Source organism: Spinacia oleracea, chromosome 4, assembly GCF_020520425.1.
Source record: "Spinacia oleracea cultivar Varoflay chromosome 4, BTI_SOV_V1, whole genome shotgun sequence".
NCBI classification, from domain to species: domain Eukaryota; kingdom Viridiplantae; phylum Streptophyta; class Magnoliopsida; order Caryophyllales; family Amaranthaceae; genus Spinacia; species Spinacia oleracea.
In genome coordinates, this window is record NC_079490.1 from 103,033,715 (window position 1) to 103,105,803 (window position 72,089).

At 39.2% G+C, this 72,089-nt stretch overlaps 2 protein-coding genes and 2 long non-coding RNA genes across 4 annotated transcripts in view; 2 read left to right on the plus strand and 2 right to left on the minus strand.

Moving 5' to 3' along the window:
* Positions 1-10,727: 10,727 nt before the first annotated feature.
* LOC110797125 (cytochrome c oxidase copper chaperone 1) lies at positions 10,728-13,094 on the plus strand. Its single transcript, XM_022002219.2, has 2 exons — positions 10,728-11,077; positions 12,535-13,094. The coding sequence occupies exon 2, from the start codon at positions 12,545-12,547 to the stop codon at positions 12,800-12,802; it is 258 nt and encodes an 85-aa protein (XP_021857911.1). The 5' UTR covers positions 10,728-11,077; positions 12,535-12,544; the 3' UTR covers positions 12,803-13,094.
* A 99-nt stretch (positions 13,095-13,193) lies between these two features.
* On the minus strand, positions 13,194-16,667 carry LOC110797117 (uncharacterized). The gene is made up of 4 exons (XR_008919080.1): positions 16,516-16,667; positions 13,788-13,850; positions 13,567-13,608; positions 13,194-13,470 (listed from the first exon to the last, which is right to left on the minus strand). It is a non-coding gene; the product is annotated as an uncharacterized lncRNA (long non-coding RNA).
* A 2,884-nt stretch (positions 16,668-19,551) lies between these two features.
* LOC110797124 (peroxisomal and mitochondrial division factor 2) lies at positions 19,552-20,316 on the minus strand. Its single transcript, XM_022002218.2, has one exon. The coding sequence runs from the start codon at positions 20,314-20,316 to the stop codon at positions 19,552-19,554; it is 765 nt and encodes a 254-aa protein (XP_021857910.1).
* Positions 20,317-71,659: 51,343 nt separating this feature from the next.
* Positions 71,660-72,089, plus strand: part of LOC110797120 (uncharacterized) — a 911-nt gene continuing 481 nt past the window's right edge. The window contains exon 1 of the long non-coding RNA XR_002535763.2: positions 71,660-71,994. This is a non-coding gene — a long non-coding RNA (uncharacterized lncRNA). The remainder of the gene's footprint in view (positions 71,995-72,089) is intronic.

Below are 72,089 nucleotides of genomic sequence, written 5' to 3' on the forward strand. Positions count from 1 at the left end.
TCGTTGTTAGGCCTCCTACGACGACAATGCTCGGCATCAATACCGAACATGCTAATAACTATGAATGTCACATGGGTAAAGTATTCAAAAAATAATGTTCAAATAGAGTCTTCAAGGAAAAATAATGTTCGAATAAAAAAATAAACCCGAGTCTAGACTAGGCTATGCCAAAGTACAATCTAAATCCTAAGTCTTAGTTGTCTTATCCATAGAATCGGTCCTAGTGCTTGGTGTCGTTCTGCAAGTTAAAAGGTTAGACCATATTGAGTCTCCCTTCCTAACATTTAAATCAATAAGCACCCATATGTAATTGTCATCCCTTGCTAAGAATCTACGGCCTCAATACTCTCTCTCACCAATAAAAAGAATATATTATATGCAAAATGGAAACAGTCACATTCTGAAAATCATCCCCCCATAGTCGCACAACCCCCAAAGTGAGCCTAAGGTGTCAATACCATTAGCAAAAATTAATGGCCTCAAGGCTTATGATCACATTGGGTCACGACTATCATAGTCCTCTCGAGCCACTCGCTCCTTTAAATACTCCTAAGTACGGACTAAAAGATTTTCCATGAATGCAACATGACCAACCATGAAAATACCCAAATCGGCATACCATAAGGCTACCATTGGGGTAAAGCAATACACGCTAAGAGGGAAGCCGCACTAATGATTCTAGTCTCGCAAAAATAAAAATTCGATCTCCCCAACTAACTACCTTGCCAACATTAAGCAAAATGGCGCATGACAAATGAACACCCAAGGGTTAAAATCTAAAGTGTCAACCAACGAAAGGTATGGTCCAATTAGTCTAAGTCTGAGAGTCGCTTGGTCAAGTGTTATAGGCTTTGCCACGTCATTATTTTGAGTCTAGGCCACCTCCTTGTATTCATACACGGGTTATAATCAGAAAGATTAATGAAAGTTCGAGTCTAAATCACAACTTCCAATTAAATCCCAGAAACTGGAGTCTGAAAAGAAACAAAAAAAATTATTATTTTCGATGTAATTCTTTCGTTAAATTTCAATAAGGTAAAAATAACATTTTGAATCTAAGCTATTTGCACATTTTAAGAAACGACTAAATACGCTTGCAAAGTAAGACAATTAAAAGGTCCACCCTAGGCCTATTAAAGCTAAAGGTCCACCCTAGGCCTACTAAAATTAAAGGTCCACTATAGGCCTACCAAACGAGGCTCACTCAGTCTCGCCTCGTGACTCAAAGACCACAACCATCTACCTTTTAGCCCAAATAAAAAAATTTAAGGATTTACCTTGGGGAGAAATCCCAAGCAAAAAGAAAAAATAGGAAGAGAAAAGGGAGAGCGAAAAGAGCAAGCCATGAAATACTTAAAGAGAAAGAGAAAAGGGAGAGCGAAAAGAGCGAGCCATGAAATACTTAGCCCGTATCTCCCAAAGTACGAAATTTACCCAAGTAAAAGAAGGAAAAGAATTGAGTCAACCAATCCAAATCATGCCACAAAAATTACATAAAGTTCTGCGATGTCTACCCTTTCCAATCCTTATGTTCTTAGACGCCTTCGCTCTGGGGCCCCTGTTCAGCTCATTTAACCCATCCATGTTATCATTGCCATAACCCAAGAAACCATTACCTCGACTCTTGTTCTTGAACTTGTTATCAACTGCAAACCGTGTACGGCCATTGACACGTGCGTAATACCCATTATTACACCACCATTAGCATAATGACCATATAACTTGTTTGAATACCTCCTGTTGATATACCCTTGAGCCGTCCCTATGCTACTCATTAGCCTTGGTTGATGTAAACTCATGACACTAGCTCGAGGCTGCAAATTATGAATCCTAGCAGATGTAATCCTCATGCTTGACCAATACCTATACAAATTATCCTATCAAACCGTCTTGAGTCACGAATAAAAAAGAAGACAAATGAAAAGTACAAAAAAAAAAAATAATAATAAAAAAGCAAACTTTGCAAAGCGCCTTTAAAAGTTCGTCTAAAAAGAAAAAGAAGCATTTAGCGCACCAAAAAAGATCCGCCCATAAGTCATTTTCAGCGCCCAGAGCTGGGCGCCGAAATCTTTAGCGCCCCAGCCTGGGCGCTGAATCTCTCTGCTTGCTAAAATTTGTCCAGAAATGCTCGTCATTTTATCCGCACATGCACGGAAAAATAACGAACACTTGGAGGGGTACAGCACGTATTCAGATATACGTACCACCAAAAAATACATGTACTTAAAAAAAATATAAAACAAATTTTTGGCTTACGGCAAGGCAGCAGATTAAAATAATAATAAACTTCACTTATTCCACTGTTTCAAATAATATGTTTCCACCTCAGAACGTACTTGTTTAAAATCGGCATTCTAAGAAACCATTTTCTAGGCTAAGAACTACGCAAGACCTGATTCCAAATTAAATTTATTTAAGGCGGATACGTAGGCAATCCATGATTCGGTCCAACCAATTTGCAAAAATGTTAGAGCCTATAGAATAACAAGAATAAGAAATAGAGTCCCTTATTGAAATTTAATTACTTGCAATCCAAGTCGAAAGAAAAATTTAAGTCAAAGAATCCAAGTCATCAAGATGCCAAAACGAGCACACATCGAAAAATAATAAGGGCACGTACCCTTGCCAGAAGGAGCACTCACACTCCTAGGCACTTAGCCAAGACTCAAAAGATCGCTTTGCCTCAATTGAATGGGGGCTAGCGCAAGCGTCCATGACCTCTAAAGTACTCGACTTGACCCTCCCTAAAGCGAACTAACTCACTTAAAGACCTTCTTTCACCACTGGACATAGTCGTTCGCTTAAAGACCTTCTTTCACCACTAGAAACAGTCATAATCGCCAACAAGTAGTAAAGGCAGTAAGCTTGCAAAAAAGAGGATCGTTCTACGGCATCGCCCCATCGTTCCTTCGAAATCAGGGCACCCGTTCATGGTAATTCAAATGCTTGCTAATCCCCTTTGAAAAAGAAAAAAAAAAAAAAATCAGACATTGTCAATAGGACTTGGCACTTAACCAAGGCTCACCCTACTCAGACATATGACATGGGCATCTAAAATCGAAATCTAAAAGCATCATTAATGGGAAGACATAATAGCAACTGGGGGCTAAAAAAAATTGAAATGAAAAGGTAGGGAAAGAACTAAGTATACCTTGACCTTTTTGTGCAGACATACACCAAGTAAATCTAAGTCGATTTGAAAACGGTTTATATTCCCGCAATTCTGGAAAATATGGCCCTAAAAGCCTAAAGCATGTGCCGCACGGGCACAAGTAAAATCTTGGCCCCTGCACCCTGGCTTCCAGCAAATCCTTAGACAGCATTCCAAAAAACATAACAGTATTTTGATTCACTCATGTAATCCTGTACGAACCCTTCTATAAGTCAACTTACTTAGGACACCTCGGATTGTACACAGTAGGACTCGGATTTCAAATGATTTTCAAAGACTTCTTCATAACAAAGTGTCGTTGGTTTAAGCTAAGTATGCGTTTATCTCGATGTTGCAAGTAAGTCAAAGATATTTCTAAATATGATTATGGGTAAAGAAAGGCACCTAGCTTTTGGTCAAGGCACACTTCAACATGTGACTACCTTGATCATGGCAATGTCGCACAATACGACATTTACAAGAGAAGTAGCAAATCACTACTCGAACATACCTCGCACTAAACGAGTCTGGTTCAAACTATTCATGATTTGTGTCACCATGAATGCATGAAAACGTATGCCAAGCATTATAGCACCAAGCCAATCCCGTAGCTACAATTGGGGGCTTGAGAAAAAACACTCTAAAAATGCTCGAAATGACAATTTTATCGCAAATTCTCGATGCTAATGCTATACACACGTAATAGGGGCACAATCCTAAGCTTTAATCGTGTAAAACGAACCTTAGAATGGCTACAATCCCTCCCAAATTCTAAGCACTACTTAGAATATATAAAGTCACCCCACTATCAAGGGTAACTGAAAATCGCGAGTCACCAAAACTCCGGTCAAACTACTGCACATAACGCTCGCCCTATAAGCGCCCGTTACACAGTCTACGTCGTTCCAAAGCAAAAACGAAAGTCCTGCCTGGGGCGCACTTTCGACGCCCAGTACCAGGCGCTAGAGATTCCGACGCCCAGCTCTGGGCGCTGAAAATCAGCTTCAGGCAAAGGCTGTCGGGGATAAACAAAAAAGGAACATCTATTAATCCTCGCATCGAACGAAGTAATAAGCCGTGCACACCCACGCAGAAGGTGCTACACTTGTTCGAGGACCTGAACGAGGCGTGAGGGAATACTCCAATGCAAAAAAAAAAAGAGAAAAAAAATATATATATAATAATGATATCCCAACACCTGGAGGAATGTTCTAAGACACGCTGTTAGGCCACACAAGCCTACGTCGCACCATAAGTTCAACCATCCCACGGTACAAGTCTAAAAAAAAGAGTAAGGCATATTGCACTAATGTAGGCACGACCAAGAGCACGTGTAAAAGAGGCAAAGACTACTTATCGCCCAAATTCAAAATGCAAGCCACACGACTTCTACATTAAGAATTAAAGGTAGCAAAATATTACCTACCACAGAAGGGATAGCTCGCACCTACACGAGCGGAACCCCAAGGCATCTTTCTCGAAAGAACCTACAAAATCGTACGCCAAAAGGAAGCATCCCAACATGCATACTTGGGGGCTCCAAGCTACGAAACAACCATAGCAAAACAAAAAAAAATCTCGAGGCAAATGTTTGAACAATCGAAAGGGTACGATGTTTGAGCCCACTTCATGAATGGGCCTGAACCCTATCAAGATTCTAAGCAAACTATTCAAAATCAGTCATTGCTCAAAAAAAAAAATGATTCAAGCGAACTGATTAATGGACCGCACACAACGGCCATTCTATGAACGCTCGTTCGCACATACATATCATCTTTTCTAAGTATCGAACATTTACGAACCCATTCAAAAAAAGAAAACGAACGAACAAGAGGCCAACTGTGTCATCAAGAAACCACACCAGAAATCATTTTCAGCGCCTAGAGCTGGGCGCCGAAATCTTTAACGCCCAGGCATGGGCGCCGAAAATGATCCCAGACCCAAAAACGCGCCTAACTTCTATAGGGCCCTGCCGTATCCGTTCGACTCGAAAATTGCCGATTTCTGAAAGTCGCACTCCACGACTTCGTCAAAATAGCATACCACTATAAAGGTCACTCGCACATACAAGCATGACCCCAGACATGATTAAAAGACGTTATAAGCTACGTACTTCTCTTGGCAAAAAATGACCGACGAGCCCAATCGCTTGGGGGCTCGCGAAAAAAATATGTACTCCAACAAAGTGTGTGCAAGGTTAAAATCATGTTCCCGGACTACGCTATACACAGTCCCGTGTTTGGATAATCTCAAAGAAAAAAAACGGTATTTTAAAAAAAAAATATATCGTTAACAGAAATATACACAAGTGTGGGCCCACTTATAGGACACACTTAAGCAGGAAATATTGCGACCCACCAACAGGTTGTAAACACAAAAGCCCTTCTACATAGGCAAAATGAAAAGAAAGTAAGAAATTCAAAATGGGCTCGCCCACCTTCAACGGGCGGGGTCTGCCTCACTAGCCGCGCAGGTCCTCAATTTTCGAAAAATAAAGTCTTCAAATTTAAAATAGGTTCGCCATCTTCAGCCGGCGTGGTCTGCGTCACTAGCCGCGCAGGTCCTCAGTTTTCGAAAAATAGAATCTTCAAAAACAAAATGAAACAGGCTCGCCATCTTCAGCCGGCGGGGTCTACGTCACAAACCACGTAGGTCCTTATTTTCAAAAAGCACAAACAAATTTCAAAACAGATTCGTCCACTTCTATCGGACGGGGTGTCCACCCTTAGCGGACAGGTTCCCCATCTTCAGCCGGCGGGGTCTACGTCACAAACCGCGTAGGTCCTTATTTTCAAAAACATCAAAACAGATTCTTCCACTTCTATCGGACGGGGCGTCCACCCTCAGCGGACAGGCTCGCCATCTTCAGCTGGCGGGGTCTGCGTCACTAACCGCGCAGGTCCTTAGTCGATGCAGCGATAACTTTTTCTGGTTTTCCCTTTTTCCAAAAATTAAAGGATTGGTTTTCCGTTTTTCCAAAAAAGAACGATGTGTTGGATTTTCCTTCGTTTTACGTCCCATAAAAACAAGGGGGTTTTCTCGTTTAGCTAACCCTAAAAATGAGAATCTTTAAAAACATTTTTACCTCGTGATTGGGCTTGGCCAGGCCCAATTACACTTTATAGCTTTGATTTCGAAAACATCTGTAGCTACTCCCAATGACAAAGTGAGGGAGTTTCTACGTCTCTTTAGATACTTCCAATGACAAAGTGAGGGAGTTTCTATACTATCCGTTGACAAATCCCAATGACACGTAAGGGATATGTCGACACTTCAAGTGATGACCCTTAAGTCAAATGTTATCACTCGGGGGCTCGTGAGACCCTCGCAAAAGCAGGTCACCATGACTTGTGTGGCGCACTCCGTCTAATACTTTGACCATCGTCTTACTCCAAGACTCAGTCAAAGTGGGGGCTAACTGTAGACACCTACTTTTGTCCCCATTCCCGAAAGGGAAGGTTCGATGATGAGAACACAAATCTCCACTTGACAACACATCTCCTATAAAATAACGAATCTCAATTCCCCTTTTCATTTCACCCGAAACCTGCTATTTATAGAAACCTGCTATTTATGGAAACCTGCTAAAAATAGTAACTGCCGTGATGGGTAGTTGTTAAAAGTGGCAAGTCATTAAAGATAGAAACCTGTCAGAATTAGGTGTTGCACTCCAACATAAATCCTAAATGAGATAGAAATTGCGAGAGAATCCTATTCCTAATACGATTCGAAAATAAGAGTTATGTATTAATTAAAATCCTAACGAGCCTAGAGTTCGTAACGGGCCCATATGCATTCCATCAAAAAATTAATACACACTAAAAGACTCGATTAAAGTCTCATACACTCCGGATTCTAAGAATCCTAATCTGACAAAGAAACAGCCCAGATCCTATTTTCGACGCCTGGCTCTGGGCGCCGAAATCTTCGGCGCCCAGCCCTGGGCGCTGAAAATACCTGGGACGTGTTCTTTCCTAATTCCTCGTGGATTAGAGTTCTACAATTCTATCTTTCCACGAACTCTTTTCTATAAATAGGGCCCTAAGTTCGACGTGAAAAGGGACAACAACACACAATTATTATTCTGAGTATTGACTCTAAACCCCTAAGCCTAAGCCTCACGCTGCAAAACTGACCACGCGTTCTGTCGCAATCGATCCAAAAATCGAACAGAACGTATCCTGTCCCGTAACTTGAGATTCGTTAAATAAAAGGAGAAATAGCAAAGTCAAAGTGGTTAGTTTTCTGAGAACCGTGACGCACTTCTCAAGGGTGCGTCGTAATGTGCCCCTTCGCATGATTTAATTGCTTTCCTCGCCCTTTTATAAACTGTTAAACTAATTAAATCTGATTGTTCTATCACGCCTAATAAAGATAATATGTTGGGAAATTGGATTATCATGCTAGATCCCTTAAAACAATCTAAACCAGATAATCGCGATCGATCTAGTATTGTATGTTGCATATTGTTAAAATCAACTCAGATTAGTTTAATAGTTAACGCATGTCCCTTCAATTATTTATGCTGAGCTAGTAAGGATATCCTGCCTCTGGAGTTATCGAAGAGCGAGTACTCCTCTCGGTAGTTACAGTCCCCCGAACCCTCAATCTCTACCTTGCGGGTGTATGTTGAGAGATCCCCACACCAAGGATCACAAGGGAACCTACGGCCGTCGTGGTCAAACATAATTTCACTCCCTTTATGTCACGATAACCGGGTTTTGTCAGTTTTTCTCATTGTCGTTAAAAACTGAATGGCGACTCCTATATTACTAGTCAATTGGGTGTAAACTCACGGGAAATCCAATTACACTTGATTTGTCAAAAAGAAACGTCACACCCACGAGGGACAAGGTTACGCATTAGCCTCGTGCTTTTTCGACCCCCTCACACTCCCTGCTGCGATTTCCACAACGCCGACTGCCGAGACAATAAAGAGAAGGTGGATTCTGCAGATGCAGTAACCTTTGTGAAATATATATCTGCCAATTTCTTCATAAGTTTAGGGGCAGCGACCTCACTAGGGTTACTCAGAATTTCATACTCCACCGTTCCACTAAATAGACTCAATGCATCTTCAAATGCTCGACCAGGACCAACAATATCAGCATGTTGTAGAAGTTGTGTCTTCAAACCAGAAGACTGCAACCGAGAAGCAAGAAAAGCATAATGCCGAACATCACCCGCAGAATAAACACCAAGTCCTCCAAACGAAAAAGGTAAGGTGGCAAGTCGCCATTGCCAATCGCCAAAGCCAGGCCCCGAAGCAGTAACAATACGCTCCAAAGAAGATCGAAGAGCCTCATCAAAAGTGCGCTGAGCAGCCTCAAAAATACCAGGAGGACAAGTACGCAAAGCAAAGTAGAGTTTAGAAACTCCGGTACATGTCTTAAGTAACAACAACTCACACTGAGGATCATCAAGCTGAGCAACCTTATCCATAAGCCCAATGGTCTCGATTACCCTCTGCATCACAAGCTCACCACTAAAAACTGGATCGGAACTAGCGGGACCACCAAGAAACTTAACACCATGCAAAGGACGAGCAATATCAGGGGGAAAGACTCCCACAAGCCTGCTATGAGGGTCCTCTATAGGCCATAAAACCTCGGTCTTCTCCACATTAAGATGTAAGGCCCGTCCTCCATAATCAACTGCAGAACCTTCCCCACAATAATAATAACTAATAATTAATAATTAACAATTAAGAATTAATAATTAGTAATGAGAAATTAATAAATAATAAATAATTATTAGTTAATAATTAATAATATAAATAATAATTTTTAATATTTATTTTTAATTAATAAAAAATAACTACTAATTACTAATTGTTAATTACTCCCTCCGTTCCAGATTAGTTGTTACACTTTCCTTTTTCGTCCGTCCCAAATTAGTTGTTACACTTCTAAATTAGGAATGACTCCACAATTATAATATTATTTCTCTTTTTCCACTAAATTTTTTTTGTCCCCACACCCTTTCTCATTCAATTAAAAAAATACCCCACTAACTCCTATCACATCTACTTTTTCAATAAAATAACAATTGATAACCACACTACTACTTATCGCATTAAACTGTGTGCCCAGGAGAGTGTAACAACTATTCTGGGACGGAGGGAGTATTAATTATTAATTGCTAATAATTATTAATATTAATTATAAATTATAAATTATAAATTTCTAATTACTAATTACTAATTGTTGATTGTTATTTATTATTTATTATTTAATATTTATTATAATAAGAAAAGTCCAGTCCAGACCAGATCAAACCAGACTAGATCAGATCAGACCAGACCAGACCAAACCAGACGAAGAGAACAAAGCCTTAAGCTTCCCACCGAACTCTTCAACCTCATCCTTTTGCCCTCTCAGATCACCGGTATCTATGTCTTTCTCATCGTTCTCTCGCCTAAGTGGCGCAATTATAGAGGTCGCTGTAGATCACGTGACCTAACGAACTTTGATAAAAAAAATAGAAATTTTTTCCAACTACAACCCATAAAACTTTGCACTTTACGGGTTACAACCTCAAACTTTGATTTTTACGTATTACAACCTCAAATTTAATCACGTACTTTAAATTACAACCCGATGTCATATTCCAGTGAAAACGATCAGATTGTGATGTCATAAATATATTTTAAAGCTAATTTTAATTAATTTCCTAAAAAATAAAACAGACTTTATTTCCCATCCTAATGCCAACAATTAAGCCCTAAACGACTTATGCCTCTTCCCAGACTTTATAAGTTTATTTCATTATCTATTCTTCAACTTCATGTTCTTCATTAACGCACCAATGGTGGTTCTCTCCTCTATGTGATTAGTTTGTGAAAATTTGTTGTGTTGTCTCTCCTATACTTAATTCCTCTCATTTATAATCTTTGTGCAATTTTCAATCCACCATGAATGGAGCTTCAACAAATGAAGCTACAACAAAGGATAGGAAACTTAAAGCTAAAAGTTACGAATTTAATTATTTGTATGTAATTTTGGTGTAGTTAAGTATTCTGAATTGATTGAATAGAATAATTTAAGTGTTTTTTTCTTTAAAAAAAACTCCCAATTTCAGTGTCAATGTTTTTTTTTATAAAACTCTCAATTCAACGGTAGGATGAGTTAAGGACAACTCTGTTGTCATGTTGAAGCTTCTAACCTTCAACCTTTAATGGCGCCTGATGTTCACATAATATAGAGAGAGCGCACAATGAATAGATGACTTATTGAGGAGGGAGGGCCGGAGGGGAATTGAGCAGAGATAAAGGGGGAGGAGGCTGTAAACTTGTAATTGAGGGTGAATGGAAAATCACCTATTTGGAGATTTTTTTTTTTTTTTTTTCACGCATAAACTTTATTGTATTTCTTTTCTAATTTTATGATTATGTTTTTTTTAATTATAAATTAGCTTTAATATGACATCATAATCCGAACATTTTCACCGAAATAAAATATTGGGTTATATTTTAAAGTACGAGATTTGTTATAATTCGTAAAAATGAAAGTTTGAGATTGTAACCATAAGTGCAAAGTTTTATGAGTTATATTTGGCGAATTTTCCAAAAAATTATAAAAAATCGCCCAAAATATACAGAGCACAGACGCGAAAGAGGGAAAGGTCATTCAGACCTATTTCGCGTGACACCTACTTCTCTCCTCCTCTGCTCCCCACAGCGCCGCCCAGGCCGCCCACTTGCCCAGCTTCTGCCCTCACCGAGTCACCGTCAACGGCTCTTAGGTCCACCACCGTCACCGGCTCTTAGGTCCACCACCTTCACCGGCTCTGCGGCTCACGTCACCGGGCGCCCACTACGGCGTAGTCTACGAGAAGCTGAACTGCTGAAGCTCCGCCGGACCGCCACTCACCAACTCCGTCGCCATCTTACTCAGTTACTCTCCAAGGAGACGTTCAGCGGTTCAGGTACGTTTTCATTGGTTTTAAAATTGAATTTTAATTTCTTATTCATGATTAATTGTGTGCTTAGACTAGTTTACCTGTTTTAATTTTGTGGGACTAGTATTATTGATTCTCTGCAATTTTCAAGGTCTGTTTGATCTCTGTGTTAGTACGCTATTTGTGCTAAGCTGCTAACACATTAATGAATGATGACGGGTGTGTTAGAGTTCTCTGTTATGTTTTGAGTAGAGGTCCAAGCAAAGTAAAAGTATCAGACTCAAAAGTTTTGCAATCACTGAAGCATAGATTCTATACAGGATCATGTTTTGGTCTTTCCACCTTGGTTTGTGGATGCATTGCTGTAGGGACTGTTTGTTTGAGATCAATTCTGTAGTTAAATGGGTGAAGTGCTGCTTAGTGGAAACCTGGAGAGAGCGTGTGTTCCATTGTGAGATTTTCCCAATAACATCTCAAAGACTGAAACTATTTGGTTTATCAAAGCTAAAGGGTTTTTGTTTCATTAATTCGGTGATAAAAAATGTCTGGTGTACTTTAGATAATAAAATAAGCTTAACTGATTTTAAATTTGTTTTTGTGAACAAGGATTGTGTGTGATTGCTGCTGAATTTTCTCTTGCTCTATAGAATACCAGTTTTCGTTAATTTTCATGGAATGTAATTGAAATTTGGTATTTTCAGACTTACGTTTTATTGAGAATTTAGACGAGGTAGTAAACAAATTATCTGTATGATTTTTATGAAGCCTGTAGTTGATGGATAACAAGTATAGAACCTTAAACCAGCAACAATTGAGTATTCTTTAAACTTTTAATAATTCAATTTCTTCTTGTTGTTATTTGTTAACAATGGATTATTAATTCACGAGTGCTTAATTTAAATCTTTAATTAATATTTAATTCACGAGTTTTTTGATTTTTCAATTTCTTGTTGTTGTTATTTTGGAATTTGAAGAGTCTTAATGAACTTTCTATCAAACTTGTGAAGACGGGGAAAGTTGAAACTCATGAATGGATCTTCTTGCTTTTGAAGTTGGTGTTGACTCTCCCCGTTCCAACGACAAATGTAGAAAGTGTACTTTCCGGAATGACACAAGTGAAAGATAAATTGCGTCATAGCATGGTAGATCAATTGTTGAATGATTGTTTGGTTACTTAATTAGAGAGAGATTGTTTATAGATGTTCCCATGGATGATGCATGTTATAGATCGATATCAAAACATGAAAACTCGTAGAGAGCAATTGTAATAAATTTGTAGGTATTTGATTATAGTTGTACCTTTGGGACGAATTTTATTTTTGCGTACTCTATACATATTTATATATTGTGTGTTTTTTATATTGATTATTGTGGTGCGTTATCGAGGGTGACCCATCACCCTAATTCCTGCATAAGCCACATTATGTGGATGGTTAGTTAGTTTAGCTTCAATTCACCAATTGAATGTTTTATCCTTTTCACAGGGCTGTAATCATGAGAGGAGTTACATCTGCAAGTGTAGGTGTACCAGCAGAGCAAAAGAACCCTGAAACGGTCACGAAAGCTACTGATCAGGAAATGGTCACGAAAGCTTCCGAGCAGGATCAAAAGCCGAAAAAGAAGATTTGTTGTGCGTGCCCTGATACTAAGAAGCTGAGAGATGAATGTATAGTACAGAATGGTGAAGATGCTTGTGGCAAGTGGATCGAGGCGCATAAGCAGTGCCTTCGTGCTGAGGGGTTTAATGTTTGATGAAGAATTAGTAATCGGAAGTTTCGAGCTCGTGAAATTTTGCAAGATAGGTATTTCTTTTTTCGGTTTATACACATTGTGATCACATTTATGTGAATAAAAGGTATATGTACTATGTGAGATGAATTGTTCTCTTGCAGCTAGATGACATATCTGTTAGACACTTAGGCTCGTGTCATCTTTGTGATTTTTTATCTGAAATTGATGGTATAGACATGTAAAGATATGCTACATTTTACATTTGGTTACCTGATGTTGGTCGATGAATAAATTATATGGCACGGTTCATCTATGTGACAATTGTTTGGAAAAAAATGGCAGAATAAACAGCAGAATTTATAATAATAAAACTAGAAGCACATATTGGTGGCCATTACATGGCTGTAAATGAAACATAAATGGTACATTACAGAACACGAGGATGCTCCTCAGGTGAGGATAAAACTTTGTTATTTTATATAGGTATATGTCTCCTATTCAAGTACTATATCTTAAATATGTCCTAAGATCATTTCAGCTACAATAGGTGAGTTGCAGATGCTCAGTGACAGCCGCAGTTGCTCATGCAGCCATTCTCGGCTGCAGATGCTCAGTGACAACTGCAGCTGCTGCTGCACTTGCACATGCAACCATTCTCGGCACCTTTCATCATCATGAATTCCGAGTACCTGCAAATTAAGTCATGTCCAGATATTGTGTTGATGAATTCAGGCAGGGTATGCAACTGATAAGAAATTATACATGAGCTAAGTTGTCCAACTTACTCAGAATCAATCATCTCAACACCATATTAGTTTCCCTTCTTCCTACAAGGATATTATACCAGCGTTAGCATAAAAGAATGTACAGTGTATCTGTGTAATAGTGTGTATGTTAATTTCTTTCACATCAAAGGAAGCACATTGTAGAGGGATGCAATCAGGAAATTATTTAAACAGTATTCTAATCAGCTTTGCTGAAACAAACTCCATTACAGAGAACTTACACACACTGGCTGCGCAGTTGCAGTTTCCACACTTGTCTGACATTGTTGATTGAGAGTAAAAGACTGCAAGTTATAAGATTCAGTGAGTGTATGCAGCTTACACTTTGGGGCTTGAGAGAAACCAAGTATTGACAACTAATGATCAATCATTGTCCAATAAGATATATATAAAACAAAAAAATATCAAATTTACGGCGTTTTGGAATTTATTCACTTAAAACGAAGGTGTTTCACAATTAAATTAATTGATTATAAACAATTTGGCGAGTTATGGAGCATAAATCGCCTTTCGGGTTTGTCAAACAATACCAAACTAGCGGACATGTTAAAGTAATACCCTTAGCCATTAGGTGATTACTACCTCCTTTTCCAAAATAATCTTTATATTTTCCGTTTTATTTCGTTTTATTTATTTTTTTTTTTTTTTTTGACATACAGTAAAAGTACAAAATTAAGGACATGAAATAAATCTAGTCAGGTTCTAATGCAAAGGTGGCGAACGAAATGCCTCCGTTGATAGCTGATTGCGCCAACGCATGTGCATTACTGACCTGTTCTCGATCAACCTTACGAATGTCACAATGCGTGAAATCCTTTCCTCGTTGCAGAATAGTGGATATTGTCCATTGAACCTGTATATCTTGATAATCTCCCGCTATGAGATTAGCCACCAAATTTTCCGAGTCAGTGAAGATGGTAATACTAGTCATCGAACAATTGAAAGCCCACTCCATTCCCTTTAAGCACGCTGAAGCTTCTACATGTGTTGCTGAGTAGGCCATACCTAAAGTGCAACCACCTATGATATTTTCATTGTTGAGGCCATGTTGAAGTAACCGCCATCCCATACCTGCCCTTTTTGTACGTTTCTTCCACGCTCCATCAACTTCAATGCAATTAAGGTTTGTAACACCTTTTTGTTGGCCAATATCAACATGGAAGAAACCCGGTGGGTAAACAGAACAACCTCGAAGAGAAAAATGGTCATCTAAACCCTGTTTTCTAGGGGTAGAGAAGATATGATATTGTTGTAATGCCTCATTGGTACTTGATAATACTGAAGCAACATCTCTAGTCATTCCTCGAAATATGTGGTTATTCTTTGTAACCCACAGACTCCATAAAGTAGCAACAAAGTACGGAAACCTGTTACCATCCTTTCCATCCTGGCTTAAAAAAAGCCGGATATAGTAAAGAATCCAATATGTAATACTTAGATTCTCATTATGATTTGAGTAGATATTCAAAGATCCACTCCTCCAAACACATTGTGCCAATGAACAAAACCGAAACAAATGTTGAGAATCTTCCGTCCTTATAGAACAAGTATCACAAGTTGAATCGATCTCAATTCCCCGAGAACGAAGATTCTCCTTAATGGCCAGAGCACCCTTGAACAATTTCCAAAGAAACAACTTCCATTTTGGTGGAATACCAAGAGACCACATGTTCTTATAGAAACCAGTTGTAGAATTCCCATCTTGTCCTGCATAAAAATGCACACCTTCACTCTGAAGAAAAGCGTAACCAGACTTAATTGTATACTTACCTAACCTATGACTTGCCCAATATAAGTAATCATCTTCAAAACTTGGAGGTAACTCCATTGCCAGAATGTTGCATGCATCGTCATGGACAAAAGTTGACATAATCAATTGAGGGTTCCAATTACTTGTTTCCTCAGAAATAAATCTATCTACTTTCCAAGTTTTCGCATCCGACAGACGTATATTTGATTTAAACACTGGAACCCTTCCGTTAACCCACTTCTCTTTAGCAGCTAAAATATGCTTTCCAGAGCCCACCTTTCAAGCAGTTCCCTTAACCAACAAATTTTCCGCTTTTCATATTCCTCTGAAACCCCAAGAGATGTTTCCTAGAAGAGTAATCTGCCTCCCCTCTTTCATGGCTGACATACCTTTTGCTGTGTATATCTTTGAAAGTAACAATTGAGGATTTTGGTGCATTCTCCAAGCCTGCTTCATTACAAATGCTGAATTAAAAGTAGAAACATTTCGAATACCTAGGCCTCCCATTCCTTTTGGTAAGTGTAAAACATCTCTCCAAACCCAATACATTCCTCTAATTCCTTGTTTAGCCCAGAGAAACCCTGCTATCATTGAATCAATCTTGTTTCCAATACCTCTTGGAATTTCCAAACAATTCAAAACATTTGAAATCATTGATATAACCACATCATTTATTAAAACAAGTTTTTGTTGTTGAGATAAAGGAACCCCATTCCAAGATGAAAGAAGGTTGGCTACCTTATCAATCAAGAAAATGAAATGTGAAGTTTTCCTCCCTAGAATATCGATTGGAACTCCCAAATGCGCCTTGAAACTAGAAACTTACGGCATACACAAAACTTCTTTACACTGAAGTTTTATAATGTTCTTTACAATGTGTTTTATTCTATTAATTTATGGTTATGAAATTTACTATCTTTCCCTTCTTATCTACAACATTTACATTTTTTCACTCAATTTCTCTTATTTTATTTATTTTTTTCTTACATCCACCCACTTTTTTTCCAAATTTATCTTATTTTATCCATATTTATTATATCACCATAATCAAGTAAAATTATTCATAATATTCATAATATAATTTATTTGAACAAATTGGATCAAAAAAATAAAAAATTATAAATCAAATCCAGGTAGAAACTGAATAAAATCAATAAATCAAATTAAGCGTGAGGAATAAAAGAGCAGAGAGATTATACCAGGAGATCGAAGAATCCGGAATTAGGGCTAAGGATCGAAGAATATTTTCATAATATTCTACCATGATTTATTGAGTTTGATCGACCATTTGCTTTGTTGAATTTGGATGAAGATATTTCACCAGCTCACAATCATGAGGGATAATGACCGATAGGCAAACTAGTAAAAGTGAAAAGATAGCGGGTATTTTAGTGTGGGATTGGATTTATTATGTAAAAGCTGCTTTTGGCACGTGTGGTCTTTTGGTCCCCACTAATATTAGAGTGGACCAGGTCCACGCAAGAATTTTCCTATACGAAATGATATGTAATGCACTTTTGTGCAGTAGCGGATCCAGGGGTGGGTCTGGGTGGACTTTTTACCCATCCCATCATTCAGAAAACTTTTATAATTTATATGTACAAAAAGTTGCATAAAAGATCTAAATAAATGAGTTATCTTAGTTGGTATCTTTTTGGGCAGAAGAAATCTAACAACTTGTAATAAAGTGAAAGGTTCGAACATTATTACATTTTATACACATATATTATGCAAATATTAAACATATATTACAAAATAGTGAACATATATTGTATAAGTATATATATAGGTTTGCATACGAAACAATATACCCTTCTTATAGCACATGTTCAAAGACTAAGTTAGGTCAATTGACCCTTCGTATTTGAACATAAATCCACCCTATCTCTAAATGCTTTCATATGAGAACTAATTAATACTTTTCTCTGTTTCAAAAATATTGTAACACTTTAATTAGCACGTTTGCCAAGATGCAACTTTGACGGTTAATATCTGTAATTATGCTTTGTTTTAAAGCTTAAAATTTAATATTATGAAAATATACAATTAATCTATCTACCAACATTTTACCTATAACATCCACTTTTTGTAAATTAGTAAAAATACATGGTCAAAGTTAGTACTCGATATAATAATGACAAAACTAAAAGTGTTGCAATTTTTATGAAACGGAGGAAATACATAGTATTATGCTTATTGTAACTTTTTGAGAGAAATTAATAAATTGGTTTTCAAACCGCCTAATATAAATTTTTTGAACCCGCCGCTACTTTGGTGGATCTGAATCTAATGTCTTTCCATTGCACATTCTGTGTTCGAAGAAATGATGCTTTCTTCCCGGTCTTCTGATCATACAACCTTCAAATCTGTTTCTAAAGCAATCCTCAAGCCCTTTAAATTCAACTACTCAGTCGAAAAGGTGAGCTTAGCATTCGAAGTTATCCCACGAGATCAAGGGTAATGAGGGGAAATGAATAAGGGAGTAATTAATTTTAAAGGGCTTGAGGGGAAATGATTAAGGATAAAAGCTGAAATCAGATTATTTGGGCAGTAACTATTTCACAAATTCCAAACTTAGGAAATATGGCATTGTCCCCTTGAAATATACCCCATCCGCTGTTTTACAATAATAAGAAAGGAGAGCCCAAAGCGCCCTTTCAAGTGGAGTACAAACGCTTTGAGAATTTACATTAGTAAAGAAGGAGAGCCTAATGAAATCCTAATTCAAGCACTGACCAACCCCACCCCAGTTCGGAGTATCTCCGTAAATAGACTATCAAACGGATGGCGGACGCATTAAGCTACAAATAAAAATACTCTCCTATTTCACCCAAAAACTGAATCTCTAAGCAAGACACCAAAGAACAAAGCTAAACTACAACAAATAACTACTCTGTTCTGTGAAATACTACCATTTTCAAACAAACCTAACATAATCACGCTAAAGAAAATAATCACACTATGGGGGAGCACACGACAACAGAAATACGCAATGTCCTAGAATATGCTGCCAGGGTACTTGAAAAGTGACAAAGTAATGTAATGGTGAACTAGTGATAAAAAAAGGAATCTGAAGGCCTCTGCACATATTCCTCAATCTCAGATGAAGTTACACCATACAAGTGATACAAGATACAACTCATTTGCAGTTAGCATCACTAATAACCACTTCAAGCAGTAGAACGGCTACACCCTGGAAAAAGAAATTCCAATACCAAGAAGCTTTGGCACTGGCAAATTACCCTCATCGCATATGTTATAGTTGCACTAGATTTTGTTCCACTGTTTTTCGCAGGGAATAAAGTAACAACATATCAATACAAATTTAACAATACAAATTTAACAACTCAGTTACTAAAGTTCTCGCTCAACAGCAGTGTCTAGTTCATTAAGACTCTATTTATACTAAATCCATAATTAGAAAATAGATAAGTACTCAGTAATTAATGCCAATCAACAAAACAAATTTCCAATCCCTTAATATTACTCCGTAATACCAATCAACAAAACAAATTTCAAATCCCTTAATATGGACTGCATTCCTGAAGCACAAATTACCAACAAATAACACATTAGTTCAAGAACAAGCACTCATATGGACTGCATTCCTGAAGCACAAAGGTGAACTAGACATGGAGCTTCTGATGCTTCGCCTTTTGCCACAAAGAATGTGGACTTAGTAAAGTTTATAATCAGCCTCAAACTAACAGCAAATCAATGATGAAAATTTCAGACGGTATTCAGACTTAGCTTATTCGAAAAAGACAAAAAAACACAGATAAGTACTCTGAGTTGTCGAGCTTATTTTCATGAAATTCAATACTAATGGTACAGTGAGGCAACGATGAGAAGACAAATTAGAAACAAAATCAGATAATACACAACTCAAACATGGTATTTCCAATACCGAACGAGAGAAATGACACAAAATTTAAACATCAAACGTGAAAAATTCAAACAAGAAACTATTCCAAATCAAGGCCCCAGCAATAATAATCATTTATCATAGAACAAAATTGAGATAAAGAAGTCAATAATCTCAAAACCAGAAACAAACCAGAGAGATATTTCCAAATCTGCTTGCTATAACAGCAAAAAACGCCAGAGGAAAAAACAATGGCAACTAACATCAAATTTTAACAAATAACTAGATTATTACTAGCCCATAATAACCATCAAAATCTCAACCTAAACCAAATTATCTCTGTTAAACACACTATGTTTTGTACCTGTTTCTACTTCTGCCTAATGTAGCAAGCAGCGACGACGACGGCGACCAGAACACCAGCAGAAATAGCTCCAATAACAGGTAATTGAGTCTTCAATCCTTTGAATTCGTCATCGCTTTGCTTCTCCTCATCAGCAGCTTCTGGAATAACAGCTTCTCTCTCTGTAACTTTCTCCATCAATCCGCCGATCAATTTATCAGATTCTGTCGATTTCTTCACCAATTCATCCATCTTCTCTTCCATTTGCTTCACCTTATCCTCGGATTCCTTCAACAAAGCCTTAAGCTCCCCGACGGACTCTTCAACCTCATCCTTTTGCCTTCTCAGTTCACTGATTTCGCCGCCTTTCTCATCTTTCTCTTTCTTGGCCTTCTCCTCAAGCTCTCTGATCTTTGCTTTCAGCTCCTGAACCTCACGGTTCGCCTCCGCACCTTCGTTCATGGAGGTGATGTAGTCATGCTCGAGACGCACAACCTGGCCTTCGAGCTCCGACGCGTGCTTAGCTATGGCTTCCGCCGCCCTACGGTTAGACTCCGACTCCGCATTTTCAGTCCTCAGGGAATAGATCTCAGCCTGTAGCTCCCCGATTTTAGCCTCCGATTGCGAATTCTCTCTCTCCAAATCGGACTTCTCCTTCTCCAGAGCCTCGATCCTCTGATTAAGCTCGTCAACGGAGGTGATCGAGGTAGTCTTCTTCGTAGGTTGATCAGCGTCGTAGAAATCCGATGAATCGCCGTTGACGCCATTAACGAGAGCTTCGTTGTCCGCCATTGATGAGGCTTGTGCTGGTTTTAAGGTGATTTTAGGAGGAAAGTAGGGCTTTAGAAATGGACAGAAATGATGTGTTGAGAAAGGGGGATTATTACTCCGTATGAGATATACAGAAGTGCGTGCGTGAGTGAGTGGTGAGAAATGAGAAGAATATGGGCTCTGTGGAATGACGTCGTTTTCCTTTGCCTTTTTCCGTATTGCAAGACAAGTCTAGGCTTGAAATATTCAAAACTAGGTTTGAAGTTTTAAACAAACTAGCAATTTGACTCGTGCATTTTATAATTGTTAAAAGAATTTATATTGCTCGATGTATGACAACTTTTAGGTATTATAAAAATTTAAATTACTATGTATTTAGGTACATCGTAAATTTTTGTTTATTGTATATAAATATATAAATAAATAACATTTAAAGTTGTTACTAAATTAATCTAAATAATAATTAGAGGAAACAATCAACGACAATGATTTTTTTTTTTTTTTTGACGTGGGAAGGAGAATATTATTAATAATTAGTCATACGACATCTACAATGATAAAATAGATTTGCATACCACAGATTCAAAGAAAATACATAACTGTTACAATCAAAACAATTACTATTCTGCATCCTAAAACACATCTAGTACTCCACCGCTACTAGCTTGACGCGAGCAGTGATTTTTGATGATTTTGCATCTTTCCAAGTAGAGCCCTTCGCAATCTGCGCACAAATTGTTCTGATCGACGAGTTGATGATAAACCCTAAACTGTATGAATCCAAATCTCCTTCTCAATCATTGAAACCCTAAAACAATTCTAATCCTTGGATGAGAATCAAGAACCAAGAAAAATCTAGGAAAAAACCAAATAAATTTGGAACAACCCAAGAATAAATTGGGAACAAATCAACGGAAAAGAAACCAAATCAAGACAAAATATGAAGAGAAAACAATGAAAAGCAAGAAGAATGGTCGGAAATAGTGTAATTTCCGGCCTAAACAATTGCACGAAATAGGCAAAGCGTGCACTGAAGATTATAGCCCTGCAAGGTGCAGCGCTGTTTCTTTTATGGCGCAGGGTAGGCATGTGTTATTTATTTCTGGCGCCTGGATTCTTTTTGTTGCTTTGTAATTTCAAGACAGAGACAATTAAAATACGTATGCGCTCAAAATTTCTTGCGCTTAACAGAACAACGTGGGAAATTTGTAACGCCATCTGACAAGGGATAAAATTAACTGGTGCCTGTCCAAGTTTGCGGAACATGTAATTCTGGTCACTCAATTCGTAACATTTTGTTAGCTTTTTGACGTTGTAAGGATTTTTATTGACCTTATTAATGTTGTTGACCCTAAACTATGTGTCTAGTTGGTTAGTTTCACATAGCACATAAGATTTCTACATAAAACTAACAACCAACATGAATACAGGTATGATGTACACTTAGTTTATGCCGAGTCTCTCAATGTGTAATAGGTTGGGGGTCAAAAGGTACCAAACCTATCGTCCATTCCCCGATAGGCCTCGGTCGAAGTATTCGGGTTCATGTACGAATTTTACCAAGGCCTATCTGGCATGCACTGGAGTGGCACATACCTAGAATGGACCTAGGAGGTAAGCGATTTAGTTTGGGATAGGTGTGCTACATTGCAAACGTGCCGAGTTGAAAACATTTGAAGCGCGTGCACCCCACGTGGCGATTAGGTGTCCTTATTCCCAACTTACGAGATGAAACATTTCAAGGAATCCAAGATTACTATACGGTTCTGTCGCGATCATACGTAGCATTGAATATTACAGGTCATCCCAACTTAATAAGGAAATAAATGCGATGTAGCCTTCGGTTTCTACCACATAGCTTCATCACCGACACACTAATTGCACAAATATTTCATAATTTTCCCATTGTAGTCGCCACTATGAGGGGGTCGGAAAAGGACAAGGCACTTTTCCTATAGAATGGCTCGAATGGACAGCCCTCAAGGATGCGGCAATCATATTAAGTAAAACGGGAATAATTGTGGGTATAATTAGCCTCTTGTTACTAGGATTTAGGAGGCCATTCAGTTTTCAACGACATTGAAGAAAACTGACAAAACCCGGTTATTTTGATATGCCAGTAAAGCCGAAGCCCATTCAAGCGTATTCGACCACAACGGCCATAGGTTCCGTTGTGATCCTCTATAATAGAGATCGCTCAACGTACATCCAGCGGAGTAGAGTTGAGAGTTCGGGGGACGTTTACGAAAAAGGGGAGTGCCCAATATTAGCCCACGAGGCGGTCTTTACTAGTTCAATGCGACGACGAAAGGGACATGCATTAGACTGAATTACTAATTAGTTGATTAATTTTAATGCACAAGTAATTAACTAAGCAACGTCAAAAGAGTAATTTAGATTGATTTAAGGTGCCTTGCAATAACAAATTTGACCGTAATATATCTTATTAGGCGTGATCAATATAGCAAATTATATGAACAGATTTCTAAAGAGTGATAAAAGTGATAAAAAAGGTAGATTTCAGGTAACTGACTATACTACGGTTCTCACGCTATATTTCGGTTCTTAGGAACAGTAACCATTTGATTCCCGCTTCGAACTTCCCGATAACTGGCTGACTGCTCTCGATTCCTGCTGCAATTCCTCCAGAGTTTCCCCTTGGATTCTTCGATTTAGGCTTGGGAATTGGCTATAACTTTAGCGGTATTTGGGGACGGATTGAGTGCTTATACGGACAGAGTCTGCTTAACAAGAGTTAATACGACAGAGGATTACGAATACGGGACAGGCTTAAAGCTTCGGACAATACTTAATCTTAGGTCTTTTTATTGATATTTGGCACCGATTTCCGGATTCCATAGGGTTGTATTTATACTGTAATCGGTAGAAATAAGATAGACGTTTAAAGAGTTTGAGATTTCATGAAATCGAAACTGCAGCGCTAGTAATTTCCAGCGCTGGAAATAACCAGCGCTTGCATGATCAGCGCCGGATCCGTTAGTTGTTCAGTCAGTGACAACTCATTTTAGAATTTTATCTATGTCATGATTGGTTGAGAACCAAACTATAGCGCCAATATTTAATGGCGTTGGTGTCTGGGAGATAGAAATAAGCGGCGCGAGTGTGCCACGCGCTAGAATTTCCAGATCCTTCTGGTTGGTTATGAATTTATCCGCGGAATTCCAGATCCTTGTGGTTGGTAAAATCTATCCGCGGATTTTCCAGATCCTTCTGGTTGGTTACGAATTTCTATCTCATTCACGGTTTTATTTCTTTGACAATATCAGTTAGAGTACAACTGTTATCTTTTCCAAGGATTAGTTGTAATGCAACGTAATCACTTTGAATATTTATCTTGTACAATTACTATATCTGGCAGATGTTAAGCATAGCAGTTATTATAAATGGAAGTTACTAAAAATGGAAATATAGGTTTTGGGGTCACGTCAGTCAATTACGGGTTGTTCGTCGCATACTTAGGAAAATGTTGACAAGCAGAGTTTGGTTTCAGCATTGAACTCACCGCTTCGGGCCTAGAGGACAAAGTTAGGCGTCTACAGAAGGAAAGGGGTTTTGTAATAGCTCTGATTTATAAGCAGGTCTCGGTTTGTTATTAAGTATAGTTCTTTTCTTAATCTCACTCTTAAAACTATTTTGAATTAGTGATACAAGACTTTTTTCTCTCTAGCTATGTACTTGGGCGCACGATAAGGTTGCTTGCTATTATGCACCCACCATCGCCATGACGAGGAAGAAGAAAGCTCAGCAGAATTAGATTTTTGAGGTGACTTAAGAGGCTTCTTCTCTTCTCAATGACAAAGTAGTGAGACCTAAAAATAAAAATCAATTACGAAATGCGACACCCAACTCGTCCGATAATGTAGATTTGCGAAGGAGCGTGGAGGTTCCACCACACCCAAGTAATTGACCACCGTCTCCGGAGTTAATGGAGGTGATTCAGGCGTATCATGACTCTGTTCGCCAACCTACCCCTATTTTACACAATACCCAGGAGTCTACGATGAAAACTCCATCGCTTGCTGAATTTTTGGAAGATTTATATGGGAATGCACAATCTGGAGGGGTGGCGATGACTAAGATGAGGGAGTTAATGAAGAGTGGTAATGATGTTCCGAAGTCGATGCGTAGAGGCAATGGCACGAAGGAGAATGTTTTTGTTACAGGGGATGGTGAAATAGAGCATGTCCGTACTAAGGGTGTTGGAATGGTGGAGCCTCCGCCTGCTTCCATAAGGATCAATATGGATCCAAAAAATTCTAGGAGAACCTTTTTTTGGGTTCCCAACTTGCTGCTAAAGGTACCTCTCGCTCCTTTATTGCTCCAATAATTTTGGAGGGTAGCCCTGTTGCTATGCTTGATAATGTTGATATTAGAAAAATGGCTATTGTTTGGGATGCTCTGTTGATTATGTATGTGGTAGGAGATAAAACCTCAATAGGTGAAGTGATTAGGTATATTGCAAAGAAGTGGAATCCGTTAGTAAGCCACATGTCTTTCTTCATGACGAGGGATATTTTGTTGTTAAATTCTGCTCAAAGAAGGATAGGGATGTTGTGTTGGTTGCTGGACCTCACACTTTGTTTTGGTAGACCTATGATTACCAAACCATGGTCTTCAGATTTTAATTTCCAAGAAGAGATACTGAGGGTTGTTCCAGTTTGGGTGAAATTTCCTCATCTTCCTTTGAGTTGTTGGGGTACAGACTCTCTTAGTCGCATTGGTAGTCTTATTGGGGTACCTTTGTTTGCTGATGAGTGTACCTCTAAGCAGCCAAGGATATCCTTTGCTAGAATGTTAATAGAGGTTGATGTCACTAAAGACATTTCCAAGTCTGTGAGCATTCAGGATTCTGTGGGTAGATATTTCACTCAAAACGTGGAGTATGAGTGGCTTCCCCTTTTTGCAAGGAGTGTAATGTTCTTGGTCATGATTGTCATGTGAGGAAGGGACAAACTCGTTTTCAACCTGCAGCTCATGTGCAACCTGCTCAAAAGAAAGTGCTCAAAGTGTGGAACCAAAGAAGATAGTGGTTGTTCCTGTTCCTTCTCCTGTTGTCATTCCTGAGGAACCTACTGTAATTATGGTTGCAACTACTCCTGTAGGCCATCATGATCAGGAAGCTAGTGTGCAGAATGATTGGCGGAGAGTTGTATCTAGGACAAGAAGAGAACCAAAATCTTATGAGCAAGCTTTGAGGCTTGCTCAAGTTCCCAAGGTAGTTTATGTAGTCCAGCGGTTCTCTTTAGTTGAAGATGGAGAAGAGGGGGGGGGGGGAGGTTGTTTATCCACCATGATTGTCTGCTCATGGAATGTGAGGGGCCTAAATGATCCCAATAAAGTAGTGGATGTTTGGAGGTTTTTATATTCAAATAATATCAATGTTATAGCAATTGTGGAAACTAGAGTGAAAGAAAAAAATGCTAATAAAATTAAGAATAAACTGGGACCTATTTGGAAATGGGAGATGAACTACTCCTTTTCCCATAAAGGAAGGATTTGGCTTGGGTGGAGGCATAGTGAGGTCACCTTTAATGTGACTTTAAAAACTGAGCAGCTTATTCATGCAGAACTTGTTGATAAAAGTTGTATGTTCACTGTAAACTTCACTGTTGTGTATGGTCTACATACTGTAGAACATAGAAGACCTTTGTGGTATAATCTGGTGCATATCAGTGCAGGTGTGGTTCACCTCTGGCTTATTATGGGTGACTTTAATTCAGTCTTGTATTCAGGAGACAGAATTCATGGGAACCAGGTGACTGATGCTGAAACTAGAGATTTTGATGCTTGTCTTGATGCAACACGACTGACTGAACTTAAGAGTTGTGTTCACTTCTTTTCCTGGAGAAATAAGGGACAAGGTGATCAAAGAATAAGCTCTAGAATGATAGGGCTTTTGGCTGCTGCAACTGGCACAATAAATTTACTGATGTTTGTGTTGACTATCTTAATCCTGGTTTGTCAGACCATTCTCCTCTCTTGTTGGACTACAAGGTGGAAAGGCAGAGGGGTAGTAGGCCTTTTAAGTTCTTTAACTACATGGCTGATCACTCTGTATTTCATCAGATTGTTCGAAAGGGTTGGAGCACTGTTGTTTCTGGTACTGCTATGTTTCAGGTATGGCAGAAGTTGAAATTTGTTAAGCAAGGGTTAAAACTCTTCATCAAAGGGATTTTGCAAGATTGGAAGAAACAATTGATAACATTAGGAAAGAACTTGATTATGTGCAGTCACACTTAGTTGCCACCTCTAGTGATGTTATGCTCCAAGAGACTAAAAGAGACTATACTCACAAGCTAAAAAAGTTTCTTGGAATCCAGGAAGGTGCTTTGAAGCAAAAATCAAGAATCCAATGGTTGCAAACTAGGGATTCCAATTCCAAAATTTTCTTCACTGCCATAAAAGAGAGACACTCAAGGAATAGTATTGACATCATTTATGATAGTACTGGACAAAAGTTAACTACTTCTAATGAGATAAAACTGAGATAAAAGCCTTCTACTATGATCTTATTGGTTCTGCTGCTGCTTCTCTGGATGGTGTAGATGTTTCAGTTGTGAGATAAGGAAAGCAGCTTTCGACTAGCTCTGCTCCATCCTTAGTTCTACCTGTTACAAATGCAGAAATTGATATGGCAATGAAAGGGATTGATATTAATAAGGCACCAGGACTGGATGGCTTTTATAGCTATTTCTTTAGGAAAGCCTGGGATATAGTGAGAGATGACATTTACTTGGCTGTTCAGGAGTTCTTTTCTACAGGGAAGCTTCTGAAACAAATTAACATGCAACACTACAGTTACTCTCATTCCTAAGGTTCAGAATGCTTGACGCATTAGAGACTTTAGGCCTATTGCCTGTCGCTCCATTGTCTATAAGTTGATTTCAAAGATCTTAACTCACAGAATGCAATCAGTTATTGGTGAAGTGGTGAACAATGCTCAAGCAGGGTTTATTCCTGGTAGGAATATTGCTGACAATATTCTTTGGCTTCTGAGTTGATTAAATGCTATTCTAGGAAACACATTTCTCCTAGATGAATGATTAAAGTAGACCTTAAAAAGGCCTATGACTCTTTTGAATGGCCTTTTTTAAAGGCAATGATGCATGAATTTGGTTTTCCTGATGTGTTTGTGAAATGGGTTATGCAATGTCTTGGTACTGTATCCTACTCCATTCTTGTGAATGGATTCCCTACTACCCCTATCCCTGCAAAAAAAGGGGGGTTGAGACAAGGAGATCCTATGTCTCCTTACCTCTTTGCTTTGGGCATGGAATATTTGTCAAGATGCCTTTCCACTGTGAGTTCTGCTAGGTGTTTTAATCACCATCGAAGGTGTAAGAAGCTGGAGATCACCCACATGATGTTTGCTGATAATTTGCTCATGTTTGCCAGAGCTGATGTGCCTTATGTTACAGCTCTTTTAGGAGCCTTTACCAAATTTTCAAGTGCTTCTGGGCTTAGTGCAAATCTTCACAAAAGTGAAGTGTATACAGTTGGTGTTTCTGATGATGTTTCTAGTCAAATTGTTAATGAGATTGGTATCCAGAAGGGCTGCTTTCCTTTTAGGTATTTGGGGGTACCCCTTACCACTAGGAAGCTGAGCTTTGCAGACTGCAAACCCTTGATTGAAAGAACAATTTCCACGATTAAGAGTTGGTCTACAAGATTTTTATCTTATGCAGGAAGACTTCAGCTAGTGAAATCAGTTTTGTTTGGTATGCAACTATACTGGTGCCAGATATTTTTAATGCCCAAGAAAGTTATGAAAGAAATTCAAAAAATCTGTAGATGCTGATGAATCATATTGGTATAGGGTATTTTTGGTGCATTTAGGTTGCATTTCTAGGCATTCGTCTCATTTTAGTTGCATTTAGAGTCTCATTTGCATAAGTTGTCGTTATTGTACTCCATTACGCCCCGTTCGTGTTTTCTTTAATATTTTAGGTGATTTTATGGTCATTTGGATTCTTTCGGAGTGTTCAAAGTTGATTTGGATGATGAACGAATGAAATGTTGACTCGAGGGTCATTACATGTATCTCGGGATAACTTTTGAGTCAACAACGAAAATAAACGTTATTTTTCTAAGCATTAAAACAGACAAGTGTTCACTCTTTTGATGATATCTCAAGTTCTACAGATCGGAATGAGACTATTTTGATTAGGCTAGAAAGTAGACTTAAAGATATTTCAAACGATAGATCACACGTCCCTAGGGGCATTGTAGAACGAGAGTTATGACATAAACAAAACTCTCAAACATCCAGCGAGGGATGGCTAGACAGCCAGCAAGAGATCTCTCGCCATCCCTTGCACGCAAAGTCTTTGCCTCGCCCGTTGGCAATCCAGCGTAGGCGCTGGAGTTGCCGCCCACCATGCTTCGTCGTGCACAAATCCCAGTGAGGGATGCTTCTCGGGCCAACGAGGGATCTCTCGCCCAACGAGAGATCTCGCACCTATGCACCAAGCCTTGCTACTCGATGCCTCGCTCTTTGCTTTGTCTTGCTATATACTTCACCAGGCCAGCGAGGGATGGTGCGCGAGATCCCTCGCTGCCTCGTTGTTCGCTATGCTTCACTTCACTAGGCCAGCGAGGGATGGCTCGCTAGCTCCCTCGCTGCCTCGCCCTTGCTACAGCTTCTTGCATTGCTATACTTCACTGGGCCAGCGAGGGATGGCCTGCGAGATCCCTCGCTGCCCATGCCCCGCCAGCTCTCTTGCCGTGTGCGTGGCCTAGACGTTTTGATCGTGCTCGGGTTTCATTGCCACGTCATCGTTCCATCAACCAATCATTGAACCATGGCTTGCAAGATGATATAAAGAACACCGTTGATTCTGCTGCTGGGGGTGTTTTTCTTGACATTCTAGTCGTCGTCGCATACCTTGTAGAATATAAATATATGATGCAACATGGGGTAAGATGAAAATAGCAAGAAACAATTTTCACTCAATCACAAAACAAATATGCCGATCAAGAGGTCTTTATAATAAGCTTGTAATGGGGCTAGGTAAAAAGAAAGGTTAGGGTACAATTTGGGAAAAAGTGAGAGTAAGGTCCAACTTAGGGAGCAAAGGTGAACTATATGCGTCGGCGTGATAATGCCAAAAATCCAACTCCATTGAACCATGAAACCCGAAAAATCAACCAAGTTATAACCAAGGGGAAAAACATAATATAATGTCAATGATCTTTCTTCATTCCCCCTTCCCTGCTTTCAAACTATATACAAAAACGAAAAACATATTTTTGATTTTTCTCTTCTTTTTTTTCATTTTTTTTTCAAATATATATATAGGGTCCACCTCCAATGAGAAGATCCTTATAATGAGAAAAATGAGAAGGGATATCGACCGTTCAAACAAATTAATCCAACGGTTATCCGCGAAATTGCATATCATTAAAATAAAAAAACTAGAATAAAAAAAGCAACTGAACCAATGCTGAAGATCGGACAAAACAAAATCCCACCTAGTGCCCCCTCCCCTTTTCTCTCTCCTCCATTTTCCCCCTCCCTTTTTCTCTCTCCTCCCTATTTGTATGTCTTCATCTCCCACAAAAAATCAAACTCAAAGATGTTGATCAGCATCAGCTCATCTCGCACCATTATAAATAGCAGTTACTAAAAGTGGAAACATAGGTTCTAGGATCACGCCAGTCAGTCATAGGTCATTCGTTGCGTACTTAAGGAAGTGTTGACAAGTAGTGTTTGGTTTCATAATTGAACTCACCGCTTCGGAACTAGGGGACAAGTGTAGACGTCTACAATGGAAATTTCTTCTATGATACTTGCAGTAGGCAAAGTCATTCTAGTATCTGTTCTTAACGGTTGGTCAGGTGTCGACCCAATTGGGGTCATTTTTCTTTGGGTGTGAATTCGGTCAAAAGCAGCAGCGAGAGTTGACTCGACTGGAGCGAATTTTCTACTACGTCAGTTCCGCAATAGAGGCATCGTTTCTCATTTGGGAGCTATTCATCAACTAACTTTGACAATCATTCTTTTCACATTATGTAAGAATAAATATAGTCAAGTGAGATCTTGTTAAATTCATATTAACGCGAGGATTCCAAGTATCAAGTTTTTATAATATTTACCTACACGCAATTAGAGATATTAATGTTCAAACAAGCGTGTTGGAATACGTGAAAAAAAAGAAGTGATGAAATTATTGTGAAACGAAGGTAATATCTTTGACCCAACGTTTGACTCTTTGAGGGGGATTGCCCTCAACAGCATGAATATCTTGTGCTTGGGAAGATTCATCTTTCTTGTATGAGTTATTTCTAGGCGCATACTGAGGTTTAGCAACACTAGTGTGGGCGGTCTTGGCAAGGTCATCCTCTATCTTGATGCCCACATCATAAACTCTTCTGAAGGAGTCCAGGCCTAAGTACCTGATGTGCTGTTTGTAAGATGGGTCCAAGTTGTCAATAAACTATTGGACTAGTTCGGATCTAGGGGGCCTTTGAATTAGCTGGGCTTCCTGATCCCTCCATCTAGAAAAGTAGGTCGTAAAACCTTTGTTCTTTTTCTGAGGAAGAACCTCCAGCTCACGCATGGTCACTTGAAAGTCCATGTTGGAGGAGTACTGTTTGATGAAGATATTGACAATGTGGAGAAGGTCTTAGGGTCTTGGTGTTAAAACCACTGCAGTGGATTTGATTCCAATGACAAAAGGAAGGTTGGTAAGTACATAGACTTGCCCACACCTTTGAGATTCATAGCACCTATAAAGCTTAGAAGGTGATTCTTGGGGTTATCTGTCACCTTAAACTTAGGTAGGTCAGATGAATTGAACTTTTCTGGTAGTTTGCCAGAAAAAGGTTTGGGATCGATTATGAAGTATTTGCTTCCCATGGTATGTTAAGGACCATTTTCTCACTCTTCTTTTCATTTTCAAGCTCATTTTGGACTTGTGCAGGTGCTAAGGAATGATTTTCTATACTGAGCTGCTCCATGGTGGCAGCCATTCGTTCGAGCTGTGCTTGAAAGTCTTCGAGGGACACAGTTCTAGTTGGTGTAGGGGACAATTGAGGCTGGAAGATTGGAGACCCTGGTAAAGGAGAATGACGAACTGAGATGGGTGTTACTACTTCTGGAACTGGGGTAGAAGGTTCGAGACGCGTTAACTTAGTCCTGCATATCGGCACCTATAGACCCCTAAATTTGACCCTGGCCTGGCCAGAAGCGGTAAGTTCAATGATGAAACAGAACACCACTTTTCAACGCTTTCCTAAGTAAGAAAAGAACACCTTATGACTGACTTATGCGATCCCGAATTAGTAACTACTATTTATAGTAATTATCGCATTAAACAACTACCAAATATAGCAACAGCATATGATAAATATTCAAGGAGATTACGTTGTGTTCTATGATATAACTAATATCATAGAAGATAAATATTCAACCACATATATTGTAACACCCTAATAATTCCTTGATTTTTATAAAACATTTTCCAACTTAAAACAAAGGAATTACCAAGATATTACCGCCACCGTGATAACGGCTAAGGCTATTTACCAGAATTACGCAGCTGAAATAACTGACTTTCAAAATGTATTAAATAGTTAATGATCATTAAAACAACTTGGAACCATCAAGGCCCAAACCAAAGTAATAAATCATTTAAAAAATAATAATAGTAGTCATGACTATAAATCAAAAATAGAGTTTATAAATGCGAAAGAAGAAGTAGTCTCTCAAAACTATTCCCATGATAACTTCTCCCGCAAGTTATCTCTACCAACCTGCTTATTGAAAACTACTCCCCAACAATGCAAGTGCAATGATGGATCATCATAGGGTCATTAAGGAGAAGGCCATGACCGAAAGACATGAAGCACGAAGTCAGCAAAAGCTGAGTAGGAACACGCTAGAATAACTCCTAGTCTAACATGCTTCACTCAGCAATTAAGACAATAACCACATGCAAAAGCCATTCAAGTAAACCAATTAATCATGAAGACCAACTCAAGACTTGACAAGACTCTTAACTAATTGGTTAATAAGAATTCAGCTTCGAACGGTTATAATAACAAAGACCCACCGAAGGAAAAAACCACTGAGGGAAACTGAGGGTGTCGGGAGCCCACCAAGCACCAAATAATAAAGGGTCGGGCTTTCTACCGACAATCGGATCATATCGACGGAATTCCTGCCCGTTTAATAAGCCAATAACCAAAAGAATGAAACAACGTCTTGTATTATTCAAGGAGTACGAGTTTCTCTGACACGACTCCCCCCATTGTTCATACTCAAGGTATATACGTTCCAAGAGTTTTGAAGCTCATTCGGGTTGCACTTTACGTTAAATAGTATGTTATGTTCAAAACTCAACCCAAAGACATAACTCACAAGTAATTCAACAATTACACAAACAAATAATTTAACAATGACACTTCATTTTAATCCTTTAGGACTTGTGATCAAACATAGGACTCAAGTGAATTTACTCCATATATTTGTTCCTTCTCAAAAACACTGTTTGAGGTAACCCGACATTGCCAGTTAACAAGCGGGGTGTGCCCTTAGCACGAATAGTCCTTAGTTCAATTCACATAAACTTCTTAAATGTATTCTACACTTGCGGTAGAATAAACGATGCACTAAGGAAATATAATAAACAATGCACTGAGGCAATATTCAATAGGCTCATTGTATGCTAGACATCCCGTACTATAGCATAATCCTAATAACTTGCATGCGCAACACTCATACATGCATACCAATCCGAACAACATGCTTGACATAATTCAACGATTATCAAAGTCCATAACATGATAGTTCAACTGAATCTATAAAGCATTAATCAATTTATAACATGCTCAATGACATAGATTCAATAACAATTCTCACATGCTTGTCTACACATCAAACATGAATTCCCAAAATATAAGTTCACATGATTCGCATTCAATATACTTCATAAAGTCCTCAAGGGATGGGTGGTCACCCTAGTCTTGTACGTACCCGGAATACCTAAGTATGGGGGCCACTGTGCGAATCACGAATCACTAGAAATCAACTCCTATAAACACAAAGGAGAAACTTAATTATTAATCATGTTTACTAAATTTCCAGCAACTATTTAAGAATCTAAAAACCTTGGTTTAATTAGGAATTAATCGTTATTCGTCAATTTAATAGTCTCACATAGTTAACTCAAGTCCTAGCATAAAAATATTGACTTTTTGGCTTTAAAATCATTAAAATCAACACTTTAAAGCTTAATAATAAATCTGAAAATTTAAATTGATTCCCATAGTTTAAATCGTCATTAAATTATGTGAATCAATTGCTTGAAAAATCGGAATTAAAATCCTACTAATAGGTCATTAATAAAATCATGTTTTGACGTTAAAAATTGACACTTTAATTAACCCTTAAATCTGAAAATCATAATTCTTTTGAATCAAAACCAATCTCATCAATTCAAATACTAAATATTAAAACACGGTGTTCATAACCGTTCCCAGCAATTTAAATACTCCAAATAATACAATAATCGCAATTAAATAATTAAAACAATTTAAAACTCTGAAATTGAAAAAGGTTTAAAAGTATACAATTTGATTATCAACAATCAACAACATACACACGCAACAATTGGTGTGTTGCGTGTGTGGGCAGCAACGATGAAGCAGCAGCAGCACACGAAGTAACATCAGCGGCACGTGGCAGCAGCACTCGGTGCGCTGCGGGCGAGAGAGTGTGGGCGTTGGGCGAGAGAGAGAGAGAGGCGCGAGGGGTGTGCGGGCACAAGAGCAGCGGCGGCACAGTGTGTGCACTGGCTGCGGGCTGCGAAGGCGAGAGAGAGGCAAGGAGTGTGTGCGCGTGAGGCGCGGGCCGCACTCGGCTGGGCAGGCACACGAGCAAGGCAAGCTCGTACCTTGGGGCCGATGGAAAGAGCCGGACAAAGGGAGAGGAGAGAGAGAGAGAGAAAAAAAAAATTCTGAAAATTAAGGTTGGGGATGTAATGAAGGGAAGGGGTATTTATAGGTTATCATCCCTTCATGGGCTAGGTTTTAGGTTTTAAGGTTGGGCTTGCTTACGGGCTTAATTAATATTAATTCCTTGCAAGCCTTGTTGGGTTTGATCGTGAAATTTGACTGGGCTTAGATTAAAATAATTTTTTTTTCAAAATACGACCCAACAAATACTGATTAAATAAATTCGTTGAATTTATTTAATAAAAAAATCTGGTTTTCGTGAATAATCAATAATTAAATTAATTAAAAATAAAATACATTTAATTCCAATTAAATGCAATTAAATTCATAAAAATCCTTATAAATATAATAAAAATATATTTATAAATTACGAAAAATACGAGGTATTACAGTCTACCCTCCTTAAAAGAAGTTTCGTCCCGAAACTTGGGCACGGAAGTCACAATTCAAAAATCTAGACTTGAGACTTAAATCTAGACTTGAGAATTTATGAGACTTTTGTGCGTTTTCTTTGTAGAAAGTTTTAGTTGTTGTACTCTTTAAGTAATTCAACATGACAATATAGAGTGAAACTTCACAGAAAACACTAAATTAAGCATACCGTAAGGGGAAAATTAGGTAAAAAAGGTAAAAAGCGCGAAATTCTACCGCACTCTACCCCCCTTAAAGAAAACGAGTTACGGGCCGTAACTCAACTAACCTCGGGAAAAAGCTCGGGATATTTCTATCTCATTTCTTCCTCGGCTTCCCAGGTAGCTTCCTCAGATTCTCTGTTAGACCATAACACTTTAACAATCTTAACATCATTAGTACGTGTACTACGCACTTTGCTATCAAGGATTTTGACAGGTCTTTCCTCAAATGTCAAACTTTGGTCTAACTCTATGGTCTCCGGTTGCAGTATATGCGACTTGTCCGAGACATACTTTCTCAACTGAGATACATGAAATACATTGTGCACTCTATGCAAGTCCATGGGTAAGGCTAATCTATATGTTACCTTCCCTATCCTTTACAGGATCTCATATGGGCCTATGTATTTTGGGCTTAGCTTTCCTTTCTTCCCAAATCTCATTACACCCTTCATTGGTGAAACCCTAAGCAACACTTTGTCGCCTATTTGGAACTCTTCATCCCTACGTTTCAAGTCCGCATAACTCTTTTGGCGATCTTGCGCGGCTTTGATTTTGGATTGAATAGTCCTAACCTAATTCATTGTGTCCTCTATCATTTGGGGACCTAGTACAACGGTTTCACTGATGTCACTCCAACATAAGGGACTTCTGCATTTTCGCCCATACAAGGCTTCGAATGGTGCCATTCCAATACTGGCATGATAGCTATTATTGTAGGAAAACTCAATTAGATCTAGGCTATCTTCCCATCCGCCTTGAAAATCAATCACACAAGTTCTTAGCATATCCTCTAAGGTTTGGATAGTCCTTTCGGTTTGTCCATCTGTGGCTGGATGGAACGCTATACTCATTTTCAATGTCGTACCAAAGTTCTTCAGCACACTCTTCTAGAAATTCGAAAGGAACCTAGAATCCCTATCTGATACGATATCCTTAGGAACTCCATGTAATGTCACTACATGTTTGATGTAAGCTTTGGCAAGTTGTTCCATTTTCCAGGTTTCTTTCATTGGTATGAACACTGCCGACTTAGTCAACCTATCTACTACTACCCACATGGTGTCATTTCCAGTTTTCGACTTGGGTAAACAAGTGACAAAGTCCATTGAGATACAATCCCATTTCCAACTCGGAATTTCTAAGGGTTGGACCTTTCCTTGAGGTCTCCTATGCTCAATCTCAACCTTCTGACAAGTCAAGCATCTTGCCACGAATTCAGCCACTTCATTCTTCATTCTTGGCCACCAATAGACCTTTTTCAGATCCTTATACATCTTATCACTTCCTGGGTGAACAGAATATGGTGTATTGTGACCTTCTTTCATCAACTTTTCCTTTAGTTCACTACACTTTTGAGGCACGCACCATCGCCCTTTGTACCTCAAACTTTCATCATCGTGGATCTTAAAATCCATCTCCTTTCCTTGTGAAATCTTTTCCTTGATCCGCTCTAACTTAACATCTCCAGCCTGATTCTCCCTAATTTCATCAAATACAGACGGCTGGATGGTTAAGGCATTCATCATTCCCTCAAGACATTCACCACTCACTATTTCTAGATTCAATCGTTGCATGCATGTCCTTGCACAACTCGCTAGCAACTACTAACGTATTCACACTATGACTTGATTTCCTGCTCAAGGCATCTGCAACTACATTGGCTTTTCCTTCATGGTATTGAATATCCAGATCATAATCCTTGATCAATTCCAACCACCTTCGTTGGCGCATATTCAAATCCTTCTGCGTGTTAAATGTATTTCAAACTCTTATGATCCGTGAATATCCTACATTTCAAACCATACAGATAGTGTCTCCATATCTTTAATGCAAACACTATGGCGGCTAGCTCTAAGTCATGAGTAGGGTAATTGGATTCATATGGTTTCAACTGCTTCGATGCATACGCAATCACCTTCCCGTTCTACATCAATACACACCATAAGCCATTCTTAGAGGCATCACTATAAACATCATAGGTACCACTCTCATCTGGTAAGGTTAACACTGGCGTGGTTGTCAATCGCGTCTTCAAAGCTTGGAATGCCTCTTCACACTGGTCATTCCACTCAAACTTCGCTTCCTTCTTCATCAAGGTTGTCATTGGTTTGGCGATTTTAGAAAAATCTTGCACAAAGCGTCTATAATAACCCGCTAAACCAAGAAAACTCCGAATATCGGTGACACTCTTAGGTGTAGGCCACTCACTAACATCTTGTATCTTCACAGGGTCCACTGCAACTCCTTCCTTAGACATAAAATGTCCTAAGAATGAAACTTTCTCCAGCCAGAATTCACACTTCGAGAATTTGGCGTACAACTGGTTGTCTCTCAGGGTACTCAACACTGACCTTAAGTGTTCAGCATGGTCCTCCTCACTCTTGGAGTATACAAGAATATCATCTATGAAAACCACTACAAACTTGTCCAAGAATACATGGAATACTCGGTTCATTAAGTCCATAAAAATTGCAGGCGCATTGGTTAATCCAAAAGGCATAACTGTGAACTCATAATGACCGTGTCTAGTCCTAAATGCAATCTTTGGTATATCGTGCTCTACGATTCTCAACTGATGATAACCTGACCTCAAGTCAATCTTTGAAAACATTCCTGCTCCTTTCAACTGGTCAAACAGATCATCTATCCTAGGAAAAGGATACTTATTCTTGATTGTGACTTTATTGAGCTCCCTGTAGTCTATACAGAGTCTCATACTTCCGTCCTTCTTCTTCACAAACAAGACAGGCGCTCCCCAAGGCGACGCACTTGGTCTAATATAGACTTTCCCTAGTAATTCCTCAAGTTGACCTTTTAATTCACTCAATTCTGCCCGAGACATCCGGTATGGGGCTTTCGAGATAGGTGCAGTTCCGGGTATTAGGTCTACGGTAAAGTCAATTGGTCGATTGGGCGGCATTCTCGGGATCTCCTCCGGAAACACGTCCAAGAACTCGTTTACCACTGCAATGTCCTCTGGTTTCTCTTTCATCACATGTTCTAAGTCTCTTACATTGCATAAGAAAACAGGGTTCCCTTTACTTACTAACTTCACGAGCTCCATTGCCGTGATGATTCCTACACTTCTAGGTTTCCCAAAACGGCGATAGGATACAACCTTTCCTAGACTAGACTTCAAGTGGATCTTCCGCTTCTCACAGTCAACCTTGGCTTTGAACATTGCCAACCAATCCATTCCCAAAATCACATCTAAATCTCCTAACTCAAACTCAATTAGGCTAGACAAGAATATGGTCTTGGTTATGGTTAAAGGTACATTTCTATGGATCTTAGTACACTTCACAATCTCACCGGTTGGTATCACTATGGGTACTTCAATTATTTTGGGTTCTTCCAACTCTAACTTCTCTAAGATACCCTTTGATATAAACGAATAAGTCGCACTAGAATCAAATAGTACTTTAACTAAAATGGAGTTAATAGAAAAAGTACCAGCTATGACGTCAGACGAGGTTTCACCTTCTTGCCTAGTGATTACATTCAGCTTTCCTTGGGAAACTCCTTTGTTATAGCCATCTCCATTGGCATTTCCATTAGTGTTTTGGTTCCCATTTTGCTGATAGTTTCCCCCAGACTTTCCATTACTCTGGCCATTGTTACCATTCTGGTAGCCCTTTTGGTTTCCACCATTGTTCCATCCATTCCAGTTCTGGTTATTTCGGTTGTTGTTCTGGCGGTTGCCTTGGTTGGGTTTCCCATTCTTGGCCAAACACTCATATTCTCTTTGGCCTAGTTTCTCACAGAACCTACAAACAACTAGGTTTCCATTACAGTCCCTTCCTGGGTGATTATTATGGCATCGTCTACACTCATAGACTCTCGTTCCATTCCCTGCAGACTGGTTCTTATCCCCATTGTTGTTGTGGAAATTGTTTTTGTTTCCACCATGATTTCCCTTGAATTGGAAGTGATTATTTCCCTTGTTCTTCTTAAAGTTCCCTTGATTCTGTTGGCCACCACCTTGGTTTTGGTTACCAACATCCTTCCTCTTTTCACCAACTCCATTTCTCCTTTGCTGCAGACCATACAGATGGGCACCTTTCCCGTAGAGGGTGTTAAGAGATGTAAAGGTCTCTCCAGCAAAAATCATTTGCAAATCCATAGTCAATCCACTCTCAAATCTCTGAGCCCTAAGCTCCTCCATTGCCACCACTTCAGGTGCAAACCTTGATAGTTCTATGAACTTAGAATAGTATTCAGTTACAGACTGAAGGAAATAATGCCCTTGGTCCAAGTATGCATTCAATGCTAAGTCTAATAAATGCTGTTCAGTATTAATTATGCAAGTTAATAATTCAGTGAGATCAAGTGAGCTAAATGCCTAGCTAGAGGTCGCTTCAGTTCGAGTGGAATTAATAATATTAATCAACAGCTTACTCTTGACTGAACCCGTAGGGTCACACAAATATTACGTGAACGGATCAAGTATTTAAGTGAATTAAATACTCCATTTATGAATATTCGGAATCGACGGATTTCGTTTCTAGTGGGAGCTGAAATCGTCAAAAGGCAAAATATGAATACTCCGGAAACGATGATATTGCCAAAAACAAAAATATGGATCGTAACGGAAATATAAATATTATCCAAGTCGTAGATGTTGCCAGAAACGGAAACATGGTACGCATCGGAAAATATTATTGGAAATGGAAATATTGCCGGAATCGGAAATATTGCCGGAAACGGAAATATTGCCGGAATCGGAATTATTATCGGAATCTGAAATAAATTCCGGAATAGGAAATATTAAATATTTGTTCGAAACGGAAATAAATTCCGGAATCGGGAATATTAAATATTGTTCGAATCGGAAATAAATTCCGGAATCGGAAAACGAACCGGAAGCGCGACGTACGAAATAAACATCGGACGAGCTTACTAGATGCAAGGCTCGCGCAGCGAGCCCAGCCAAGCAAGGCAGGCCCAACCGAGCAAGGCAAGCCCAACAGAGCATAGAGCAAGGCCAGGCCCAGCCGAGCAAAGCAAGGCAGGCCAGCAGCAGCGCCCAAGCAATGGGCCGCGTGGTACCAGCACTGTTGGGCCGAGCCGCGCACAGCGCGCCCCTCGTAGGCTGTGTGTGTGTGTGTGTGTGTGTGTGTGTGTGTGTGTGTGTGTGTGTGTGTGTGTGTGTGTGTGTGTGTGTGTGTGTGTGTGTGTGTGTGTGTGTGTGTGTGTGTGTGTTCGTGCAACGCTACGAATCCTTAGTCGCTTAGGATTATCCGATTAATTGTTTTCCTAATTCCACAAGAGTTAGTTGTTTGATTAAACACTAAAATCCAATTGATTAATTTAGCTAGAATTCTAATAGAATTAGTAAATTGAATCCTAGTGGAAATCTAAGTCCGATATTTTCTCCCTATAAATAGGTGATACATAATCACAATTTATACATAACAATCACAAGTATTCATATAGTTTAAGTTTAAACTAACTTAATAATTTGGAAATATAATTAAGTTTTCGAATAACATAAGACCTTAGATAATATTCTAGTTAATTGAATCTAAGGCGGATCCGAACGTGCTGTGGACTATCTACGGAGGGACGACATTTGGAGTCCTAAACTTGTTCTTGTTCGGTTCGGGAGCAGCCAGGGAAGGCACGCGTCACATGTATGTATCCTGAATTATGCTAATTGACTATGTGGCAATTAATTTGGAATCCTGGCTTTATGGTTTTTCCGCATGAAATATATGTTTTATATTTTTCATAACCTAACAATGGTATCACGAGCCTCTAATTAATTCCATAATCAATTATAGTTAACATGGTTAAATTTTATAAATTTGCAATGAATTAAAGGGGTGATTAATTTCGTTGAATGTAATTAATTGCAAATTCGTGCGATTATTTAATTATATGTTCGCAGGATGTTCAGCAGTTTAGTCAATAATGGTCGGAATCGTATAATTTTATAGTCAATTTCGCATGTAAACGACATTTTAAAATTTTAACTAAAATCAGAGATATGATGCCGAACCCTGAATTCCCAAATGCGAAGCTTAACTATGACTTTTCGGAGGTTTTAGTTTTTCGAACGCTTTTTTATGATGTTAAATTAAATATTTGCGAATCTTGTATGTAAATCTTGAATATATGATTGACCTACTGTATATGTTTAACAATTTTAAATCCTAATCTTGTTAATTATACAACCTAATTTGTAATTGTAATTAATTTGTTGAAATTCGAATAATTTAGAATTTGATTTTATTTTCATAATTAATTAGCAATTTAATTAGGATCCTGTGATTAAATACCACCATAAAATTTGTTGAAATTTAAAAGTTTTAAAATTTTATGACCTAGATTTGAATCCATGAAAATAAATATAATCGGAAATTAATTTGAATAATAAATTTTTTATTTTTCGCCTAAATTTATGAAATTAATATGAGTTATTAATTTGTCAATAAATTTAAATTATAAAAGCATTAATTTTTATGAAATTCGTTCACGAATCTTGCACGCACGAAGCAATGGAAGCTAAGTGTTACCCTTAAGGGGTGTTGCATAGTGCGGGCATGCGACGACGAGCAAGGGAGCTCGTCGTCCATGCGGTGCGATGCAGCGAACAAGGGATGGCACATGCGCGCGCGGGGGGGGGGGGGGGGGGGTGGGGGGCAGACCTGCTGTACGGTGTGTGCTATGTGCACGTGGGCAAAGAGGCGAGGAAAGGCAGCAAGCACCGAGGCCGTGCAGCGCGGGCAGTGAGCGTTGGCTCGCCCAACGAGCATTGCCCCGCCCCGTCCAGCGATGGCGCTGCTGCGCGCAGGCGTGGCTTGCTCGGCTTGTTGCGTCTATGCGTGGCTTCTCGTGCTTGCGCTACGACAGATGCGAGTGGCAGCCCATGGGCGCTGCTGCTACAAGGCCTCGACGAGGCATGGGCACAAGCCTATGGCCTTTTCTTAGCCCGATTGGTTCGTTTTAAATTTTCGGTTGAAAACGATTTTAATTAAATTTAAAATTCGTAATTTAATTTTTTCTCGGAATTTAATTTTGAATAATTTAATTATTATAAATTTATTTATACTAATTATTTTTCTAAAATTAAAACCTTGATAAAATTTAAATTAATTAACTTAATCAACTGAAAATAAAATAAAGGATTTAAATAATATTTTATATGAGTTTTAAATTTTATTTAAATTTGTAAGTTTCCGGTTGGACTAGGAAATACAATTTTATGTTTAAAATTCGTAAAGCATGTAAATTTCTTGGTTTTAGTGGGAGCATTTTAGTCATAAACTCTTGATTAGGTCTACATTCCTTTAAGGTTAAAACAACTCGATTATAAGGATTGAATAATTTGTAGATTATTGGAACCCTTGATTAATTGCTGCAAATATTTATTTGATGCATAATATGTTCTACTAACTCGCTATGTGGGCCATTCATTGATAAATGAATGGGTGAATGGTATATTGTAAATGTACTGTTTTGCAGGTTATGGAAAGTGACTAGTATGGCCCAAATATGATAGAAAATATGGTGTGCGTACCATTAATTTGAATGTAAAATTGGACTAATGCACCAAAGTTTTTAATTTTAAATATGGTTTGCGTACAATCTAATAGTTGTAATTAGTTTCAATTATAGATTATACTATTTGAAGAAAATGGTGTGAGGTTATGATTTATGACAAAACATAAATCATGCGGAAAAACCATAAAGCCAGGAAAACATATTATTTACACATAATCATTTAGCATAGTTTAGATGCATACACTTTGTTGCGTGCCCTCCCTAGCTGCGCCCGAACCGAACAAGAACAAGTCTTTAGGACTCCAAGTGTCATCCCTCCGTAGATAGTCCACAGCACGTCCGGATCCGCCTTAAGCTTGACCAACTAGAATCGCCCTTAAGGTAGCTTAGGAATTTCGGGTATTAGGTGCAAGTGTATGGCTGATTTTTCTTCAAAATCTTACCTTTAGAATACTTCAATTGTGTCTATAAATTATGACCCTAGGCTCCTATTTATAGAGGTATGGAAAAGGAATTATAATCCTACTAGGATTTGGATTTATTAATTAGAATCCAACTTGAACTCTAAATAATAAACTTAATCTATTAGGATTAGGATTTAATCAATAAACGAATTCCGATAGGATTAGGATTCGTTACGAAAATAAGCATCGTATGGCCACGAGCATCGCACCACCCGCGCAGGCCTTGCGGCCCACACGAGCAGCCGCTGCTCGCAGCCCAACACCACGCCTAGCGGTGCGCGCGCCAAGGCCTTGCTGGGCCTGGCCTTGCGCTGGGCCTGGCGAGGCGTGGCAGCTCCATGTTGGGCGCTCGGCTTGCTGGGCGCGGGCCTGGCTTCGTGCTGGGCCTTCGTCTAGCAAGCCTCGTCCGATGCTAATTCGTACGATGCGCTTCCGATTAAATTCCCGGTCCCGGAATTCATTTCCGATACGAACAATATTTAATATTTTCGATTCCGGAATTAATTTCCGTTTCGAAAAAATATTTAATATTTCCGTTTCCGGAATTATTTTCCGATTCCGATAATATTTCCGATTCTGACAATATTTCCGTTTCCGTCAATATTTTCGATTCCGGCAATATTTCCAATTCCGATAATATTTTCCGATACGTACCATGTTTCCGTTTCCGGCAACATCTACGACTTGGATAATATTTATATTTACGATACGATCCATATTTCCGTTTCCGGCAATATCATCGTTTTCGGAGTATTCATTTCTTGCTTGTGACGATCTCAGCTCCCACTGAAACCAAGATCCGTCAATTCCGAATATCCATAGATGGAGTATTTAATGCCATTAAATACTTGATCCGTTTACGTACTATTTGTGTGACCCTACGGGTTCAGTCAAGAGTAAGCTGTGGATTAATATCATTAATTCCACTTGAACTAAAGCGGCCTCTAGCTAGGCATTCAGCTCACTTGATCTCACTGAATTATTAACTTGTTAATTAATACTGGACCGCATTTATTAGACTTAATATTATATGCATACTTGGACCAAGGGGATTATTTCCTTCAGTCTCCCACTTGTCCTTAGGGACAAGTGTGCATTACCTAATTCCTTTGTCGCTCGATGCTTGCTCTTGAACATAAGGTAAGAGTTGTCATCCTTATTATGTCCAGAGGTGTTTCTCGGTTTCAGAGTTCAACTGATCATATAAACAGATAATCATAGCCTATGATTCATCCGAGCACGGCCATGCATTTCACAGTTTCTAGCTCTCCGAGTGGCCTTGTACAACTTTTAAGCATCTCATCCCGATTTATGGGAGGACAATCCCAATCTTGCGATCTTGAGATTAGACTTTGTTTGATAGGTGATTACCTGAGCGTTGCCTTTATAGCCTCCTTTTACGGTGCGACGATTGGTCAACGTCAAAGTAACCAGTTCTCAAACAAGTAATCTCAAATCACTCAGGTATTGAGGATTTAGTGTCTAATAATTTTAATGAAATTTACTTATAATAGATTTTCATCTCTTACAGTAAAGTTTCATAGGTCTGTCCGATACTAGTCTTCCCAAAGTAAGTATCTATGCAAATGATTACGACATTGCCATGTCCACATAGTTCAAGAAACAGAACTACTAGTCATCTTGCATTCTAGTCGTCTAACGTTTTCTATGCGTCGATCTTTATAGAAAACTCCGACCAGGGACCATTTTCAACTTTTGACATTCAAGTTCACTTGATAGACATTTATTAGTCACAGGACTGGTCCTGACAGTCTATCTTGAATATATTGTCAAATTTGAAGGGACTCATCATTTAATACCAAACCAAGATTAAATGGAATATGAAAATACATTTCATATATGATAAATGTTCAACCCCAATGTTTTACAACCATGGGCCTCAAACCCATCTTTAAAACAGTTCATGGAATTCAAAGCTATGCTTGTTTTCCAGTGTTACAATGTGAGTGTTGCTTCTCACTTGTTCCATAGGTTTAGTTATCATGTTTTGCCAATCTTAATATCCTTTTCATCGAATGTTCTTCGAGATATGATGATAAGATCTTTTTGAGTTTGTTTATTATGTGATCTAGTCTTTCTTACTTTGATAGTGGTTTTACGCATTTTGCAATGAAGAACCATCAAGTTAGCAGACGTTTTTCTTGCTTCAAGAGTGGTTCTACGCATTTTTCAATGAAGAACCATCAAGCCAACAGATAGGTGATCTACCCAAGTTCAGTGAAGAACTTTAAACAACCCTGTTTTATTGCTTCTTAGGCAATAATTACTTTTACTTCAACTGTATAGGTTGCTAGTGATGCTTTGTTTGGATTTACCTATCCAAGCAGTTCATAGATATGTGGAAGACTTTCCATTTGTATCTCAGAACATAGAAATTAATATTTAATTTCCCACGCAACAACTCATGGTCTCCAATCCATGTTTCCATTTCAAAACACGATGCTCTATAGCTCATCCTTGCCAATGGTTAACTCCAAAGGGATCTTGCTTGATTCTTTACCAGTGTTTATGCGTGTAGCATCAATATTTAGCATATCTTTATTTCCTTGAATCAAGAACTATTCCTATGTACCTTTTCAAGTACCATAGGTTTTTCTTGATCTCAATCTAGTTGATCTTCACTTAGATCAATAGAGATTGGTATATGTTCGTCATGCCTAAAGTCATATGATATGTTTTTGGCGATCCTCATATTATATCATACATGATTAATTCTTTTGCAGAATAATTCCCAATCGAATTCTATTCATGTAACTTTAGCTCATTCAATTTCAGTAGATACTGAATCTAGCTAAATTCTTTGACATACAATATAGGTTTAAGAATCTCACTTAGATCCTTTGATGTTTAACTTAGTAAATGCTTATACATAGTTCAAACATTCATTACTTAGATTTATTCACATGGGTCGAATATCTCCAATGGAGTCTTTCGTGTTTGGTTTAGTAAATGCCATTACTTAATCTAAAACAATATTATAAGATCTTAAATAGATCTTAATACCCAATATGTAGTAAGTTTATCCATGGTCCATCATTGATGAATACTTTCAAATCTAAGTCATTAGCATTTGAATGTTATTTCACAATAGAGAGATATGTGTGTGATACACATAAGACCAATTAAGTTTTACGTACTCCCACTAAACCTCTTATATATCTATAAGAATCATGTACATTTTATGAAACTAAAATACTTATTAGCTTCACTAAAATACAATTCCAATTCCCAATTGCTTGCTTAAATCTATACTTAAATTTTATAAGCTAGCTTTCTTTTTCAAGCATTTATTTGGATCCACAAATCCTATGACATGTCATGTACATAGTTTCTTCAAACATTTGATTGAGGAATACGTTTTGTCATCCAATTGCCATATGTACCAATATGTAATCAGTGCTTGAATTATAGACTTAAGCATTACGATTTTGCATGAGGTTTCAACACAATCCATGTCATGAATTTGCTTGTAACCTTTAGCAACTAATGTAGCTTTGTGTGTTAACACAATTCAATGTTTGATGGTTTTTATCCTTAAAACCAATTTGCAATCAATAGGTGTTTAATCTATTCTTGCAAATCAACAAAATTTCAATTTTGTCATCAAAACATTAAGTATGTTTTATGGCCTTTAACCGTCTAAAACATTGAGTCTATATATGGCCTCTAACCATTTTAGGGAATCTAGGTTTCGTCATAGCTTTCTTACAGGTCATAAACTCATTAATGATAATAGTTTGACTGCAAGTTGTAGGTTTCTTCACTATCTAATAGAAGAATCACATAGCTTCAGTGACCTGAACTCCATGATTCTTCACTATCTAATAGAAGAATCTCATAGTTTCAGTGACTTGAACTCTATGCCTACTTGGGTATAGAACATCGATCAAACAATAGAATATCAACAGCCACTTGAAAGTCCTTTGAATATTCTGTTCTCCTTGAAGCACTTGTATAGTCTTCTAAGAGATGTCTATTCTTAAAGCCACTTCTAAAGTCCTTAAAGAATACGTGTTCGGATTTTCTAAAGAACTTCGAAAAGCCTCCGGAATATCCGTTTATGTTTGTTGTTCGCCTCGAAGACTTTCGAGGTCTATTTTCTCCCACTTGTCATTTTGGAAACGAATCTCCAAAAGGACATTATTTCGAGCAAACAAACATTATGTTCTCAAAATTCGTGGTAGAAACAATACCCTTGTGTCTCATTTGAATAAATCACAATGAAACATATATCCATACTTGGGCCTTAGTTTGTCAAATAACAAACACTAACCTCCCACTGAGTTTAGCAACTCTTTAGATATATAATTACTTTTCAATAGCTTTGACGAATTTGGTTTAGTTTGGTGGTAGTTGAGCATTTTGTTTTAGAAATTATAGGAAAAGTCTTTATGATTCATCATTGATCGAATCAAGTACTAATTGACTTCGATCATTCCAATTTAGATATGCCATATCTTATGGAGCTAGATCGTGAAATACAACACACAATCATTGATGATCATTCTTGGTATAAGTAATCAACAATATGATTTCTTGCCAAGTGGATTTTATACTTCTGAATCTTTGAACTAGCCAAACAGATTCAAACTTATATCACTTTGAGTAAATAAACCTATATTCACTCAAATCTATGTGAAATAATAAAGTCATAAAACCTTTCTTTAGCTTTGAACTATATCGTTTAGGCGTTCTAACAATAGTTCATATCTTTTGTTACTTTCAACAAGTAAGACTAGCTTGTCTTGAATTGATCTAGAAATCAAGTAACTTTCAAAAGTCCATCAAAATAGATCTTATGAATGTTAACTTGTTGATATGGTCTAAGCAACAATGCCAAAGATTAGTGGAACTCAAATCAAGGGTTTGATTTGAACCTAGTAATGTTTTTATTGTTTAAAGAGTACGTTGTTTGTTTTAATCAAGCATATTGACTCAACACGTAAATGACCATTTCATTCAAATAAACAAACAAACATTGTTTTTGTTCTTCTGAATGTGAGTCTTTCTGTGTTTGAAACAGAAATTTAGGTATGCTGATTATGGAACAAAATAGCCATCAAGTTCCAGCCATTGAAAGGACTTAAAACAAACTAGATGACCCTACAACTAATGTAGCATTACCATGCTTCATTTCCCACTTGTAGGTCATTAGTGTAGCCTAGCTTCCATTGTTTGAGTTATTACCGAAGTAAGAACCTCAAGCGGTATATGATACCAAGGAAGTTTGATTCCTAGGCCACTTCTCTTTAAACATAAACTTATAGGTAGAAACGGAATTGTAAATTCCTTTTCACTTGTTCCTTGTTTTCCTACTTCTTGTACACTTTCTTATAGTCTTAAGAATTGAATTCTCTAGTGTTGACTTTTATACTTTGTTTAGACATGTCTAATGATACTTCGACAAAGTTTTTACCATTTTAATTTATGTTGATTATTTTGTTTCAACTAGATGATCTTACCAGAAGCTTCTAAAGTTCTCTAAGCATCAATCTATTCGAATGTCTAGGGAATAGACTCATTCGAGAATTAATTGGACAAAGATGTTAGGTTGTTAACCATTGGTAAAGCTGAGCGTTTAAGCTCAATGCTTTATGATCTCAACACTACAGTGTATTTTGAATTCACAAGCACCAATTGATTTGCCATTCGATTTTGATACTCGAAAACAACCATAAAAGTCGCTATAAGAAACGTACATTTTAAATTGCTCATTTTCTCTCATTTCCGTGAATCGTTCTTGGATTCACTACCAATCGAGGAAATTTACTGTTACCTTTCTAAAAGGGTTTACTGCAGTGCAAGATATTTAATTATAAACAATAATTAAAACGTACATTGAAGCATGCAAAGTTTAAACATTTATCATGAGTAATAACTTGAAAATTAAAGCATTTATGCAATTTAAACAAGTTATTAGCATTTTATTCGAATTTAATGTTCCGGCAGGTGTGAATAAAATGATTCCAAGACCCTAAAACCATTGAAGAATTAAGCACATTATTTATTTAGACTCAATTCTAAAATCTTTTAGGTAAGCAAAAGCCTTTTGCTAATAGTCTAGAAACTACTCTTAGTTGATAGGTACGTCAAAGAACTTATTAGGTAAACCTATCGATTTTGCCACGACATAAAAGGACTCCTTACTTATATCGTTGAGTTTCACCAAAACTAACATGTACTCACAATTATTTGTGTACCTTACCCCTTTAGGACCAATAAGTAACACCTCGCTGAGCGAAAACTATTACTAGATTGATATAAAGGATATCCAAGCAAGTGTTTATTTTGGCATGGCACCTTTTAACTCAATTTTTAAGTTTGGAACTTAAGGCTCTTACTATGTTGGTTAGATTTTAAGTGAACTAAAATCCTTAATCATGCAACATAATCAAGCCACAATCTCATGCATAATTAAGACATATTTAAAGCAATAAATAACTTAAAGCATGCATAAGGTAAATGTGATCTAGTACGGCCCGACTTCATCTTGAAGCTTCAACTTCAAAATCCGTCTCGAAAATGGTGACTTCGTCTTGAATTTCACCATGGGAGGCGCCATTTTCTTCAAATAGGATAAGCTATAATTAAACTAATTACAACTATTTGATGGTACGCAGACCATATTTAAATTGAAAAACAAATTTGGTGCACTAGACCAATTACATTCAAATTAATGGTGCGCAGACCATATTTTCTATCCTATTTGGGCCATACTAGTCACTCCATAACCTGCAAAACAGTACATATACAATATATACCATTCACCCATTCATTATCATGAATGGTCCACATAGCTGGTTAGTAAAACACGTTATGCATCACATAAATATTTGCAGAAATTAATTAAGGGCACCAATAATCTACCAATTATTCAGTCCTTATTAATTCTAATCAAGTTGTTTAACCTTGAAGGATTTGTAGACCTAATCAAGAGTTTATGACTAAAAATGCTCCCACTTAAACCAATAAATTCATATGCTTTACTAATTTTAAACATAAAAATGTATTTCTAGTCTAACCGGAAACATACAAATTTAATTAAAATTTAAAGCTCATATAAATTTATAATCGAATCCATTAATTTAATTTATTTCAGTTGAATTAAACGAATTTAAAATAATTCAAGATTTAATTTTAGTAAAATAATTAGTATAAATAAAATTTATAATAATTATAATATTCAAAATTAAAATCCAAGAAAACAATTTAAATTACGAATTTTAAAATTAATTAAAATCGTTTCCGAACTGAAAATTAAAAATTAAATTCAAAGCGCATCAATCGGGTCAAGACGAGGCCATGGGCTTGCGCCCATGCCCCGTCGTGTCCACGAGGCAGCATTGCCCCTCACGAGTGATCGCACAGCAAGGCACTAGCAGCTGCCACGCGCAAACGCAGCAAGCCGAGCCACGCTTGCGCGCAGCATCGCTCGCTGCTTCGTAGCGCAGCAGTTGCTTGGCGAGGCTGGGCGAGGCAGCGCTCGTGCTGCGAGGCACCCCTCGCTGCCCGCGCGCGCGCGCCTGCCATGCTCGCTCGCCTTGCTTCTTCGCCCATCCGCCCATGCATCATCGCAGCACTCGACGCAAGGCAGGGCTGCTGCCTTGTGCTCGCGTGCTACTCGCCTTGCTCGCTGCATTCGTACCGCATGGGCGACGAGCTCCCTTGCTCGTCGTCGCATGCCCGCACTATACAACACCCATTAAGGGTAACACATAGCGTCCATTGCTTTGTGCGTGCAAGTTTTATGAGCGAATTGCATAAAAATTAAAAAATTTATTTCCAAAATTAATGACAAATTAATAAATCATATTAATTTCATAATTTTAGGGCGAAAAATCGAAAATTTATTAATCAATTAATTTCCGATTAACATGGATTCAAATCTAGGTCATAAAAATTTAAAATTTAAACACAAATTAACAATTTTTATGGTGGTTTTTAATCATTGGTACCTAATTAAATTATTAATTAATTATGAAAATCAAATTAATTCTAAATTATTCGAATTTCAACAAATTAATCATAATTACAAATTAGGTTGTATAATTAACAAGGCTAGGCATTCAAACTTGTTAAACATATACCGTAGGTCAATCAAAAATTCAAGATTTATAAACAAGAATCGCAAATATTTAATTTAATATCTTAAATTTACAAACTTTTGCGTTATAAAAACTAAAACCTCCGAAAAGTCATAGTTGTTAGGCTTCGAATTTGGGAATTCTGGGTTCAGCATCAAATCTCTAATTTTTGTCAAAATTTTAAAACGTCGTTTACATACGAAATTCACTATAAAAAACATAATATTTTGACCATTATTGACAAAAATGCCGGAAATCTTGCGAACATATAATCAAATAATTGCACGAATTGCAATTAATTACAAAAAATCAGAGATTTGATGCCGAACCCTGAATTCCCAAATGCGAATCTTAACTATGACTTTTCGGAGGTTTTAGTTTTTCGAACGCTTTTTTATGATGTTAAATTAAATATTTGCGAATCTTGTATGTAAATCTTGAATATATGATTGACCTACTGTATATGTTTAACAATTTTAAATCCTAATCTTGTTAATTATACAACCTAATTTGTAATTGTAATTAATTTGTTGAAATTCGAATAATTTAGAATTTGATTTTATTTTCATAATTAATTAGCAATTTAATTAGGATCCTGTGATTAAATACCACCATAAAATTTGTTGAAATTTAAAAGTTTTAAAATTTTATGACCTAGATTTGAATCCATGAAAATAAATATAATCGGAAATTAATTTGAATAATAAATTTTTTACTTTTCGCCTAAATTTATGAAATTAATATGAGTTATTAATTTGTCAATAAATTTAAATTATAAAAGCATTAATTTTTATGAAATTCGTTCACGAATCTTGCACGCACGAAGCAATGGAAGCTAAGTGTTACCCTTAAGGGGTGTTGCATAGTGCGGGCATGCGACGACGAGCAAGGGAGCTCGTCGCCCATGCGGTGCGATGCAGCGAACAAGGGATGGCACATGCGCGCGGGGGGGGGGGGGGGGGGGGGGGGGGGCAGCCCTGCTGTACGGTGTGTGCTATGTGCACGTGGGCAAAGAGGCGAGGAAAGGCAGCAAGCACCGAGGCCGTGCAGCGCGAGCAGTGAGCGTTGGCTCGCCCAACGAGCATTGCCCCGCCCCGTCTAGTGATGGCGCTGCTGCGCGCAAGCGTGGCTTGCTCGGCTTGTTGCGTCTATGCGTGGCTTCTCGTGCTTGCGCTACGACAGATGCGAGTGGCAGCCCATGGGCGCTGCTGCTACAAGGCCTAGACGAGGCATGGGCGCAAGCCTATGGCCTTTTCTTAGCCCGATTGGTTCGTTTTAAATTTTCGGTTGAAAACGATTTTAATTAAATTTAAAATTCGTAATTTAATTTTTTCTCGGAATTTAATTTTGAATAATTTAATTATTATAAATTTATTTATACTAATTATTTTTCTAAAATTAAAACCTTGATAAAATTTAAATTAATTAACTTAATCAACTGAAAATAAAATAAAGGATTTAAATAATATTTTATATGAGTTTTAAATTTTATTTAAATTTGTAAGTTTCCGGTTGGACTAGGAAATACAATTTTATGTTTAAAATTCGTAAAGCATGTAAATTTCTTGGTTTTAGTGGGAGCATTTTAGTCATAAACTCTTGATTAGGTCTACATTCCTTTAAGGTTAAAACAACTCGATTATAAGGATTGAATAATTTGTAGATTATTGGAACCCTTGATTAATTGCTGCAAATATTTATTTGATGCATAATATGTTCTACTAACTCGCTATGTGGGCCATTCATTGATAAATGAATGGGTGAATGGTATATTGTAAATGTACTGTTTTGCAGGTTATGGAAAGTGACTAGTATGGCCCAAATAGGGTAGAAAATATGGTGTGCGTACCATTAATTTGAATGTAAAATTGGTCTAATGCACCAAAGTTTTTAATTTTAAATATGGTCTGCGTACCATCTAATAGTTGTAATTAGTTTCAATTATAGCTTATCTTATTTGAAGAAAATGGTGTGAGGTTATGATTCATATGACAAAACATAAATCATGCGGAAAAACCATAAAGCCAGGAAAACATATTAACACATAATCATTTAGCATAGTTTAGATGCATACACTTTGTTGCTTGCCCTCCCTAGCTGCGCCCGAACCGAACAAGAACAAGTCTTTAGGACTCCAAGTGTCGTCCCTCCGTAGATAGTCCACAGCACGTCCGGATCCGCCTTAAGCTTGACCAACTAGAATCGCCCTTAAGGTAGCTTAGGAATTTCGGCTATTAGGTGCAAGTGTATGGTTGATTTTTCTTCAAAATCTTACCTTTAGAATTCTGATAGGATTAGGATTCGTTACGAACATGAGCATCGTATGGCCACGAGCATCGCACCACCCGAGCAGGCCTTGCGGCCCACACGAGCAGCCGTTGCTCGCAGCCCAACAGCACGCCCAGCGTGCGCGCGCCAAGGCCTTGCTGGGCCTGGCCTTGCGCTGGGCCTAGCGAGGCGTGGCAGCTCCATGTTGGGCGCTCGGCTTGCTGGGCGCGAGCCTGGCTTCGTGCTGGGCCTTCGTCTAGCAAGCCTCGTCCGATGCTAATTCGTATGATGCGCTTCCGATTAAATTCCCGGTTCCGGAATTCATTTCCGATACGAACAATATTTAATATTTCCGATTCCGGAATTAATTTCCGTTTCGAACAAATATTTAATATTTCCGTTTCCGGAATTATTTTCCGATTCCGATAATATTTCCGATTCTGACAATATTTCCGTTTCCGGCAATATTTCCGATTCCGGCAATATTTCCATTTCCGATAATATTTTCCGATACGTACCATGTTTCCGTTTCCGGCAACATCTACGACTTGGATAATATTTATATTTCCGATACGATCCATATTTCCGTTTCCGGCAATATCATCTTTTCCGGAGTATTCATTTCTTGCTTGTGACGATCTCAGCTCCCACTGAAACCAAGATCCGTCGATTCCGAATATCCATAGATGGAGTATTTAATGCCATTAAATACTTGATCCGTTTACGTACTATTTGTGTGACCCTACGGGTTCAGTCAAGAGTAAGTTGTGGATTAATATCATTAATTCCACTTGAACTGAAGCGGCCTCTAGCTAGGCATTCAGCTTACTTGATCTAACTGAATTATTAACTTGTTAATTAATACTGAACCACATTTATTAGACTTAATATTATATGCATACTTGGACCAAGGGCATTATTTCCTTCAAATGGCGCCTCCCATGGTGAAATTCAAGACGGAGTTTCCAATCCATTTTCAAGACAGAGTTTGAAGTTGAAGCTTCAAGATGAAACTAGGCCATACTAGATCACATTTATATCTTATACATGCTTTAAGTTATTTATTTCTTTAAATATGTCTTAATTATGCATGAGATTGTGGCTTGATTATGTTGCATGATTAAGGATTTTAGTTCACTTAAAATCTAACCAACATAGTAAGAGCCTTAAGTTCCAAACTTTAAAATTTAGTTAAAAGGTGCCATGCAAAAATAACACTTACATGGATAACCTTTAGATCAATCTTAGTAATAGTTTTCCGCCATAGCGAGGTGTTACTTATTGATCCTAAAGGGGTAAGGTACACAAATAATTGTGAGTACACGTTAGTTTTGGTGAAACTCAATGATATAAGTAAGGAGTCCTTTTATGTCGTGGAAAATAGATAGGTTTACCTAATAAGTTCTTAGACGTACCTATCGACCAAGAATAGTTTCTAGATTATTAGCAAAGGATCTGCTTACCTAAAATATTTTATAATTGAGTCTATATACATAATGTGTTTAATTCTTCAATGATTTAATGATCTTGGATTCATTTTATTCACACCTGTTGGAACACAAAAACTCGAATAAAATTCTTAATAAATATTGAATTATGCATGAATATTAGAATTTAAGTTTATTAAGAGAAACTATGAATGGTTATGCAGACACCTACTTTTGTCCCCATTCCCGAAAGGGAAGGTTCGATGATGAAAACGTAAATCTCAACTTGACAACGCATCTCCTATAAAATAACGAATCTCATTACCCCTTTTCGTTTCACCCGAAACCTGCTATTTATAGAAACCTGCTATTTTTGGAAACCTGCTAAAAATAGTAACTGTCGTAATGGATAGTTGTTAAAAGTGGCAAGTCATAAAAGATAGGAGCCTGTCAGAATTGGGAAATTGGATTATCATGCTAGGTCCCTTAAAACAATCTAAATCAGATAATCGTGTTCGATCTAGTACTATATGTTGCATATTGTTAAAATCGACTCAGATTAGTTTAATAGTTAACGCATGTCCCTTCAATTATTTATGCTGAGCTAGTAAGGATATCATGTCTCTGGAGTTATCGAAGAGCGAGTACTCCTCTTGGTCGTTACAGTCCCCCGAACCCTCAATCTCTACCCTGCGGGTGTACGTTGAGCTATCCCCACCACCAGGGATCACAAGGGAACCTACGGCCGTCGTGGTCAAACATAATTGCACTCCCTTTATGTCACGATAACCGGGTTTTGTCAGTTTTTCTCATTGTCGTTAAAAACTGAATGGCGACTCCTATATTACTAGTCAATTGGGTGTAAACTCACAGGAAATCCAATTACACTTGATTTGACAAAAAGAAGCGTCACACCCACGAGGGACGAGGTCACGCATTAGCCTCGTGCTTTTTCGACCCCCTCACAGTGGCGACTCCGCTGGGGATAGTGAAGGAAATACTCGTGCTTGTAGGTAATCAAAATAGCCGAAGGGTGAAACGATCCTACCACGCGTTTATTTCCCAATCAAGTTGGGACGACCTGAAAATCAGCATATTAATGTGAACGGACAGAACCGCATAACGAATCTCGGCTCCCTTGGTGTTTCATCTCGGGAGTTGGGACTAAGGATACCCATCGCCAACCGGGGGGTGCATACGCTTCGAATGTTGTCCACTCGGCACTTTCGCTAGTAGTACACCCGTCCCAAACCCAATCGCTCGCCCATTAGGTCCCTCTCGCCTACATTCCCCCTTGGCTTGCACTTGCGAGTTGGCCTCTTGAGCAAAATTCGTCTGTTGAAGACACTACCTCGAGCGGGGTATGTGTTGGATCTACGATAGAAGCGGTACCAAGCCAGACGCAAATAACTACCCATAGAAGCCTATCATAAACTACATGACATATTATTATTGCCTCATGATGGAATGTTAGTTATGTGTAGCGAAATATATGATTGTGCGTGACAAACTATCCTAGAAAAACCAACGACCTTAAAAATTGCCCAAACATTCATAAACCAATTTGCCAAAGAGTTATACCGAAACACGTGTTCCGCAAACCCGAACGATCGCCACAAAAATAAGCGACGCTCGGGATAGCCTGTAACGAATCCCACAAACGCTTCACAATGCGTAAAGGACGTTATTAGGCAAGCACGCAAAATCGAAGTCGCGTAAACAAAAGTAGACGCAAACAGAAAACGAGAACCAGCCAGGGACGTATTTTCAACGCCCCTGGCTGGGCGCCAGAATCTCTTACGCCCGACGCTGGGCGCTGATGTTGCGGCTTGGCCTTCTGGTCAGGCGCAGCAGCCTCGGTGCCCGCGCAAAAGGAAAATACGTAGCACGAAAAAAATCGTTCGTAAAAAAAATTGCTACGAGGGCGTAAGAAAAAGCACTCGATTCTAGAAGCGACTTAAAAAAAAATTAAAAAAATAAAATAAAAAAATAACTCTTTGTGTCGTTGATAGGCCTCCTACGACGACAATGTTCGACACCAAAACTGAACATGCTAGTAACTATGAATGTCACACGGGCAAAGATTTTCGAAAATATAAAGAGTTCAAAGTGCACACATAGCAGTCCAATTATAGTAGTCCGACTTAAGGGTAGTCATAGAATGTCTAAAAAACCGACTCACGAAACAAACTAATGTGTCTCCTACTCCACAACGATAATGCAGGGCCCCTAAATACCTACCCGTGATAGCCATCAAGGAACGCGATGAAAGAAGCATATCCCGAACATCTATACCTAGAGGTCGCACAAACCCAAGAGATGCATGCTCTGGAACACGACCCTTTACGTTCTCAAAGGCCACTCGCCTCAAAGAATCGTGCTATGCCAAAAACGCTCCCCAACTCACTTGCTTTCGGGCTATTGTTTGGGTTAGAAAAGAAAAGAGCGAAGAATGAAACAGAAATTATGGCATTAGCTCTTCAAGATGAATTGTTCGATCCTACTAAATTGATCGCTCCATCACCCTCAAAAGATGACCAAATCCAACGAGGGTGGCGCAAGACTTTCAAATAGACTAATGCTCGTGGGATGAAGTTCAAGATATCCGCGGGAGAGGGTCCGATGTACGAAGAATTAGAGTCTGAATCCGAGTCTGACTCTGAGTCCGAACCTAGCAAAATTTTAACCCCTCCCAAAAATAGTTTAGACCCGGAAATATCTACTCCGGGAGATCTTTTTGATGTAATGCTTCATGACTTTAATAAGATAAACAAAACTTTTGAGTATATGCCGCTTAAAAATCCGAGTAATAATGCAGAATGTCTCGCCACTAATGAGCGCGAAAAAGAGCCAGGAGAGGAATATACCGAACTAATAAAAGCTGTAAATGAACAAGAAATCAAAACTCCTATAATTGAGGACACAGAATCGGTAAATATTGGAACAGAAGAAAATCCTAAAATCATTAAAATTGGCCTCACCTTAACTCCCACTGAAAAGGCCGATCTAATCTCCACTTTGCGGGAATTCGAGGGTGTCTTTGCTTGGTCCTACAAAGACATGCCAGGAATAGATCGAGAAATCGCTGAGCATAAAATTCCGCTAGATCCCAAAATGACGCCAGTAAAACAAAAGCTACGGCGGCTCAAACCAGAGATAGCCTTGAAAATAAAAGAAAAAGTCACTAAACATTTAGACGCCGGCTTCATAAAAGTCTCCAACTACCCAGAATGGGTGGCCAATATTGTCCCCGTAGCTAAAAAAGATGGACGAGTGCGGATGTGCGTAGACTTTCGAGACCTCAACAAAGCCAGTCCCAAAGATGAATTCCCTCTACCTCACATTGACATACTAGTAGACAACACCGCATAACACGCGCTTCTCTCCTTTATGGACGGGTACGCCGGATATAACCAAATACTTATGGCAGAAGAAGACATGGAAAAAACAACCTTCATTACCCCTTGGGGTACATATTGTTACACTGTAATGCCTTTTGGTTTGAAAAACGCATGGGCCACCTATCAAAGAACAACCACCACGTTACTCCATGACATGATACACAAAGAAATCGAGGTCTATGTAGACGACATGATCGTCAAATCTAAAGACCGGCACGGTCACCTCCCGGCACTTAGAAAGTTCTTCACCCGAATCTTGAAATATAACATGAGACTAAATCCACAAAAATGTGTGTTCGGGGTAACCTCTGGAAAGTTGCTAGGATATGTTGTTAGTACGCGAGGAATCGAGATTGACCCATCCAAGATCAAAGCCATTACCGAAATGCCCCCACCGAAAACTGAAAAACAGATAAGGGGCTTCCTAGGAAAGCTGCAATACATTAGTAGGTTCATTTCCAAGCTTACTATGACTTGCGAGCCAATATTCAAAAAATTAAGAAAAGAAGAAAAAGCCGAATGGGATGAACAATGCCAAATTGCCTTCGATAAAATCAAAGAATATCTAAGCAAACCACCCGTCCTTTCCCCGCCTTTGCCCGGAATCCCTTTACGCCTATACCTAACCGTCACGGATACTGCAGCAGGAGCTATGCTCTCACAGTGTGTACATGGATCCGAGCGAGCCATTTACTACTTGAGCAAGAAGTTCATACAGTACGAGACGAAATACACAGAACTCGAAAAAACCTGCCTCGCCCTCGTCTGGGCATCCAAAAAACTCAGACATTACCTATTGGCCCACACTGTTCATATAGTGTCACAACTAGACCCCTTAAAATACATGTTCGAAAAGCCCGCCCTAAATGGTCGCCTGTCCAGGTGGCTAGTCATGCTCTCAGAATTCGACCTAAAATTTATGCCAGAAAAAACAATCAAAGGAAGAGCGGTAGCCGAATTCCTGGCCGAGCATGCCACGAATGAGGAAACCACGGAAGCTTACCTCCTCCCTGAGGAGGAACTTCTGATGATACGAGACAACTATTGGACACTATACTTCGATGGCGCGTCCAACCAGAAGGGATACGGTGTTGGAGTTCTCCTAGTCAATCCCGAAGGGGCCCATATACCAATTTCCGTCAAACTTGACTTCGAGGCCATGAACAACGCCGCCGAATATGAAGCCTGCATAGTTGGGCTAGAGGCCGCAATTAGCCTCGGAGTCAAGCATCTGCAAGTCTTCGGGGATTCTTCCCTAATAATCAACCATATATCCAAAAGATGGAAGGTCCGAAGCACTAGTCTCTCAAAATATCAAGCTCACTTAGACCAAATAGTCGAGCAATTCGAAAAAATCGAGTATACGTACTTACCAAGAGACGACAACCAATTCGCGGATGTACTAGCAAAGCTAGCTTCAATGCTCAACATCCCGAATGAATGGGACGGAATGACCCTTCGGGTCGAACGAAGGAAAGAGCCGGCTTATTGCTGTGCCATAGACTCCGAACCTGAAAACACCGAAGAAGAACCATGGTATACGGACATCCTTCGTTACAAAACAAATGGGGAATTCCCCCCAAACACCTCCCCGCGAGCACAAAAGGCCCTACGCCTCCTCGCTTCACAATATAGCATAATTCTGGGAGAACTGTACAAGTACACGCCGAATAAGATCAAGTTACTTTGTGTCCACCAAAACCAAGCCCAAAGACTAATGGAAGAATACCATAACGGCGTTTGCGGACCTCATATGAACGGAAAAATGCTATCCCGAAAAATATCCCGCTCAGGGTACTATTGGACCACTATGGAAACCGATTGCCATCACTTTGTAAAAACTTGCGCAAAATGCCAAATCTTCAGTAACCTTAACCACTTGCCTCCCTCAGAACTATACACCTTCACTTCTCCATGGCCCTTTTCCACCTGGGGTATAGATATAATCGGCAAGGTAACACCAACAGGCGTAGGGGGACACGAGTACGTTTTAGTCGCAATTGATTACTTCACTAAATGGGTAGAGGCAGTCTCCTATGCAAAATTAACGGCCAAACACGTCGCTCGATTCCTAGAAAGAACATATTCTGCCGATACGGGGTTCCACATGAAATCATAAGTGACCAAGGTTCCCACTTTAGGGCCGAAGTCCAAGACCTGCTCGAAAAATATCATGTCAAACACCATAAATCCTCTCCTTAGAGGCTGCAAATGAACGGCGCGGTAGAGGTGGCCAACAAAAATATTAAAGTCATAATCGAAAAAATGGCCGAAAATTATAAGGATTGGCCCAACAAATTACTCTTCGCATTATGGGGCTATCGAACCTCAATCCGCACCTCCATTGGAGTAACACCCTACTCCTTGGTATACGGAATGGAAGCAGTTCAACCGATCGAGTTGGAAATTCCCTCCCTCCGGATCGTCCTAGAAAGCAAGCTGCCCGAGGCTGATTGGTTTCAAGCTAGGTACGACGAGCTCGTCCTTTTAGACGAACGGAGGATGAGAGCTTTACATCACGTGCAAGTGTATCAAAAGCGCATCGCAAGGCAATTCAACAAAAGAGTCAAACCTCGAAATATCAAAGAAGGCGATTTTGTGTTAAAAGAAGTCCGCGCACCTACTACGGACCCACGAGGAAAATTCCGGCCTAACTGGACAGGACCATATTTTGTAAAGACCATCCTACCTGGCGGACCAGTCCAACCAGCCACATAGATGGAGCGGAATTCGCTAACCTCACGAACTTAGACCAATTGAAAAAGTACTATATTTAATAAAATTCAGTCCGGAGTTAAGGCATCTAATAAAACACATTAAGACTCATAAGCAAACATTCTGCGCATTACTCTAAGCAAACGGCATAAAACTCGATAAAGTAGAAAAAGCGAAGGACAAAACTTCAACGCCCAGGACTGGGCGCTGTTATTTTTCACGCCCAGGCCTGGGCGCCGATATTTCCTTCGCCCTTGAACGGACGTCATTCTCTCTTGCCACCTATCCTCCCGCTTCTGCAAGTGTTCGTACTCCTTTTCCGGATCATCAAAAGAACCACGAACACTTGGGGGGGAAGCAGATGTGTAATGAACACCCCTTTCAAAAAAATTCAAAAAGTCAAAGCTAGAACTACGCGCGACCTGATTCTGACAAGATACGTAGGCAATCCTTATCAAGGATTCGGTCCAATAAATATAAAAAAATAATAAAGTCATGCAACACATCAAGAAGAAAAGATATTACAAAGGGCACTATACCCCAACCCATGCACGGGCAAGGCCAAATAGAATGAAAACAAAGACACAAGAATTTCCAGGAACAAGCCCAACAAATGAGTATGGCACGAGTCGGCAAAAAGCGAAAAATAATAAACATGCATATGTAATACCCCAAGTAGTCGGCTAGTCTAAAAATATGTGTGCACTCTTGTATGAACTCATTATTTTTATGGAATTCTTTCTCTTTTCAAAATTCTTCGTTGGTTTAGAAAGCTAATATTGCTATAATATGTTAAGGCAAAGCCCATGGAAGGCTCAAAACATTCTTGCACCCAAAATTCGCAAAAAATAAAATATATATACATGCGGAATACAAGAATGAATATATACAAAACAGGAGGCAAGCCTAAGACTCGTCATCGGCTTCATGTCTCCAAGCCTCGCCGGTCCACCCACTCCACTCCCCGTGGTATGAGGACCCCCAGCCAGAATCACCCCAAAAATGAGGCTGTGGCAGCAACTCGGGGCTAGGCTCTCGAGCCACCGACACGGAACGTCGCATGCGCTCCGGCTCGGACCTCTCCCCGGAAGAACTCGTCCCCACATCAGAACGGCGATGCCGCAGAGGCGAGCGTCGTGCTCTCTCTCTCTCCTCACGACCACGTCCCCCACCCGAGGGACCTACGTCGTCGAGCCCGGCTCGTCCAGCCACCGTCTGCAAAAACAAAAAGGAGGGTGAGTAACGGAAAACCAAACAAAAGGTACAGATCAAAAGAAAAAGAGGGCACATTACCCGAGTGGAGTGGGAGCTCCTGCAAGAAAGTGCAGATCGGGCCCGAACTAACGCGGACTTCAACCGGTTGATCACTCCCACCATCGCGTTGGCCGTACGGGCCGGAACCTGAAACAGGAATGTTAGTAACAAAAGAAAAAAGAAAGATATAAGAAGAGTGCACAAATAAAAGGTGCATACCGCCTGTACTCCCTTAGGGAGCGGAGCATAGAAGACCCGGTCTTCCGGGAAAGTCTCCACAATCTCGGATCCACTCTATCCGGTATACGAGATTCGAGCATCGGGAAGCACCCATCCCCCTAACGAAGGGTCAGGATACTCCTGCACATAACACAGTAAACATAAACACATGGGCACGAGCATGAAAACACTAAAATCAATACAAAAAAGAGAGGGCAACTCACAGCGCCAGGCTCCGGGAGACGAAGAGAATCCTGGATAAACTGATAATAGCTAGCTCTCGCTATCACCAACTCCGTCGCCGGCACGCCAGTCCTCGAGTGGACCCTCCACGACTCGCCCATCGAACGAGTAGACAGCATGGTCGTAGGCGGAGGCTTAGGCACCGAAAAAGCCCCGACCGTCTGCATACGTACCCGCTCTCCCAGGTACCAGACAGGGTCCCGGCAGCCAACGAACAAGACCCGCATCTGGCTCAGGGCATAACTATCCCTGGCCGAATAAGTACCCCTAAAAGAGAGCCATGGGGTCCAAACCACCTGTTTTGTACAAACATGGTCAGATCTCGCACATAGAAAATAAAAAGAATGGCGAAATACGAGATAGAGGATAAGATTCTGCACATGCTCAGGGTTCCCATCCCGAATGAGATCCCACACGGTACCGGGCGGTGGACGCACGGTCAGCTTCTTCTTCCAACCCCAACGACGACCGGCAGGGTACTCCAAAGGCCTCTGCCCCTTCCGGGGAGCCAGCCAAGGTAAGTGCTCAAAGGCCCACAGCTGCAAAAGGAAAAGACAATAAAACGTCAAAAAAAGAGGCCCGATAAAAGCGAGAAAACAAAAGAAAGTCTAGGCACATACCTCGATCAAATGCGGCACTCCCGCCAATGTAATGACAAAGTGACGCCTACTCGGGTCCGAGTCGCGCACCGCCGAACTCATCTGGCCGACGAGCGTCGCATAGCCCAAATCGCCCCAGCAATAGTCACCCAGTATAGACACGTCCTCCACCATGCCTATCCACCTCGGGTCAAAGGTGTCAGTCGGACCCGATAGAAAAGTGGAAGTAATGAAATGGAGGTAGAACAGCCGAGCCTGTCTCGAAGACGACTCCTCTACCCCATGCTCCAAGGCCCACATCAGGTCAGCGAAAGGTATCCCACGGGGCTGGTACAAAGGCAATCTCATGCCCATCCACGAGCCCAGGAGCCTGGTACCCTCAGCAACGGTCGGCGGTGGGCCATCCGACCTCAAACGAACGGGGTTCCCTGTAAAGGTCAAGCCCGTCAAAGCCGTGTAGTCCTCGGGAGTGATCGTCATCTCACCCCAAGGAAAATGGAAAGTGTTGGTGGTATCCCACCACCACCTCATGAACGACCGTAGATAGGACAGGGAGATGTTAAGCCGCAGTATCTTCCAGAAGGTCTCGACCACCGGAAACAGTGAGCTCGCCCTCACCAAAGCCTGGGCGTCCGAGCTCAGGAAACCAAAAACAGTCTCGCTCGTCGCTGCACCGTAGCCGCGAACCGTAGTCTCCCTCCTCGCGTGAAGGCGGGAAGTCACGTGGTGCTCTAGGTCGTAGTGCAGGTCCCGACCGTCGTAGAGCTTAGGACCCACCCATACGGGTCCCGCGCCAGTAGACTGACGCGTCATGCCACGCTCCTCGTGGCCACCAGAAGGAGGTGACGACTCGTCAGGCATGCTGATCAATAATACAATAAGACATTATACCTTTAACAAAACTGGCACTCACACCAATCACTAAAGGAGTGCATTCCACTCATAAAATGGAGTCATACAATTTTTGTTCCCTAAAACATGATACTAAGTTCATATTGAGCAAAAATTCCCTAAGTAAAAAAAATTAATTAACTCCAACAAAATGAAAATTCTTCCATAATTTGTCATTCATGAATTGTGAGGAACGCAAGCAATATACCAAAAACACCTACATTGTAAGAAAACACTAGGGTCGTAGGTATACTTGGGGGCTAGTATAAAAATGCCCAAATTCAACAAGAATCAACATACTTGGAAAAATTAACATGCACAAACTAATTAACATGTTATGTAAAACATTTCCAACTATCTAATTGAAGGAAAGGGGCACAAAATCAAAAACCCCCAAATCAATTTCATGCATAAAAATACTTGACAAAAATACTGAAATTGACAAAAAAAAACTCAAAATTACTGAAAATTACTTACATTGGGAAGATTAGGAAGTGATTTGGAGTAGAATTCGTGAAAAAAGTGAAGAAAACGAGCAAAAATAAGTAGAATGAAATGAAGAGTAAGGACGGAAATGGCGAAAATGAGAAGAAGAAGAAGACGCTCGCGTCTTTTAAAGACCGTTCTCCCCTTCGCATTCTCAACGCCCAGCACTGGGCGTTAGAAATTCTCGCGCCCAGAGTTGGGCGCTGAAAGTGCTTCCCAGACAGCGAATATTCGCTGTCGGGCACGCACAATCCCCTATTTGTGTAAAATATCCGTTATCTTGATATTTCTTTCCCAAAACCGGTACTTTGCAATATCGTTAACAAAAAAAATATATACACAGTGTGGACCCACTTATAGGACACACCTAATCAGGAAATATTGCGACCCACCAACAGGTTGTAATCACAAAAGCCCTTCTACATAGGCAAAATGAAAAAAAGTAAGAAATTCAAAATGGGCTCGCCCACCTTCAACGGGCGGGGTCTGCGTCACTAGCCGCGCAGGTCCTCAGTTTTCGGAAAATAAAGTCTTCAAATTCAAAATAGGCTCGCCATCTTTAGCCGGCGGGGTCTACGTCACAAACCGCGTAGGTCCTTATCTTCAAATTTCAAAAACAGATTTGTCCACTTCTATCGGACGGAGTGTCCACCCTTAGCGGACAGGCTCGCCATCTTTAGCCAGGCGGGGTCTGCGTCACTAACCGCGCAGGTCCTTAGTCGCTGCAGCGATAAGCTTTATCGGTTTTCCCTTTTTCCAAAAATTAAAGGATCTGTTATCCCTTTTTCCAAAAATTAAAGGATTGGTTTTCCGTTTTTCCAAAAAAGAACGATGTAATTGGTTTTCCCTTTTTTTCCAAAAATTAAAGGATTTGTTTTCCGTTTTTCCAAAAAATAACGATGTGATTGGTTTTCCCTTTTTTCCAAAAATTAAAGGATTGGTTTTCCATTTTTCCAAAAAAGAACGATGTGCTGGATTTTCCTTCGTTTTACGTCCCATAAAAACAAGGGGGTTTTCTCGTTTAGCTAGCCCTGAAAATGAGAATCTTTAAAAATATTTTTACCTTGTGATTGGGCTTGGCCAGGCCCAATTACACTTTATAGCTTTGATTTCGAAAACATCTGTAGCTACTCCCAATGACAAAGTGAGGGAGTTTTCTACACTTCTTTAGATCCTTCCAATGACAAAGTGAGGAAGTTTCTATACTATCCGTTGACAAATCCCAATGACACGTGAGGGATATGTCGACACTCCAAGTGATGACCCTTAAGTCAAATGTTATCACTCGGGGGCTCGTGAGACCCTCGCAAAAACAGGTCACCATGGCTTGTGTGGCGCACTCCGTCTAGTACTTTGACCATCGTCTTATTCCAAGACTCAGTCAAAGTGGGGACTAACTGTAGACACCTAATTTTGTCCCCATTCCCGAAAGGGAAGGTTCGATGATGAAAACGTAAATCTCCACTTGACAACGCATCTCCTATAAAATAACGAATCTCATTACCCCTTTTCGTTTCACCCGAAACCTGCTATTTATAGAAACCTGCTATTTATGGAAACCTGCTAAAAATAGTAACTGCCGTAATGGGTAGTTGTTAAAAGTGGCAAGTCATAAAAGATAGGAACCTGTCAGAATTAGGTGTTGCACTCCAACATAAATCCTAAATGAGATAGAAATTGCGAGAGAATCCTATTCCTAATACGATCCGAAAATAAGAGTTACGTATTAATTAAAATCCTAACGAGCCTAGAGTTCGTCACGGGCCCAGACGCATCCCGTCACAAGGTTAATACGCACTAAAAGATTCAATTAAATCTCAAATACTCCGGATTCTAGGAATCCGAATATGACTAAGAAAACAGCCCAGACCCTATTTTCAACGCCTGGTTCTGGGCGCCGAAATCTTCGGCTCCCAGGCCTGGGCGCTGAAAATACCTGGTACGTGTTTTTTCCTAATTCCTCGTGGATTAGAGTTCTGCAATTCTATCTTTCCACGAACTCTTTTCTATAAATAGGGCCTTAAGTTCGACGTGAAAAGGACACACAACACACAATTATTATTCTGAGTATTGACTCTAAACCCCTAAGCCTAAGCCTCACGCGTTCTGTCGCAATCGATCCATAAATCGAACAGAACGTATCCCGTCCCATAATTTGAGATTCGTTAAATAAAAGGAGAAATAGCAAAGTCAAAGTGGTTAGTTTTCTGAGAATCGTGACGCACCTCTCAAGGGTGCGTCGTAATGTGTCCCTTTTCCATGGTTTAATTGCTTTCCTCGCCCTTTTATGAACTGTTAAACTAACTAAAATATGATTGTTCGATCACGCCTAATAAATATGATATTTTTGGGAAATTGGATTATCATGCTAGATCCCTTAAAACAATCTAAATCAGATAATCGCGTTCGATCTAGTACTATATGTTGCATATTGTTAAAATCGACTCAGATTAGTTTAATAGTTAACGCATGTCCCTTCAATTATTTATGCTGAGCTAGTAAGGATATCCTGCCTTTGGAGTTATCGAAGAGCGAGTACTCCTCTTGGTAGTTACAGTCCCCCGAACCCTCAATCTCTACCCTGCGGGTGTACGTTGAGCGATCCCCACCACCAGGGATCATAAGGGAGCCTACGGCCGTCGTGGTCAAACATAATTGCACTCCCTTTATGTCACGATAACCGGGTTTTGTCAGTTTTTCTCATTGTCGTTAAAAACTGAATGGCGACTCCTATATTACTAGTCAATTGGGTGTAAACTCACAGGAAATCCAATTACACTTGATTTGACAAAAAGAAGCGTCACACCCACGAGGGACGAGGTCACGCATTAGCCTCGTGCTTTTTCGACCCCCTCACAGGTTATTTATTTGTTTATTCTTTTCAATTGTAGTTTTAACTATGGCAAACAACAATTCATTCAACATCCGTTCAATTCTCGAAAAGGAGAAGTTGAGCGGGAAAAACTTCCTTGACTGGAAAAGGAACTTGTAAATAGTTCTTATGCAGGAAGAAAAGGAGTATGTCCTGGAAGAGGCGATGCCCGAAGCCGCAGGCGAAGGGTCACTCAGGCAGCCCTTAATCGTTGGATTGATGCCAACAAGGATGTGAAATGTCTAATGCTTGCAACCATGAGTGCAGATCTAAAGAAAACGTTAATCAACTCAGAGGCTTTCACAATCATCAGTGAGTTAAAGAACATGTTCCAAGATTTGGCTCGAGTCGAAAGATTCGAGACTCATAGGAAAATTCTTGACACCAAGCTCAAGAAGGGCGAGCCCGTAAGTCCACATGTTCTCAAGATGATTGGATTAATTGAGAATATGAGTCGGTTGGATCAGCAGTTCTCTCAAGAAATGGATGTAGACACCATCCTCCATTCTCTTCAGAGCGGGTATGATCAGTTCAAGCTGAACTACAGTATGAATAGTCTGGACAAAACGCTCATTGAGCTTCACGGTATGCTGAAGACCGCTGAAAAGATGCTCAAAAGTGATAAGCAAGATATGCTTATGGTGCGTGGGGGCAGGTTTAAGAAATCTGGTAAGAAGAGGAATGCTAAGAAAGGTGGCAAGAAGGCCAGCCCAACAAAGCAAGCTGGCGGCACCAAGTCTGAAAAGAAGAAGGTGAGCCAACCTACTTCTGAATCTGAATGCTTCTACTGCAAGAAGAAGGGGCATTGGAAGAGAGATTGCTTGAAGGTTAAGGAAGATCAGAAGAACGAAACAATCGTTCCATCTTCAGGTATTTTCGTTATAGACTGTATACTTGCAAATTCAACTTCTTGGGTATTAGATACAGGTTGTGGCTCACACTTATGTTCCAATTCACATGGACTAAGAAGAAGTAGAAGATTAAGCAAGGGTGAAGTCGACCTACGAGTGGGAAATGGAGCAAGGATTGCTGCATTAGCTGTAGGAATTTATTATTTGTCATTGCGCTCTGGGCTAGTTTTTGAACTGGAAGAGTGTTTCCATGTTCCAAGTCTTACTAAAAACATCATTTCTGTTTCTTGCTTAGATGCTAAGGGATTTTCCTTTTTAATAAAAGACAATAGTTGCTCGTTTTATTTTAAAGAGATATTTTATGGATCTGCTAGATTAATCAATGGACTTTGTTTACTAGATCACGACAAACAAGTTTATAACATAAATACCAAAAAGGCCAAAAAGAATGATTCAGATCTCACCTATCTGTGGCATTGTCGATTAGGCCATATTAACATGAAGCGCATAGAAAGACTTCAAAAGGTAGGAATTCTGGAACCATTTGAATTAGAGGATTATGGTAAGTGCGAATCATGTTTACTTGGCATAATGACAAAGCAACCTTTTTCCAAAGTTGGAGAAAGAGCAACTGAACTATTGGGTTTAATACTTACAGAAGTATGTGGACCAATGAGTACAAATGCTAGAGGTGGTTTCATCTACTTTATCACTTTCACTGATGACTTCAGTAGATATGGTTATGTCTACTTAATGAAGCATAAGTCTGAATCCTTTGAAAAATTCAAGGAATTTCAGAGTAAAGTAGAGAATCAATTAGGCAAGAAGATTAAGGCACTGCGGTCTGATAGAGGCGGTGAATATCTAAGCTATTAATTTGATGACCATCTGAAAGAATGTGGAATTCTATCAGAATTGACTCCTCCCGGAACACCTCAATGGAACGGTGTGTCAGAACGGAGGAATAGAACCTTGCTAGACATGGTTAGATCAATGATGGGTCAGGCCGAACTTCCAATAGCATTTTGGGGACATGCACTAAACACAGATGCACTCACACTAAATAGAGCTCCGTCTAAAGTTGTCGAAAAGACTCCATATGAGTTATGGTTTGGAAAGCCTCCAAATGTGTCGTTTCTTAAGATTTGGGGTTGTGAAGTATACGTCAAACGATTAATTTCAGACAAACTTCAACCAAAATTTGACAAATGTATCCTTGTGGGCTATCCAAAGGAAGCAAAGGGGTATTACTTCTACAATACATCTGAGAACAAGGAGTTTGTTTCTCGAGATGGCATCTTTTTGGAAAGAGATCACATTTCCAAAATGACAAGTGGGATAAAAGTAGACCTCGAAGAAATTCGAGTCGAACAACAAACTCTAGAGAATGCTCAAGATTACATTCAGGTTGAAACTCAGAGATCTTTAGAAGTATCTGGTGAGAATCAAAAACCATCTAGAAATGTAACCCCGCGTAGATAGCAGAGATATAGGTCTCAACCGGAAAGGTACTTAGGTATTTTAACGAACGAGAGCCATGAAGTTCTATTGCTGGAAAGCGATGAACCTGCGAATTACAAACAAGCTATGACGAGCCCTAGCTCCAAGCAATGGCAAGAAGCTATGCAATCCGAATTAGACTCCATGTCTGAAAACCAAGTTTGAAATTTGGTCGATTTGCCAGATGGCTACCAAGCCATAGGAAGCAAATGGGTTTTCAAACTGAAAAAGGACAAGGATGGGAAACTAGAAGTTTTCAAAGCTAGATTTGTTGCAAAAGGTTACAGGCAAGTCCACAGTGTGGATTACTATGAAACCTTTTCACCAGTTGCAATGCTAAAGTCTATTCAGATAATGTTAACAATCGCTGCATATTACGATTATGAAATATGGCAGATGGATGTCAAAACCGCTTTCTGTAGGACGGTTTTTTCACTCTTCCTACGGGGGCGGGTTTTTTAGAAACCTTTGTATTTTTGTACTTTGTAGGAGTCGCCACCAAACATTGTTAGGGTCTAGTTTGGAAAGACCGAAAATGACTCTATTAGGATAAGGCTTTGAATCTTTAAAACGGATGGGTGAGATCCAGGCAAGGGAGCGAGATGCTTATTCCGCGAGCTTTAGAAATAATTCAAGTGCGTGACACAACATTTTCGAAAATACCCTAGTTTAGACTATGTGGATTTGAATTTAGAACAAATAGAATTTCTACTTTGTATGGTGGTCACTTTGCTTTAAAGTTAATTTAAGGGAACCTAAGATCGGTTTGTCCAAGCAATTATCTTTGTTAAGCGTGGTGTAACCTTGTATTTTGTTGAATTTAGCATGTGAGGTGATGAAAGCGATAAACAAGTAAAGCAACATCACAATTGAAAATAAGTGCGAAATTAGTAATGTATAAGACCCCCTAGAAATGGACTAGGGAGTAGGTCCACATTGCCTAGAAGGACTAGGCAAGTAAAGTTGCGGAATTTAAAGTGCGGAATTGAAATTGCAATATTGAAAGGTGAGGAATTGAAAGGTGCGGAATTGAAAGGTGCATAATTGAAATTGCGGAATAGAAATTGCAATATTGAATAGAATTTAAGCACATGAGGTCCGAACGCCAAACGACTACTTAAAAATAAGTGAGTCCGACACGGAGTCAAAGCTAAAAAATCTCAACTTAGGATGGATTGTTCACCCAAAGTATCCTAGATTTTGCATATAGAACTTGAACTTGAAAAGTTTGAAACTTGAAATGTTGAACTTTAAAATATTGAACTTGAACTTGAAATATTGAACTTGAACTTGAAATATTGAACTTGAAACTTGAAATATTGAACTTAAGAGACTTGAATCTCAAAGATCGGGCCTTTTAATGTCGAAAAGGTTAGATCTTTGATGAGCTCTTACTTTGAAATGATCCTAGTTTAAGGGAAGTGATTATGAACAACCCTTAACATCATTGGACCTTGAAACTCGAACTTGAAATTTGAAAAGTGGAGTCTTGAATCTCTAAGACTAACCTTTAAAAATTAGAAAGGTATCATCTTTGATTACTCCATATTTTGAAGGTGATTCTAGTTCAAGGAAGTGATTACAAACAACCATGAACATCATTGAATCTTTAAAGTTTGTATTTTGTATCACATAAAGTTTGGATTTTGAAAGAAATGTATGATTGTTGTAAGTGACATTTTTATTGTTAAAAATTTCAACTTACTAATCGTTTTTGAAATAGGAAAATCAAAGAGACATGATTGAATATGGTGGGATTCGGAATTACCTATTTAGTAGGGCTGGCAAAAGCTGACCCGACCTGATAACCCGACTTGAACCCGACCTGAAAATAGCGGGTTTGGGTTGAGATTTTCAACCCGATTAGTTAAATGGGTCGACACGAACCCGACCTGAAATTAAATGGGTTAGGTTAAGATTGGAAATTTCAACCCAAAAATGACTTGTGTAACCCGAATTATTAAATGGGTCCATTTTAGATCAGGTCAACCCGTGTCAACCTGGCCTGATAACCCAAAATAATACATAGTAAGGAATTAGGAAATTATAGTGAAATAGACAAATAGAGTCGCAAATTTGGCCCATTTGCATTTAGCCCAATATCTACTCACTATTTAAATAACAATCACTTTCTAACCCTATTCTCATTCTTTTGTTCAACATGCAGCCACTCTCTCCGTCTCCCCCTCCCTCTTCAATTCTTTATATTCGGTTTTCCCATTTTAATTTTTACTCCTGATCATTCATTCCTCTACTTCTCAGATCCTAACTCTTTCGTACGCAAAGGTAATTTCAATTATTAACACTTGTAAGAATGTTCATAATTTATCTTGCGTACATTTTTATTTTAAGTTCTACTCATGATTGATTATATTAGAGTA

Coding starts and splice junctions, on each gene's coding strand:
- LOC110797125 (XM_022002219.2), top strand. CDS start 12,545: ATGAGAGGAGTTACATCTGCAAGTGTAGGTGTACCAGCAGAGCAAAAG.
- LOC110797124 (XM_022002218.2), bottom strand. CDS start 20,316: ATGGCGGACAACGAAGCTCTCGTTAATGGCGTCAACGGCGATTCATCG.